This window comes from Coloeus monedula (genome assembly GCF_965178545.1).
Source record: "Coloeus monedula genome assembly, chromosome: Z".
Lineage (NCBI taxonomy): Eukaryota > Metazoa > Chordata > Aves > Passeriformes > Corvidae > Coloeus > Coloeus monedula.
In genome coordinates, this window is record NC_138822.1 from 17,038,454 (window position 1) to 17,108,567 (window position 70,114).

Genomic DNA, 70,114 nt, shown 5'->3' on the forward strand with positions numbered 1-70,114 from the left:
CGTCATTAAACTTGTCAGAAATGCTTCGGCCTGAATTAAGGTGCAAATGAGGCCATATGCCAAAGTCAGTAGTATGGGTTTTATTGAACAGTAAGTGAGAGAGAGAGAGAGAGAAAGAGAGAGAAAGAGAAAGAAATAGAAAAGAGGTGGGGGCAGACAAAGAGAGTGACAGAGACAGATTTAAAAACATCACCACTCTGAGGATGCCAATGGCATTCTGTTGATGCTCTCCATCAGGGCTTCTTGGCGGTAAGGGTTCCCTGGAAACATGGAGTTTGGGGGATTGACGTACATTTGGGCCAGGTGGGAACGCCCAGGTACCTGCCCTGGTGGGGGGCAAGTTTGACACAGTCTCTTGCAACAGACTCTGGATCTGTTGTATCCCTTTGCATGGCGTGTGATGCTCTGCTGCAAGGCCTCAGCAATGAGTCTGGGGAGCGCTTTGGGGGTCTTTGATGGATTATGACACCTGCTCAGCTGCCCGTCATGTGAATTTCTCATGGATGTGGCCTTCCCAGGGTGGGGGGTTTTACAGCTGAGCCAGTTTGTGTGAGGGAGGATGGGTGTTCAGTGCCTCTGACCAGAGGTCACGCCACAGCCCCAAAACTCTCCTCCTCCCTTCTTGGTTGTGGGGGACTGTTGGGGTTTTAGGAGCTCTGCTGGGTTTTTTTCTGTTACAGGAATTTTCCCCATATGTGTTGCTGGGGGGACAAATGGCTGCATATTTCATCAAACAAAAGAGCTGGCGATGGGGGTGGGGTGCATCTGGCTACTCTTTTGTTTTGCCTGGGTGTGTGGGCAGTCGGTGCCCGGCGTTTGGACAGAGAGGGAGGCTGCTTTCTTTGGCTGCTTTTCCTTCTGCCAGAGAAACCCCGGGATCCAAAGCCCGCCTTCCCTGCCCCCACCATTGCTTTGAGCCTTCGCTACCTTGTAGCCCTGCTCATCCTGCCTGCCCAGACCTCCGGGGGGCTCCCACCGCAGCTCCGCGCTTTGGATACATCTCGCCTGCCACCCAGGATTTGTGCTCGTCCCTGCCGCTCCAGCCTGCCGCTCCAGCCTGCTGTTGCCCAGGGTCCGGCCGGACACCGGGATCGGCTGCCCAGGGCTTTGCGAAGCCTTTGTCCCATCCCTTCCCGGCATCCCAGGCCACCAGGGCCGCGTGCTCCCCGAGCTCGCTCCGGAGCGCCCCCTGCAGCCGCGGGGGAACCATCGCACCTGCCCTGCTCACCGGGAGCCGCCAGCGCCCCTGCCGGCTGCGAGCGGAACTGCACCCCAGGGGAAAGGGCCCGACAGCCCAGAGGGCTGGCACTGGGCTTGGGATTGTTTGCTGCTACTGCCAGAATTGTTGCTGTTTGCTTGACTGGTTATACACATAGAGATCTATCATAGTAAAGAACTGTTCTTCCTATTTTCCCACATCTTTGCCTAAAAGCCCCTTGATTTCAAAATTATAATAACTCGGAGGGAAGGGGGGGTTGCATCTGCCATTCCAAGGGAGGCTCCTGCCTTCCTTAGCAGACACCTGTCTTTCAAACCAAGACAGGGAGTGTGTGCAAACCTGGCCTCAGCAGATGAGCCTGTGGCCTATGGCCTCCCCAGGCTGAATCCAGCCCAAGCTGATTTTCAGGACAGCTTCTGCGTTTGGCTTTCTTGTGGCTACCTTCTCCTCCCTTAGTCTTGTTTCCTTGTTCCTAGACCAGAGGTAACTGAGCACTAATGTCGCCGTCATGCTATCTCAAGTTCTGTTAGGCAGCTTAAGTCCCAGCCCAAAGCTGCAGTCAGGTGAAGGAGAGGTGGGCTTGGGGAGTCTCAGCCTCTTTATACAGTTTTGCCATAATGGGCAAAACTCCTTTGTAACAATGTTTAAGTCCTTACCCATAACATTTCAGTCTCTGACAATCCTGATGTGCCCAGAGCCCCTGTGAGGCTTTGGACACAGTGCCACACGACACCTCAAGCCCCACACTGCACAGCCCTGCCTTTGGAGGGTGGGCTATGCAGGGCATGAAGAATTGGCCAGATGGAGGCAGCTGGGGAGCTGTGGTCAGTGGCTCCATGCCCAGGTGGAGGCTGGGGACGAGGAGCGTCCATCAGGGCTTTGGCCTTGGCCCTGGGGCTCTTGAATGGCTTCGCCAGTGACACAGAGAGTGCATGGAGCTCCCTCTCAGCACAGGGTTTGCAGGGCACAGGAAGCTGAGTGGGGCAGGGGCTGAGGAGAAGGACTTGGGGGTGCTGATGGAGGAGAAGCTCAGCGTGAGCCAACAATCTGTGCTGCCAGCCCAAAAAGCCACCCGTGGGCTGAGCTGCATGGAAAGGAGCAAAGAGCTGCAGGTCAAGGGAGGTAATTGTGGCCCTCTAGTCCATTGTTTGAAATCTCACCCGCACCACTACCTCTGTGTCTGGGGGCCCCAGGATAAGGGATGCGGGCCTGTTAGAATGAGTTCAGAGGAGAGCGACTGAGGGTTCCTAAGAGCGTTGGAGAACCTCTGCTTGGAAGACAGGTTGGGAGTGTTAGCGTTGTTCAGCCTAGGGAAGAGAAGACCCCAGGGAAACCTTAGAACCCTTGCCAGTACCTAAGAGGGCCCCCTACAAGAATGATGGAGAGAGACTTTTCACAGGCATATGTAGTGATGATAGAAGAAAGGGCAGTGGCCTTTAACTGAAACAGATATGGATTAAATAGCAGGAAGACATTCTCTTCTGTGAGGCTGGTGAGGCATTGGCATAGGTCTCCCAGAGGCTTTGTGGATGCCCCCTCCCTGGAAGAGATACATTTGTCAGGTTTGCCTGAAGTGAAACAATGAGATGAAGCCGAGTGATACTCATTTAATAACTGTTAGGATTGGATTAGGGAGAGATGCCTCTGCCCAAATTAAGGTTCAAATGAGACCATATGATGACAACATACAGATTTTATTGAACGTGGATTTTATTTAACAAGAATTGTGAAGGAGAGAGATAGAAAGGTTTGAGGTCCTTCCCAAATTAAACCTTTCTGTGATGCTAGAGGATGTGTGGATGTGTATTTTAACTTGATATAACTGTTCTAATAATAATAATAATTTGTTACTCCTACTATTTAATCTTCTTCTTTAGCCTCTTCTTCTTCTTCTTCTGATCCCCATGCTTCTTCTCCTTCTTCTTAGTATTTACTTTTACTCCTCTTTCTTCTTCTACATCAACTTAGTCTTAGATTTATTCTTTTTACTTTGTCTTGTTTCTATTCTTATTCTTATTCTTATTCTTATTCTTATTCTTATTCTTATTCTCATTCTCATTCTCATTCTCATTCTCATTCTTATTTATTTAATTCTTATTTTTATTCTTATTCTTATGCTTTTTCCTATTCTTTTTCTTATTATTTTTTCTTTTCCTTTTTCCTATTCTTATTCTTATTCTTAATCCTATTCTTATTCTTGCTCTTATTCTCACTCTTATTCTCATTCTTACTATTATTCTTTTTTTTCTTGCTCTTATTCTTAAGTTTACTTCTTTTTCTTATTTACTACCACTATTTCTTCATTTTCTTCATCTTCTTTGTATTATTATTAGTCCTATTCCTATTATTTTTCTTTTTGTGGATTTTTTTGTGTTTTGTGTTGTTTTTAGGGGGTTTTGTTTGTTTTGTTTTTTTTGTTTGTTTGTTTGGTTTTGTTTTGTTTTGCTTTTCACTACTGCCACTATTTCTTAAAGCCAACTTCCCTCTGTTTTGGAAGAATTGTTTGGTGAAGCCATGCAGTGGAGTCCTGGGAGCAATACCTCCTGTCTGCGCCCATTCCTCATGGATAAAATCCCAAAGGATCAGCACGTAGTCCTTTCAGGATGAGAGGAAATGGCCTTGGATTCCACCAGGGGAGGTACAGATTAAATATTCCAAACAACTTTTCCCTGACAGAGTGGTCAGGAATCGATTGCAAGAAGTTGCTCAGGGAGGTGGTAGAGTCACTGTCTCTGGAAGTGTTCAAGTCTTGTCTGGATGTGGCACTTGGGGACATGGTTTCAGGGTGATGATGGTGATGCCAGGGTGACGGTGGGACTGGATGACTTTCAAGGTCTCTTCCCACCCTGATGAGTCTCTGGCCTTCACCGCTGAGCCACCTGGCACCAAGTGTCCCATGTGGATACTGGTCTGAGGCTGGCCACATGGGTAATATTTGCTCTTGGGGAGAGTGGCTTGGGATGCTCCAAAGCAGCCAGGGATTGCTGAGGCTGCAGGGACATGTCCAGGCAAAGGCAGCCCGTGTGGCTCCCCCAGGATGTGGGGCAGGCTGCCAGCCAGCTGCCGTCCAGGGGGCCCGGGCTGGCGCCGGCCGCAGCCCTAATCCTCGGGCCGTGGCGCCAGGCAGGAGCAGCGGAATAGGCTGCGCAGCATCCGCAGCGCCCGCCCGAGGCGGGAGGGACGTTTCTTGCGGGGACTCAGCTGCTGCCTGAGGGCCTGGGCTCCCAGCTGGGGAGGCGAGGCACAGAGCGGCGCCTGGGGGCACGGCTCAGATGGCCCATGCTCAACCCAGGCCTCGCGAGGGGCAGGCACTGGGAGCCTGCCTCCTGCCAAACCTCCCAGCTCTCTGTCTTCTTCACGGAGCTCGAGGAGGCTCACTCCATCCCACTCGTCCTCCTCCTGCAGCAAGGGCTTGTCCCCAGTGGTCTGTTCCCAGCTGTCCTGCATCGGGTCTTGGTCACTGTCATTTTCCCAGCTGGACTGAACTGAAGGTCTCTTGCCATTCCCTTTGGAAACCTCCTGACCAATGGAGTCTTCCTCTTCAGAAACCTCCTGGCCAATGGACTCTTCCCAGTCAGACACTTCTTGGTAGCTACCGACATCTCCATGGGACAGCTCCTGCTCAATGCAGGCTTCCCCTTGCAATACATCCTGGTCGATCCTGGCTTCTTCCAGGGGCAGCTCCTGCTCAATGCAGGCTTCCCCTTGGGACCCTTCCTGGTCATCCCTGGCTTCTTCCAGGGGCAGCTCCTGCTCAATGCAGGCTTCGCCTTGGAATGCATCCTGGTCGATCCTGGCTGCTTCTAGGGACGGCTCCTGCTCAATGCAGGCTTCCCCTTGGAACACATGCTGGTCGATGCTGTCTTTTTCTAGGGACAGCTCCTGCTCAATGCAGGCTTCCCCTTGGGACCCTTCCTGGTCGTCCCTGGCTTCTTCCAGGGGCAGCTCCTGCTCAATGCAGGCTTCCCCTTGGAATACATCCTGGTCATTGCTGTCTTTTTCTAGGGATAGCTCCTGCTCAATGCAGGCTTCCCCTTGGGACCCTTCCTGGTGTTTGTTGGTTTCTCCTTGGGACAGCTCTGTGTTTTCCTCATCTTTGCACTGAGAAAGCTCGAGCTCCCCAGCTGAGTCCCTCTCCTCAGTCTCTTTCTCTGCCAGGACTGAGCCCCTGTCTGCCTCCTCCTGCTGCTCACTGAGGGCTTGGGCTCCCAGTGGGCTGGGCGAGGTGCTGGGGGTGCAGCAGGGGCTGTGCAGGCCAGAGATGGGGCTCTCTTGCTTTTCTTCTGGAGCTGCTGCTTCTAGTTCTGCAGCTGTGCTTTGCTCCAGGTCCCTCTGTTCCTCTGGCTGCTGGCCAGATGCCTGGGCCTCAAGCACAGCCTCTCGCACCACCTCATGGCTGATGTGCCACGCCAAGTCCAGCAGAGCCTGGCTGTAGCCTGGGGGGCTGCGTGGAGCAGGGACTGGGCTCTCTGGTGCTGCCGATGGCACCTCCTCCGTGAGGCCAGGAGAAGCTGGTGCCTTTTCCACCTCGGCAGGCAGAGGCTCGGGAGGCTCCTCCTCCTCCTCAGCAGCTCCAGCTGGAGCAGCAGCGGCTGCCAGCTCGTCCTCTGTGGGACTCCCTGGGGCAGGAGAGGCGCTGGGCAGCTCATGGGCTGCCTCTCCTGCCACCTGGGTGCCCACGCTGCTGGGAGAGGCGGGCCCCTCCTGGGCATCCTCATCCTTCTCTGGGTACAAGGGTTTGTCCCACATCTTGTCACTGACACCTTCTGCCCATTGGGGCAGCCCCTGGCTGCTGACACTTCCTTCCCATTGGGGCAGCTTTTGGTCACTCCTGTCTTTTTCCCGCCAGGCTAGCTCCTGGACATTGTAGTCTTTTCCTTGTGATAGCTCCTTGTCCCTGTTGTCTCCCACCTGGGGCAACTCTGGCTGTCTCTTGTCTCCTTCCCATTGGGACATGTGCAGGTGGCCTTGCACATCTTCTTCCAAAGGAGACAGCTCCTGCTCTCCCTCCCCTTCCCACTGGGACAGCTCTTGGCACGTCAGGTCTTCTTCCCACTGGGACCATTCTTGGCATATCTCATCCTCTTCCTCCCATGGGTACAGCTCCTGGCCTGTCACGCTTTCTTTCCCGTAGTACAGCTCTTGCTGTGTGCCATCCCCCCACTGGACTTTCATACCTACCTCCCTCTGATGCAACTCTTGGTGTGTCACAACTCCCCATGGGGAAACTTCCTGGATCGTCACTTCTTGCCCTTGGTAAAACTCTTGGATTGTCACTTCTTCCCAGAGGCAAAGTTCTTGGCCACTAAGGCCTCCCCACTGGGAAAGCTCTTGATCCGAGTCGTATTCCCACTCTTCGTCCATGTTGACAAAGGCCCCCTCCTCCTCAGTGTCCGACAGGGGCAGGCCTGAGCTGCTGCCTGCCCCCAGCCACTGCCCACTGAGGGCCTGGTCTGGCAGCCAGCCGGGCAAGGGGCTGGGGGGCTGTGAGTTGGGGTTCACGTGGTCCTCCTTCACGTCTGACGTTGTCTGACGCACAGGAATCCCGGGAGCTGCTTCCTCCTGCGAGAGCGGCTCTGGCGGGACTGGGCTCCCCAGGGCTCTGCGCCCCTTGGATACCCCCTGGCAGGGCAGGGCGGGGCTCTACCGTGTCACAAGGGCCTCTGGGCACCACAATGTCCCACATCATCCAGGGCCCTGACACAAGGCGCCTGTGTCACAAAGGGCCACACCTGGCACCCCTTTGACAGCTGAAGCCACTGGAAGTGGCATGGAGCAGCCCCCAGGCTTGCGGGCTTCTAGACCCTTGTTATGATCCCGTCATTAAACTTGTCAGAAATGCTTCGGCCTGAATTAAGGTGCAAATGAGGCCATATGCCAAAGTCAGTAGTATGGGTTTTATTGAACAGTAAGTGAGAGAGAGAGAGAGAGAAAGAGAGAGAAAGAGAAAGAAATAGAAAAGAGGTGGGGGCAGACAAAGAGAGTGACAGAGACAGATTTAAAAACATCACCACTCTGAGGATGCCAATGGCATTCTGTTGATGCTCTCCATCAGGGCTTCTTGGCGGTAAGGGTTCCCTGGAAACATGGAGTTTGGGGGATTGACGTACATTTGGGCCAGGTGGGAACGCCCAGGTACCTGCCCTGGTGGGGGGCAAGTTTGACACAGTCTCTTGCAACAGACTCTGGATCTGTTGTATCCCTTTGCATGGCGTGTGATGCTCTGCTGCAAGGCCTCAGCAATGAGTCTGGGGAGCGCTTTGGGGGTCTTTGATGGATTATGACACCTGCTCAGCTGCCCGTCATGTGAATTTCTCATGGATGTGGCCTTCCCAGGGTGGGGGGTTTTACAGCTGAGCCAGTTTGTGTGAGGGAGGATGGGTGTTCAGTGCCTCTGACCAGAGGTCACGCCACAGCCCCAAAACTCTCCTCCTCCCTTCTTGGTTGTGGGGGACTGTTGGGGTTTTAGGAGCTCTGCTGGGTTTTTTTCTGTTACAGGAATTTTCCCCATATGTGTTGCTGGGGGGACAAATGGCTGCATATTTCATCAAACAAAAGAGCTGGCGATGGGGGTGGGGTGCATCTGGCTACTCTTTTGTTTTGCCTGGGTGTGTGGGCAGTCGGTGCCCGGCGTTTGGACAGAGAGGGAGGCTGCTTTCTTCGGCTGCTTTTCCTTCTGCCAGAGAAACCCCGGGATCCAAAGCCCGCCTTCCCTGCCCCCACCATTGCTTTGAGCCTTCGCTACCTTGTAGCCCTGCTCATCCTGCCTGCCCAGACCTCCGGGGGGCTCCCACCGCAGCTCCGCGCTTTGGATACATCTCGCCTGCCACCCAGGATTTGTGCTCGTCCCTGCCGCTCCAGCCTGCTGTTGCCCAGGGTCCGGCCGGACACCGGGATCGGCTGCCCAGGGCTTTGCGAAGCCTTTGTCCCATCCCTTCCCGGCATCCCAGGCCACCAGGGCCGCGTGCTCCCCGAGCTCGCTCCGGAGCGCCCCCTGCAGCCGCGGGGGAACCATCGCACCTGCCCTGCTCACCGGGAGCCGCCAGCGCCCCTGCCGGCTGCGAGCGGAACTGCACCCCAGGGGAAAGGGCCCGACAGCCCAGAGGGCTGGCACTGGGCTTGGGATTGTTTGCTGCTACTGCCAGAATTGTTGCTGTTTGCTTGACTGGTTATACACATAGAGATCTATCATAGTAAAGAACTGTTCTTCCTATTTTCCCACATCTTTGCCTAAAAGCCCCTTGATTTCAAAATTATAATAACTCGGAGGGAAGGGGGGGTTGCATCTGCCATTCCAAGGGAGGCTCCTGCCTTCCTTAGCAGACACCTGTCTTTCAAACCAAGACAGGGAGTGTGTGCAAACCTGGCCTCAGCAGATGAGCCTGTGGCCTATGGCCTCCCCAGGCTGAATCCAGCCCAAGCTGATTTTCAGGACAGCTTCTGCGTTTGGCTTTCTTGTGGCTACCTTCTCCTCCCTTAGTCTTGTTTCCTTGTTCCTAGACCAGAGGTAACTGAGCACTAATGTCGCCGTCATGCTATCTCAAGTTCTGTTAGGCAGCTTAAGTCCCAGCCCAAAGCTGCAGTCAGGTGAAGGAGAGGTGGGCTTGGGGAGTCTCAGCCTCTTTATACAGTTTTGCCATAATGGGCAAAACTCCTTTGTAACAATGTTTAAGTCCTTACCCATAACATTTCAGTCTCTGACAATCCTGATGTGCCCAGAGCCCCTGTGAGGCTTTGGACACAGTGCCACACGACACCTCAAGCCCCACACTGCACAGCCCTGCCTTTGGAGGGTGGGCTATGCAGGGCATGAAGAATTGGCCAGATGGAGGCAGCTGGGGAGCTGTGGTCAGTGGCTCCATGCCCAGGTGGAGGCTGGGGACGAGGAGCGTCCATCAGGGCTCTGGCCTTGGCCCTGGGGCTCTTGAATGGCTTCGCCAGTGACACAGAGAGTGCATGGAGCTCCCTCTCAGCACAGGGTTTGCAGGGCACAGGAAGCTGAGTGGGGCAGGGGCTGAGGAGAAGGACTTGGGGGTGCTGATGGAGGAGAAGCTCAGCGTGAGCCAACAATCTGTGCTGCCAGCCCAAAAAGCCACCCGTGGGCTGAGCTGCATGGAAAGGAGCAAAGAGCTGCAGGTCAAGGGAGGTAATTGTGGCCCTCTAGTCCATTGTTTGAAATCTCACCCGCACCACTACCTCTGTGTCTGGGGGCCCCAGGATAAGGGATGCGGGCCTGTTAGAATGAGTTCAGAGGAGAGCCACTGAGGGTTCCTAAGAGCGTTGGAGAACCTCTGCTTTGAAGACAGGTTGGGAGTGTTAGCGTTGTTCAGCCTAGGGAAGAGAAGACCCCAGGGAAACCTTAGAACCCTTGCCAGTACCTAAGAGGGCCCCCTACAAGAATGATGGAGAGAGACTTTTCACAGGCATATGTAGTGATGATAGAAGAAAGGGCAGTGGCCTTTAACTGAAACAGATATGGATTAAATAGCAGGAAGACATTCTCTTCTGTGAGGCTGGTGAGGCATTGGCATAGGTCTCCCAGAGGCTTTGTGGATGCCCCCTCCCTGGAAGAGATACATTTGTCAGGTTTGCCTGAAGTGAAACAATGAGATGAAGCCGAGTGATACTCATTTAATAACTGTTAGGATTGGATTAGGGAGAGATGCCTCTGCCCAAATTAAGGTTCAAATGAGACCATATGATGACAACATACAGATTTTATTGAACGTGGATTTTATTTAACAAGAATTGTGAAGGAGAGAGATAGAAAGGTTTGAGGTCCTTCCCAAATTAAACCTTTCTGTGATGCTAGAGGATGTGTGGATGTGTATTTTAACTTGATATAACTGTTCTAATAATAATAATAATTTGTTACTCCTACTATTTAATCTTCTTCTTTAGCCTCTTCTTCTTCTTCTTCTGATCCCCATGCTTCTTCTCCTTCTTCTTAGTATTTACTTTTACTCCTCTTTCTTCTTCTACATCAACTTAGTCTTAGATTTATTCTTTTTACTTTGTCTTGTTTCTATTCTTATTCTTATTCTTATTCTTATTCTTATTCTTATTCTTATTCTTATTCTCATTCTCATTCTCATTCTCATTCTCATTCTTATTTATTTAATTCTTATTTTTATTCTTATTCTTATGCTTTTTCCTATTCTTTTTCTTATTATTTTTTCTTTTCCTTTTTCCTATTCTTATTCTTATTCTTAATCCTATTCTTATTCTTGCTCTTATTCTCACTCTTATTCTCATTCTTACTATTATTCTTTTTTTTCTTGCTCTTATTCTTAAGTTTACTTCTTTTTCTTATTTACTACCACTATTTCTTCATTTTCTTCATCTTCTTTGTATTATTATTAGTCCTATTCCTATTATTTTTCTTTTTGTGGATTTTTTTGTGTTTTGTGTTGTTTTTAGGGGGTTTTGTTTGTTTTGTTTTTTTTGTTTGTTTGTTTGGTTTGGTTTTGTTTTGCTTTTCACTACTGCCACTATTTCTTAAAGCCAACTTCCCTCTGTTTTGGAAGAATTGTTTGGTGAAGCCATGCAGTGGAGTCCTGGGAGCAATACCTCCTGTCTGCGCCCATTCCTCATGGATAAAATCCCAAAGGATCAGCACGTAGTCCTTTCAGGATGAGAGGAAATGGCCTTGGATTCCACCAGGGGAGGTACAGATTAAATATTCCAAACAACTTTTCCCTGACAGAGTGGTCAGGAATCGATTGCAAGAAGTTGCTCAGGGAGGTGGTAGAGTCACTGTCTCTGGAAGTGTTCAAGTCTTGTCTGGATGTGGCACTTGGGGACATGGTTTCAGGGTGATGATGGTGATGCCAGGGTGACGGTGGGACTGGATGACTTTCAAGGTCTCTTCCCACCCTGATGAGTCTCTGGCCTTCACCGCTGAGCCACCTGGCACCAAGTGTCCCATGTGGATACTGGTCTGAGGCTGGCCACATGGGTAATATTTGCTCTTGGGGAGAGTGGCTTGGGATGCTCCAAAGCAGCCAGGGATTGCTGAGGCTGCAGGGACATGTCCAGGCAAAGGCAGCCCGTGTGGCTCCCCCAGGATGTGGGGCAGGCTGCCAGCCAGCTGCCGTCCAGGGGGCCCGGGCTGGCGCCGGCCGCAGCCCTAATCCTCGGGCCGTGGCGCCAGGCAGGAGCAGCGGAATAGGCTGCGCAGCATCCGCAGCGCCCGCCCGAGGCGGGAGGGACGTTTCTTGCGGGGACTCAGCTGCTGCCTGAGGGCCTGGGCTCCCAGCTGGGGAGGCGAGGCACAGAGCGGCGCTTGGGGGCACGGCTCAGATGGCCCATGCTCAACCCAGGCCTCGCGAGGGGCAGGCACTGGGAGCCTGCCTCCTGCCAAACCTCCCAGCTCTCTGTCTTCTTCACGGAGCTCGAGGAGGCTCACTCCATCCCACTCGTCCTCCTCCTGCAGCAAGGGCTTGTCCCCAGTGGTCTGTTCCCAGCTGTCCTGCATCGGGTCTTGGTCACTGTCATTTTCCCAGCTGGACTGAACTGAAGGTCTCTTGCCATTCCCTTTGGAAACCTGCTGACCAATGGAGTCTTCCTCTTCAGAAACCTCCTGGCCAATGGACTCTTCCCAGTCAGACACTTCTTGGTAGCTACCGACATCTCCATGGGACAGCTCCTGCTCAATGCAGGCTTCCCCTTGCAATACATCCTGGTCGATCCTGGCTTCTTCCAGGGGCAGCTCCTGCTCAATGCAGGCTTCCCCTTGGGACCCTTCCTGGTCATCCCTGGCTTCTTCCAGGGGCAGCTCCTGCTCAATGCAGGCTTCGCCTTGGAATGCATCCTGGTCGATCCTGGCTGCTTCTAGGGACGGCTCCTGCTCAATGCAGGCTTCCCCTTGGAACACATGCTGGTCGATGCTGTCTTTTTCTAGGGACAGCTCCTGCTCAATGCAGGCTTCCCCTTGGGACCCTTCCTGGTCGTCCCTGGCTTCTTCCAGGGGCAGCTCCTGCTCAATGCAGGCTTCCCCTTGGAATACATCCTGGTCATTGCTGTCTTTTTCTAGGGATAGCTCCTGCTCAATGCAGGCTTCCCCTTGGGACCCTTCCTGGTGTTTGTTGGTTTCTCCTTGGGACAGCTCTGTGTTTTCCTCATCTTTGCACTGAGAAAGCTCGAGCTCCCCAGCTGAGTCCCTCTCCTCAGTCTCTTTCTCTGCCAGGACTGAGCCCCTGTCTGCCTCCTCCTGCTGCTCACTGAGGGCTTGGGCTCCCAGTGGGCTGGGCGAGGCGCTGGGGGTGCAGCAGGGGCTGTGCAGGCCAGAGATCGGGCTCTCTTGCTTTTCTTCTGCAGCTGCTGCTTCTAGTTCTGCAGCTGTGCTTTGCTCCAGGTCCCTCTGTTCCTCTGGCTGCTGGCCAGATGCCTGGGCCTCAAGCACAGCCTCTCGCACCACCTCATGGCTGATGTGCCACGCCAAGTCCAGCAGAGCCTGGCTGTAGCCTGGGGGGCTGCGTGGAGCAGGGACTGGGCTCTCTGGTGCTGCCGATGGCACCTCCTCCGTGAGGCCAGGAGAAGCTGGTGCCTTTTCCACCTCGGCAGGCAGAGGCTCGGGAGGCTCCTCCTCCTCCTCAGCAGCTCCAGCTGGAGCAGCAGCGGCTGCCAGCTCGTCCTCTGTGGGACTCCCTGGGGCAGGAGAGGCGCTGGGCAGCTCATGGGCTGCCTCTCCTGCCACCTGGGTGCCCACGCTGCTGGGAGAGGCGGGCCCCTCCTGGGCATCCTCATCCTTCTCTGGGTACAAGGGTTTGTCCCACATCTTGTCACTGACACCTTCTGCCCATTGGGGCAGCCCCTGGCTGCTGACACTTCCTTCCCATTGGGGCAGCTTTTGGTCACTCCTGTCTTTTTCCCGCCAGGCTAGCTCCTGGACATTGTAGTCTTTTCCTTGTGATAGCTCCTTGTCCCTGTTGTCTCCCACCTGGGGCAACTCTGGCTGTCTCTTGTCTCCTTCCCATTGGGACATGTGCAGGTGGCCTTGCACATCTTCTTCCAAAGGAGACAGCTCCTGCTCTCCCTCCCCTTCCCACTGGGACAGCTCTTGGCACGTCAGGTCTTCTTCCCACTGGGACCATTCTTGGCATATCTCATCCTCTTCCTCCCATGGGTACAGCTCCTGGCCTGTCACGCTTTCTTTCCCGTAGTACAGCTCTTGCTGTGTGCCATCCCCCCACTGGACTTTCATACCTACCTCCCTCTGATGCAACTCTTGGTGTGTCACAACTCCCCATGGGGAAACTTCCTGGATCGTCACTTCTTGCCCTTGGTAAAACTCTTGGATTGTCACTTCTTCCCAGAGGCAAAGTTCTTGGCCACTAAGGCCTCCCCACTGGGAAAGCTCTTGATCCGAGTCGTATTCCCACTCTTCGTCCATGTTGACAAAGGCCCCCTCCTCCTCAGTGTCCGACAGGGGCAGGCCTGAGCTGCTGCCTGCCCCCAGCCACTGCCCACTGAGGGCCTGGTCTGGCAGCCAGCCGGGCAAGGGGCTGGGGGGCTGTGAGTTGGGGTTCACGTGGTCCTCCTTCACGTCTGACGTTGTCTGACGCACAGGAATCCCGGGAGCTGCTTCCTCCTGCGAGAGCGGCTCTGGCGGGACTGGGCTCCCCAGGGCTCTGCGCCCCTTGGATACCCCCTGGCAGGGCAGGGCGGGGCTCTACCGTGTCACAAGGGCCTCTGGGCACCACAATGTCCCACATCATCCAGGGCCCTGACACAAGGCGCCTGTGTCACAAAGGGCCACACCTGGCACCCCTTTGACAGCTGAAGCCACTGGAAGTGGCATGGAGCAGCCCCCAGGCTTGCGGGCTTCTAGACCCTTGTTATGATCCCGTCATTAAACTTGTCAGAAATGCTTCGGCCTGAATTAAGGTGCAAATGAGGCCATATGCCAAAGTCAGTAGTATGGGTTTTATTGAACAGTAAGTGAGAGAGAGAGAGAGAGAAAGAGAGAGAAAGAGAAAGAAATAGAAAAGAGGTGGGGGCAGACAAAGAGAGTGACAGAGACAGATTTAAAAACATCACCACTCTGAGGATGCCAATGGCATTCTGTTGATGCTCTCCATCAGGGCTTCTTGGCGGTAAGGGTTCCCTGGAAACATGGAGTTTGGGGGATTGACGTACATTTGGGCCAGGTGGGAACGCCCAGGTACCTGCCCTGGTGGGGGGCAAGTTTGACACAGTCTCTTGCAACAGACTCTGGATCTGTTGTATCCCTTTGCATGGCGTGTGATGCTCTGCTGCAAGGCCTCAGCAATGAGTCTGGGGAGCGCTTTGGGGGTCTTTGATGGATTATGACACCTGCTCAGCTGCCCGTCATGTGAATTTCTCATGGATGTGGCCTTCCCAGGGTGGGGGGTTTTACAGCTGAGCCAGTTTGTGTGAGGGAGGATGGGTGTTCAGTGCCTCTGACCAGAGGTCACGCCACAGCCCCAAAACTCTCCTCCTCCCTTCTTGGTTGTGGGGGACTGTTGGGGTTTTAGGAGCTCTGCTGGTTTTTTTTCTGTTACAGGAATTTTCCCCATATGTGTTGCTGGGGGGACAAATGGCTGCATATTTCATCAAACAAAAGAGCTGGCGATGGGGGTGGGGTGCATCTGGCTACTCTTTTGTTTTGCCTGGGTGTGTGGGCAGTCGGTGCCCGGCGTTTGGACAGAGAGGGAGGCTGCTTTCTTTGGCTGCTTTTCCTTCTGCCAGAGAAACCCCGGGATCCAAAGCCCGCCTTCCCTGCCCCCACCATTGCTTTGAGCCTTCGCTACCTTGTAGCCCTGCTCATCCTGCCTGCCCAGACCTCCGGGGGGCTCCCACCGCAGCTCCGCGCTTTGGATACATCTCGCCTGCCACCCAGGATTTGTGCTCGTCCCTGCCGCTCCAGCCTGCTGTTGCCCAGGGTCCGGCCGGACACCGGGATCGGCTGCCCAGGGCTTTGCGAAGCCTTTGTCCCATCCCTTCCCGGCATCCCAGGCCACCAGGGCCGCGTGCTCCCCGAGCTCGCTCCGGAGCGCCCCCTGCAGCCGCGGGGGAACCATCGCACCTGCCCTGCTCACCGGGAGCCGCCAGCGCCCCTGCCGGCTGCGAGCGGAACTGCACCCCAGGGGAAAGGGCCCGACAGCCCAGAGGGCTGGCACTGGGCTGGGATTGTTTGCTGCTACTGCCAGAATTGTTGCTGTTTGCTTGACTGGTTATACACATAGAGATCTATCATAGTAAAGAACTGTTCTTCCTATTTTCCCACATCTTTGCCTAAAAGCCCCTTGATTTCAAAATTATAATAACTCGGAGGGAAGGGGGGGTTGCATCTGCCATTCCAAGGGAGGCTCCTGCCTTCCTTAGCAGACACCTGTCTTTCAAACCAAGACAGGGAGTGTGTGCAAACCTGGCCTCAGCAGATGAGCCTGTGGGCTATGGCCTCCCCAGGCTGAATCCAGCCCAAGCTGATTTTCAGGACAGCTTCTGCGTTTGGCTTTCTTGTGGCTACCTTCTCCTCCCTTAGTCTTGTTTCCTTGTTCCTAGACCAGAGGTAACTGAGCACTAATGTCGCCGTCATGCTATCTCAAGTTCTGTTAGGCAGCTTAAGTCCCAGCCCAAAGCTGCAGTCAGGTGAAGGAGAGGTGGGCTTGGGGAGTCTCAGCCTCTTTATACAGTTTTGCCATAATGGGCAAAACTCCTTTGTAACAATGTTTAAGTCCTTACCCATAACATTTCAGTCTCTGACAATCCTGATGTGCCCAGAGCCCCTGTGAGGCTTTGGACACAGTGCCACACGACACCTCAAGCCCCACACTGCACAGCCCTGCCTTTGGAGGGTGGGCTATGCAGGGCATGAAGAATTGGCCAGATGGAGGCAGCTGGGGAGCTGTGGTCAGTGGCTCCATGCCCAGGTGGAGGCTGGGGACGAGGAGCGTCCATCAGGGCTCTGGCCTTGGCCCTGGGGCTCTTGAATGGCTTCGCCAGTGACACAGAGAGTGCATGGAGCTCCCTCTCAGCACAGGGTTTGCAGGGCACAGGAAGCTGAGTGGGGCAGGGGCTGAGGAGAAGGACTTGGGGGTGCTGATGGAGGAGAAGCTCAGCGTGAGCCAACAATCTGTGCTGCCAGCCCAAAAAGCCACCCGTGGGCTGAGCTGCATGGAAAGGAGCAAAGAGCTGCAGGTCAAGGGAGGTAATTGTGGCCCTCTAGTCCATTGTTTGAAATCTCACCCGCACCACTACCTCTGTGTCTGGGGGCCCCAGGATAAGGGATGCGGGCCTGTTAGAATGAGTTCAGAGGAGAGCGACTGAGGGTTCCTAAGAGCGTTGGAGAACCTCTGCTTTGAAGACAGGTTGGGAGTGTTAGCGTTGTTCAGCCTAGGGAAGAGAAGACCCCAGGGAAACCTTAGAACCCTTGCCAGTACCTAAGAGGGCCCCCTACAAGAATGATGGAGAGAGACTTTTCACAGGCATATGTAGTGATGATAGAAGAAAGGGCAGTGGCCTTTAACTGAAACAGATATGGATTAAATAGCAGGAAGACATTCTCTTCTGTGAGGCTGGTGAGGCATTGGCATAGGTCTCCCAGAGGCTTTGTGGATGCCCCCTCCCTGGAAGAGATACATTTGTGAAACTGAAGTGAATTGTGATACTGAAGTGAAACAATGAGATGAAGCCGAGTGATACTCATTTAATAACTGTTAGGATTGGATTAGGGAGAGATGCCTCTGCCCAAATTAAGGTTCAAATGAGACCATATGATGACAACATACAGATTTTATTGAACGTGGATTTTATTTAACAAGAATTGTGAAGGAGAGAGATAGAAAGGTTTGAGGTCCTTCCCAAATTAAACCTTTCTGTGATGCTAGAGGATGTGTGGATGTGTATTTTAACTTGATATAACTGTTCTAATAATAATAATAATTTGTTACTCCTACTATTTAATCTTCTTCTTTAGCCTCTTCTTCTTCTTCTTCTGATCCCCATGCTTCTTCTCCTTCTTCTTAGTATTTACTTTTACTCCTCTTTCTTCTTCTACATCAACTTAGTCTTAGATTTATTCTTTTTACTTTGTCTTGTTTCTATTCTTATTCTTATTCTTATTCTTATTCTTATTCTTATTCTTATTCTCATTCTCATTCTCATTCTCATTCTCATTCTTATTTATTTAATTCTTATTTTTATTCTTATTCTTATGCTTTTTCCTATTCTTTTTCTTATTATTTTTTCTTTTCCTTTTTCCTATTCTTATTCTTATTCTTAATCCTATTCTTATTCTTGCTCTTATTCTCACTCTTATTCTCATTCTTACTATTATTCTTTTTTTTCTTGCTCTTATTCTTAAGTTTACTTCTTTTTCTTATTTACTACCACTATTTCTTCATTTTCTTCATCTTCTTTGTATTATTATTAGTCCTATTCCTATTATTTTTCTTTTTGTGGATTTTTTTTGTGTTTTGTGTTGTTTTTAGGGGGTTTTGTTTGTTTTGTTTTTTTTGTTTGTTTGTTTGGTTTTGTTTTGTTTTGCTTTTCACTACTGCCACTATTTCTTAAAGCCAACTTCCCTCTGTTTTGGAAGAATTGTTTGGTGAAGCCATGCAGTGGAGTCCTGGGAGCAATACCTCCTGTCTGCGCCCATTCCTCATGGATAAAATCCCAAAGGATCAGCACGTAGTCCTTTCAGGATGAGAGGAAATGGCCTTGGATTCCACCAGGGGAGGTACAGATTAAATATTCCAAACAACTTTTCCCTGACAGAGTGGTCAGGAATCGATTGCAAGAAGTTGCTCAGGGAGGTGGTAGAGTCACTGTCTCTGGAAGTGTTCAAGTCTTGTCTGGATGTGGCACTTGGGGACATGGTTTCAGGGTGATGATGGTGATGCCAGGGTGACGGTGGGACTGGATGACTTTCAAGGTCTCTTCCCACCCTGATGAGTCTCTGGCCTTCACCGCTGAGCCACCTGGCACCAAGTGTCCCGTGTGGATACTGGTCTGAGGCTGGCCACATGGGTAATATTTGCTCTTGGGGAGAGTGGCTTGGCATGCTCCAAAGCAGCCAGGGATTGCTGAGGCTGCAGGGACATGTCCAGGCAAAGGCAGCCCGTGTGGCTCCCCCAGGATGTGGGGCAGGCTGCCAGCCAGCTGCCGTCCAGGGGGCCCGGGCTGGCGCCGGCCGCAGCCCTAATCCTCGGGCCGTGGCGCCAGGCAGGAGCAGCGGAATAGGCTGCGCAGCATCCGCAGCGCCCGCCCGAGGCGGGAGGGACGTTTCTTGCGGGGACTCAGCTGCTGCCTGAGGGCCTGGGCTCCCAGCTGGGGAGGCGAGGCACAGAGCGGCGCTTGGGGGCACGGCTCAGATGGCCCATGCTCAACCCAGGCCTCGCGAGGGGCAGGCACTGGGAGCCTGCCTCCTGCCAAACCTCCCAGCTCTCTGTCTTCTTCACGGAGCTCGAGGAGGCTCACTCCATCCCACTCGTCCTCCTCCTGCAGCAAGGGCTTGTCCCCAGTGGTCTGTTCCCAGCTGTCCTGCATCGGGTCTTGGTCACTGTCATTTTCCCAGCTGGACTGAACTGAAGGTCTCTTGCCATTCCCTTTGGAAACCTGCTGACCAATGGAGTCTTCCTCTTCAGAAACCTCCTGGCCAATGGACTCTTCCCAGTCAGACACTTCTTGGTAGCTACCGACATCTCCATGGGACAGCTCCTGCTCAATGCAGGCTTCCCCTTGCAATACATCCTGGTCGATCCTGGCTTCTTCCAGGGGCAGCTCCTGCTCAATGCAGGCTTCCCCTTGGGACCCTTCCTGGTCATCCCTGGCTTCTTCCAGGGGCAGCTCCTGCTCAATGCAGGCTTCGCCTTGGAATGCATCCTGGTCGATCCTGGCTGCTTCTAGGGACGGCTCCTGCTCAATGCAGGCTTCCCCTTGGAACACATGCTGGTCGATGCTGTCTTTTTCTAGGGACAGCTCCTGCTCAATGCAGGCTTCCCCTTGGGACCCTTCCTGGTCGTCCCTGGCTTCTTCCAGGGGCAGCTCCTGCTCAATGCAGGCTTCCCCTTGGAATACATCCTGGTCATTGCTGTCTTTTTCTAGGGATAGCTCCTGCTCAATGCAGGCTTCCCCTTGGGACCCTTCCTGGTGTTTGTTGGTTTCTCCTTGGGACAGCTCTGTGTTTTCCTCATCTTTGCACTGAGAAAGCTCGAGCTCCCCAGCTGAGTCCCTCTCCTCAGTCTCTTTCTCTGCCAGGACTGAGCCCCTGTCTGCCTCCTCCTGCTGCTCACTGAGGGCTTGGGCTCCCAGTGGGCTGGGCGAGGCGCTGGGGGTGCAGCAGGGGCTGTGCAGGCCAGAGATGGGGCTCTCTTGCTTTTCTTCTGCAGCTGCTGCTTCTAGTTCTGCAGCTGTGCTTTGCTCCAGGTCCCTCTGTTCCTCTGGCTGCTGGCCAGATGCCTGGGCCTCAAGCACAGCCTCTCGCACCACCTCATGGCTGATGTGCCACGCCAAGTCCAGCAGAGCCTGGCTGTAGCCTGGGGGGCTGCGTGGAGCAGGGACTGGGCTCTCTGGTGCTGCCGATGGCACCTCCTCCGTGAGGCCAGGAGAAGCTGGTGCCTTTTCCACCTCGGCAGGCAGAGGCTCGGGAGGCTCCTCCTCCTCCTCAGCAGCTCCAGCTGGAGCAGCAGCGGCTGCCAGCTCGTCCTCTGTGGGACTCCCTGGGGCAGGAGAGGCGCTGGGCAGCTCATGGGCTGCCTCTCCTGCCACCTGGGTGCCCACGCTGCTGGGAGAGGCGGGCCCCTCCTGGGCATCCTCATCCTTCTCTGGGTACAAGGGTTTGTCCCACATCTTGTCACTGACACCTTCTGCCCATTGGGGCAGCCCCTGGCTGCTGACACTTCCTTCCCATTGGGGCAGCTTTTGGTCACTCCTGTCTTTTTCCCGCCAGGCTAGCTCCTGGACATTGTAGTCTTTTCCTTGTGATAGCTCCTTGTCCCTGTTGTCTCCCACCTGGGGCAACTCTGGCTGTCTCTTGTCTCCTTCCCATTGGGACATGTGCAGGTGGCCTTGCACATCTTCTTCCAAAGGAGACAGCTCCTGCTCTCCCTCCCCTTCCCACTGGGACAGCTCTTGGCACGTCAGGTCTTCTTCCCACTGGGACCATTCTTGGCATATCTCATCCTCTTCCTCCCATGGGTACAGCTCCTGGCCTGTCACGCTTTCTTTCCCGTAGTACAGCTCTTGCTGTGTGCCATCCCCCCACTGGACTTTCATACCTACCTCCCTCTGATGCAACTCTTGGTGTGTCACAACTCCCCATGGGGAAACTTCCTGGATCGTCACTTCTTGCCCTTGGTAAAACTCTTGGATTGTCACTTCTTCCCAGAGGCAAAGTTCTTGGCCACTAAGGCCTCCCCACTGGGAAAGCTCTTGATCCGAGTCGTATTCCCACTCTTCGTCCATGTTGACAAAGGCCCCCTCCTCCTCAGTGTCCGACAGGGGCAGGCCTGAGCTGCTGCCTGCCCCCAGCCACTGCCCACTGAGGGCCTGGTCTGGCAGCCAGCCGGGCAAGGGGCTGGGGGGCTGTGAGTTGGGGTTCACGTGGTCCTCCTTCACGTCTGACGTTGTCTGACGCACAGGAATCCCGGGAGCTGCTTCCTCCTGCGAGAGCGGCTCTGGCGGGACTGGGCTCCCCAGGGCTCTGCGCCCCTTGGATACCCCCTGGCAGGGCAGGGCGGGGCTCTACCGTGTCACAAGGGCCTCTGGGCACCACAATGTCCCACATCATCCAGGGCCCTGACACAAGGCGCCTGTGTCACAAAGGGCCACACCTGGCACCCCTTTGACAGCTGAAGCCACTGGAAGTGGCATGGAGCAGCCCCCAGGCTTGCGGGCTTCTAGACCCTTGTTATGATCCCGTCATTAAACTTGTCAGAAATGCTTCGGCCTGAATTAAGGTGCAAATGAGGCCATATGCCAAAGTCAGTAGTATGGGTTTTATTGAACAGTAAGTGAGAGAGAGAGAGAGAGAAAGAGAGAGAAAGAGAAAGAAATAGAAAAGAGGTGGGGGCAGACAAAGAGAGTGACAGAGACAGATTTAAAAACATCACCACTCTGAGGATGCCAATGGCATTCTGTTGATGCTCTCCATCAGGGCTTCTTGGCGGTAAGGGTTCCCTGGAAACATGGAGTTTGGGGGATTGACGTACATTTGGGCCAGGTGGGAACGCCCAGGTACCTGCCCTGGTGGGGGGCAAGTTTGACACAGTCTCTTGCAACAGACTCTGGATCTGTTGTATCCCTTTGCATGGCGTGTGATGCTCTGCTGCAAGGCCTCAGCAATGAGTCTGGGGAGCGCTTTGGGGGTCTTTGATGGATTATGACACCTGCTCAGCTGCCCGTCATGTGAATTTCTCATGGATGTGGCCTTCCCAGGGTGGGGGGTTTTACAGCTGAGCCAGTTTGTGTGAGGGAGGATGGGTGTTCAGTGCCTCTGACCAGAGGTCACGCCACAGCCCCAAAACTCTCCTCCTCCCTTCTTGGTTGTGGGGGACTGTTGGGGTTTTAGGAGCTCTGCTGGTTTTTTTTCTGTTACAGGAATTTTCCCCATATGTGTTGCTGGGGGGACAAATGGCTGCATATTTCATCAAACAAAAGAGCTGGCGATGGGGGTGGGGTGCATCTGGCTACTCTTTTGTTTTGCCTGGGTGTGTGGGCAGTCGGTGCCCGGCGTTTGGACAGAGAGGGAGGCTGCTTTCTTCGGCTGCTTTTCCTTCTGCCAGAGAAACCCCGGGATCCAAAGCCCGCCTTCCCTGCCCCCACCATTGCTTTGAGCCTTCGCTACCTTGTAGCCCTGCTCATCCTGCCTGCCCAGACCTCCGGGGGGCTCCCACCGCAGCTCCGCGCTTTGGATACATCTCGCCTGCCACCCAGGATTTGTGCTCGTCCCTGCCGCTCCAGCCTGCTGTTGCCCAGGGTCCGGCCGGACACCGGGATCGGCTGCCCAGGGCTTTGCGAAGCCTTTGTCCCATCCCTTCCCGGCATCCCAGGCCACCAGGGCCGCGTGCTCCCCGAGCTCGCTCCGGAGCGCCCCCTGCAGCCGCGGGGGAACCATCGCACCTGCCCTGCTCACCGGGAGCCGCCAGCGCCCCTGCCGGCTGCGAGCGGAACTGCACCCCAGGGGAAAGGGCCCGACAGCCCAGAGGGCTGGCACTGGGCTGGGATTGTTTGCTGCTACTGCCAGAATTGTTGCTGTTTGCTTGACTGGTTATACACATAGAGATCTATCATAGTAAAGAACTGTTCTTCCTATTTTCCCACATCTTTGCCTAAAAGCCCCTTGATTTCAAAATTATAATAACTCGGAGGGAAGGGGGGGTTGCATCTGCCATTCCAAGGGAGGCTCCTGCCTTCCTTAGCAGACACCTGTCTTTCAAACCAAGACAGGGAGTGTGTGCAAACCTGGCCTCAGCAGATGAGCCTGTGGGCTATGGCCTCCCCAGGCTGAATCCAGCCCAAGCTGATTTTCAGGACAGCTTCTGCGTTTGGCTTTCTTGTGGCTACCTTCTCCTCCCTTAGTCTTGTTTCCTTGTTCCTAGACCAGAGGTAACTGAGCACTAATGTCGCCGTCATGCTATCTCAAGTTCTGTTAGGCAGCTTAAGTCCCAGCCCAAAGCTGCAGTCAGGTGAAGGAGAGGTGGGCTTGGGGAGTCTCAGCCTCTTTATACAGTTTTGCCATAATGGGCAAAACTCCTTTGTAACAATGTTTAAGTCCTTACCCATAACATTTCAGTCTCTGACAATCCTGATGTGCCCAGAGCCCCTGTGAGGCTTTGGACACAGTGCCACACGACACCTCAAGCCCCACACTGCACAGCCCTGCCTTTGGAGGGTGGGCTATGCAGGGCATGAAGAATTGGCCAGATGGAGGCAGCTGGGGAGCTGTGGTCAGTGGCTCCATGCCCAGGTGGAGGCTGGGGACGAGGAGCGTCCATCAGGGCTCTGGCCTTGGCCCTGGGGCTCTTGAATGGCTTCGCCAGTGACACAGAGAGTGCATGGAGCTCCCTCTCAGCACAGGGTTTGCAGGGCACAGGAAGCTGAGTGGGGCAGGGGCTGAGGAGAAGGACTTGGGGGTGCTGATGGAGGAGAAGCTCAGCGTGAGCCAACAATCTGTGCTGCCAGCCCAAAAAGCCACCCGTGGGCTGAGCTGCATGGAAAGGAGCAAAGAGCTGCAGGTCAAGGGAGGTAATTGTGGCCCTCTAGTCCATTGTTTGAAATCTCACCCGCACCACTACCTCTGTGTCTGGGGGCCCCAGGATAAGGGATGCGGGCCTGTTAGAATGAGTTCAGAGGAGAGCGACTGAGGGTTCCTAAGAGCGTTGGAGAACCTCTGCTTTGAAGACAGGTTGGGAGTGTTAGCGTTGTTCAGCCTAGGGAAGAGAAGACCCCAGGGAAACCTTAGAACCCTTGCCAGTACCTAAGAGGGCCCCCTACAAGAATGATGGAGAGAGACTTTTCACAGGCATATGTAGTGATGATAGAAGAAAGGGCAGTGGCCTTTAACTGAAACAGATATGGATTAAATAGCAGGAAGACATTCTCTTCTGTGAGGCTGGTGAGGCATTGGCATAGGTCTCCCAGAGGCTTTGTGGATGCCCCCTCCCTGGAAGAGATACATTTGTGAAACTGAAGTGAATTGTGATACTGAAGTGAAACAATGAGATGAAGCCGAGTGATACTCATTTAATAACTGTTAGGATTGGATTAGGGAGAGATGCCTCTGCCCAAATTAAGGTTCAAATGAGACCATATGATGACAACATACAGATTTTATTGAACGTGGATTTTATTTAACAAGAATTGTGAAGGAGAGAGATAGAAAGGTTTGAGGTCCTTCCCAAATTAAACCTTTCTGTGATGCTAGAGGATGTGTGGATGTGTATTTTAACTTGATATAACTGTTCTAATAATAATAATAATTTGTTACTCCTACTATTTAATCTTCTTCTTTAGCCTCTTCTTCTTCTTCTTCTGATCCCCATGCTTCTTCTCCTTCTTCTTAGTATTTACTTTTACTCCTCTTTCTTCTTCTACATCAACTTAGTCTTAGATTTATTCTTTTTACTTTGTCTTGTTTCTATTCTTATTCTTATTCTTATTCTTATTCTTATTCTTATTCTCATTCTCATTCTCATTCTCATTCTCATTCTTATTTATTTAATTCTTATTTTTATTCTTATTCTTATGCTTTTTCCTATTCTTTTTCTTATTATTTTTTCTTTTCCTTTTTCCTATTCTTATTCTTATTCTTAATCCTATTCTTATTCTTGCTCTTATTCTCACTCTTATTCTCATTCTTACTATTATTCTTTTTTTTCTTGCTCTTATTCTTAAGTTTACTTCTTTTTCTTATTTACTACCACTATTTCTTCATTTTCTTCATCTTCTTTGTATTATTATTAGTCCTATTCCTATTATTTTTCTTTTTGTGGATTTTTTTTGTGTTTTGTGTTGTTTTTAGGGGGTTTTGTTTGTTTTGTTTTTTTTGTTTGTTTGTTTGGTTTGGTTTTGTTTTGCTTTTCACTACTGCCACTATTTCTTAAAGCCAACTTCCCTCTGTTTTGGAAGAATTGTTTGGTGAAGCCATGCAGTGGAGTCCTGGGAGCAATACCTCCTGTCTGCGCCCATTCCTCATGGATAAAATCCCAAAGGATCAGCACGTAGTCCTTTCAGGATGAGAGGAAATGGCCTTGGATTCCACCAGGGGAGGTACAGATTAAATATTCCAAACAACTTTTCCCTGACAGAGTGGTCAGGAATCGATTGCAAGAAGTTGCTCAGGGAGGTGGTAGAGTCACTGTCTCTGGAAGTGTTCAAGTCTTGTCTGGATGTGGCACTTGGGGACATGGTTTCAGGGTGATGATGGTGATGCCAGGGTGACGGTGGGACTGGATGACTTTCAAGGTCTCTTCCCACCCTGATGAGTCTCTGGCCTTCACCGCTGAGCCACCTGGCACCAAGTGTCCCGTGTGGATACTGGTCTGAGGCTGGCCACATGGGTAATATTTGCTCTTGGGGAGAGTGGCTTGGCATGCTCCAAAGCAGCCAGGGATTGCTGAGGCTGCAGGGACATGTCCAGGCAAAGGCAGCCCGTGTGGCTCCCCCAGGATGTGGGGCAGGCTGCCAGCCAGCTGCCGTCCAGGGGGCCCGGGCTGGCGCCGGCCGCAGCCCTAATCCTCGGGCCGTGGCGCCAGGCAGGAGCAGCGGAATAGGCTGCGCAGCATCCGCAGCGCCCGCCCGAGGCGGGAGGGACGTTTCTTGCGGGGACTCAGCTGCTGCCTGAGGGCCTGGGCTCCCAGCTGGGGAGGCGAGGCACAGAGCGGCGCTTGGGGGCACGGCTCAGATGGCCCATGCTCAACCCAGGCCTCGCGAGGGGCAGGCACTGGGAGCCTGCCTCCTGCCAAACCTCCCAGCTCTCTGTCTTCTTCACGGAGCTCGAGGAGGCTCACTCCATCCCACTCGTCCTCCTCCTGCAGCAAGGGCTTGTCCCCAGTGGTCTGTTCCCAGCTGTCCTGCATCGGGTCTTGGTCACTGTCATTTTCCCAGCTGGACTGAACTGAAGGTCTCTTGCCATTCCCTTTGGAAACCTCCTGACCAATGGAGTCTTCCTCTTCAGAAACCTCCTGGCCAATGGACTCTTCCCAGTCAGACACTTCTTGGTAGCTACCGACATCTCCATGGGACAGCTCCTGCTCAATGCAGGCTTCCCCTTGCAATACATCCTGGTCGATCCTGGCTTCTTCCAGGGGCAGCTCCTGCTCAATGCAGGCTTCCCCTTGGGACCCTTCCTGGTCATCCCTGGCTTCTTCCAGGGGCAGCTCCTGCTCAATGCAGGCTTCGCCTTGGAATGCATCCTGGTCGATCCTGGCTGCTTCTAGGGACGGCTCCTGCTCAATGCAGGCTTCCCCTTGGAACACATGCTGGTCGATGCTGTCTTTTTCTAGGGACAGCTCCTGCTCAATGCAGGCTTCCCCTTGGGACCCTTCCTGGTCGTCCCTGGCTTCTTCCAGGGGCAGCTCCTGCTCAATGCAGGCTTCCCCTTGGAATACATCCTGGTCATTGCTGTCTTTTTCTAGGGATAGCTCCTGCTCAATGCAGGCTTCCCCTTGGGACCCTTCCTGGTGTTTGTTGGTTTCTCCTTGGGACAGCTCTGTGTTTTCCTCATCTTTGCACTGAGAAAGCTCGAGCTCCCCAGCCGAGTCCCTCTCCTCAGTCTCTTTCTCTGCCAGGACTGAGCCCCTGTCTGCCTCCTCCTGCTGCTCACTGAGGGCTTGGGCTCCCAGTGGGCTGGGCGAGGCGCTGGGGGTGCAGCAGGGGCTGTGCAGGCCAGAGATGGGGCTCTCTTGCTTTTCTTCTGCAGCTGCTGCTTCTAGTTCTGCAGCTGTGCTTTGCTCCAGGTCCCTCTGTTCCTCTGGCTGCTGGCCAGATGCCTGGGCCTCAAGCACAGCCTCTCGCACCACCTCATGGCTGATGTGCCACGCCAAGTCCAGCAGAGCCTGGCTGTAGCCTGGGGGGCTGCGTGGAGCAGGGACTGGGCTCTCTGGCGCTGCCGATGGCACCTCCTCCGTGAGGCCAGGAGAAGCTGGTGCCTTTTCCACCTCGGCAGGCAGAGGCTCGGGAGGCTCCTCCTCCTCCTCAGCAGCTCCAGCTGGAGCAGCAGCGGCTGCCAGCTCGTCCTCTGTGGGACTCCCTGGGGCAGGAGAGGCGCTGGGCAGCTCATGGGCTGCCTCTCCTGCCACCTGGGTGCCCACGCTGCTGGGAGAGGCGGGCCCCTCCTGGGCATCCTCATCCTTCTCTGGGTACAAGGGTTTGTCCCACATCTTGTCACTGACACCTTCTGCCCATTGGGGCAGCCCCTGGCTGCTGACACTTCCTTCCCATTGGGGCAGCTTTTGGTCACTCCTGTCTTTTTCCCGCCAGGCTAGCTCCTGGACATTGTAGTCTTTTCCTTGTGATAGCTCCTTGTCCCTGTTGTCTCCCACCTGGGGCAACTCTGGCTGTCTCTTGTCTCCTTCCCATTGGGACATGTGCAGGTGGCCTTGCACATCTTCTTCCAAAGGAGACAGCTCCTGCTCTCCCTCCCCTTCCCACTGGGACAGCTCTTGGCACGTCAGGTCTTCTTCCCACTGGGACCATTCTTGGCATATCTCATCCTCTTCCTCCCATGGGTACAGCTCCTGGCCTGTCACGCTTTCTTTCCCGTAGTACAGCTCTTGCTGTGTGCCATCCCCCCACTGGACTTTCATACCTACCTCCCTCTGATGCAACTCTTGGTGTGTCACAACTCCCCATGGGGAAACTTCCTGGATCGTCACTTCTTGCCCTTGGTAAAACTCTTGGATTGTCACTTCTTCCCAGAGGCAAAGTTCTTGGCCACTAAGGCCTCCCCACTGGGAAAGCTCTTGATCCGAATCGTATTCCCACTCTTCGTCCATGTTGACAAAGGCCCCCTCCTCCTCAGTGTCCGACAGGGGCAGGCCTGAGCTGCTGCCTGCCCCCAGCCACTGCCCACTGAGGGCCTGGTCTGGCAGCCAGCCGGGCAAGGGGCTGGGGGGCTGTGAGTTGGGGTTCACGTGGTCCTCCTTCACGTCTGACGCTGTCTGACGCACAGGAATCCCGGGAGCTGCTTCCTCCTGCGAGAGCGGCTCTGGCGGGACTGGGCTCCCCAGGGCTCTGCGCCCCTTGGATACCCCCTGGCAGGGCAGGGCGGGGCTCTACCGTGTCACAAGGGCCTCTGGGCACCACAATGTCCCACATCATCCAGGGCCCTGACACAAGGCGCCTGTGTCACAAAGGGCCACACCTGGCACCCCTTTGACAGCTGAAGCCACTGGAAGTGGCATGGAGCAGCCCCCAGGCTTGCGGGCTTCTAGACCCTTGTTATGATCCCGTCATTAAACTTGTCAGAAATGCTTCGGCCTGAATTAAGGTGCAAATGAGGCCATATGCCAAAGTCAGTAGTATGGGTTTTATTGAACAGTAAGTGAGAGAGAGAGAGAGAGAAAGAGAGAGAAAGAGAAAGAAATAGAAAAGAGGTGGGGGCAGACAAAGAGAGTGACAGAGACAGATTTAAAAACATCACCACTCTGAGGATGCCAATGGCATTCTGCTGATGCTCTCCATCAGGGCTTCTTGGCAGTAAGGGTTCCCTGGAAACATGGAGTTTGGGGGATTGACGTACGTTTGGGCCAGGTGGGAACGCCCAGGTACCTGCCCTGGTGGGGGGCAAGTTTGACACAGTCTCTTGCAACAGACTCTGGATCTGTTGTATCCCTTTGCATGGCGTGTGATGCTCTGCTGCAAGGCCTCAGCAATGAGTCTGGGGAGCGCTTTGGGGGTCTTTGATGGATTATGACACCTGCTCAGCTGCCCGTCATGTGAATTTCTCATGGATGTGGCCTTCCCAGGGTGGGGGGTTTTACAGCTGAGCCAGTTTGTGTGAGGGAGGATGGGTGTTCAGTGCCTCTGACCAGAGGTCACGCCACAGCCCCAAAACTCTCCTCCTCCCTTCTTGGTTGTGGGGGAGTGTTGGGGTTTTAGGAGCTCTGCTGGGTTTTTTTCTGTTACAGGAATTTTCCCCATATGTGTTGCTGGGGGGACAAATGGCTGCATATTTCATCAAACAAAAGAGCTGGCGATGGGGGTGGGGTGCATCTGGCTACTCTTTTGTTTTGCCTGGGTGTGTGGGCAGTCGGTGCCCGGCGTTTGGACAGAGAGGGAGGCTGCTTTCTTTGGCTGCTTTTCCTTCTGCCAGAGAAACCCCGGGATCCAAAGCCCGCCTTCCCTGCCCCCACCATTGCTTTGAGCCTTCGCTACCTTGTAGCCCTGCTCATCCTGCCTGCCCAGACCTCCGGGGGGCTCCCACCGCAGCTCCGCGCTTTGGATACATCTCGCCTGCCACCCAGGATTTGTGCTCGTCCCTGCCGCTCCAGCCTGCCGCTCCAGCCTGCTGTTGCCCAGGGTCCGGCCGGACACCGGGATCGGCTGCCCAGGGCTTTGCGAAGCCTTTGTCCCATCCCTTCCCGGCATCCCAGGCCACCAGGGCCGCGTGCTCCCCGAGCTCGCTCCGGAGCGCCCCCTGCAGCCGCGGGGGAACCATCGCACCTGCCCTGCTCACCGGGAGCCGCCAGCGCCCCTGCCGGCTGCGAGCGGAACTGCACCCCAGGGGAAAGGGCCCGACAGCCCAGAGGGCTGGCACTGGGCTTGGGATTGTTTGCTGCTACTGCCAGAATTGTTGCTGTTTGCTTGACTGGTTATACACATAGAGATCTATCATAGTAAAGAACTGTTCTTCCTATTTTCCCACATCTTTGCCTAAAAGCCCCTTGATTTCAAAATTATAATAACTCGGAGGGAAGGGGGGGTTGCATCTGCCATTCCAAGGGAGGCTCCTGCCTTCCTTAGCAGACACCTGTCTTTCAAACCAAGACAGGGAGTGTGTGCAAACCTGGCCTCAGCAGATGAGCCTGTGGCCTATGGCCTCCCCAGGCTGAATCCAGCCCAAGCTGATTTTCAGGACAGCTTCTGCGTTTGGCTTTCTTGTGGGTACCTTCTCCTCCCTTAGTCTTGTTTCCTTGTTCCTAGACCAGAGGTAACTGAGCACTAATGTCGCCGTCATGCTATCTCAAGTTCTGTCAGGCAGCTTAAGTCCCAGCCCAAAGCTGCAGTCAGGTGAAGGAGAGGTGGGCTTGGGGAGTCTCAGCCTCTTTATACAGTTTTGCCATAATGGGCAAAACTCCTTTGTAACAATGTTTAAGTCCTTACCCATAACATTTCAGTCTCTGACAATCCTGATGTGCCCAGAGCCCCTGTGAGGCTTTGGACACAGTGCCACACGACACCTCAAGCCCCACACTGCACAGCCCTGCCTTTGGAGGGTGGGCTATGCAGGGCATGAAGAATTGGCCAGATGGAGGCAGCTGGGGAGCTGTGGTCAGTGGCTCCATGCCCAGGTGGAGGCTGGGGACGAGGAGCGTCCATCAGGGCTCTGGCCTTGGCCCTGGGGCTCTTGAATGGCTTCGCCAGTGACACAGAGAGTGCATGGAGCTCCCTCTCAGCACAGGGTTTGCAGGGCACAGGAAGCTGAGTGGGGCAGGGGCTGAGGAGAAGGACTTGGGGGTGCTGATGGAGGAGAAGCTCAGCGTGAGCCAACAATCTGTGCTGCCAGCCCAAAAAGCCACCCGTGGGCTGAGCTGCATGGAAAGGAGCAAAGAGCTGCAGGTCAAGGGAGGTAATTGTGGCCCTCTAGTCCATTGTTTGAAATCTCACCCGCACCACTACCTCTGTGTCTGGGGGCCCCAGGATAAGGGATGCGGGCCTGTTAGAATGAGTTCAGAGGAGAGCGACTGAGGGTTCCTAAGAGCGTTGGAGAACCTCTGCTTTGAAGACAGGTTGGGAGTGTTAGCGTTGTTCAGCCTAGGGAAGAGAAGACCCCAGGGAAACCTTAGAACCCTTGCCAGTACCTAAGAGGGCCCCCTACAAGAATGATGGAGAGAGACTTTTCACAGGCATATGTAGTGATGATAGAAGAAAGGGCAGTGGCCTTTAACTGAAACAGATATGGATTAAATAGCAGGAAGACATTCTCTTCTGTGAGGCTGGTGAGGCATTGGCATAGGTCTCCCAGAGGCTTTGTGGATGCCCCCTCCCTGGAAGAGATACATTTGTCAGGTTTGCCTGAAGTGAAACAATGAGATGAAGCCGAGTGATACTCATTTAATAACTGTTAGGATTGGATTAGGGAGAGATGCCTCTGCCCAAATTAAGGTTCAAATGAGACCATATGATGACAACATACAGATTTTATTGAACGTGGATTTTATTTAACAAGAATTGTGAAGGAGAGAGATAGAAAGGTTTGAGGTCCTTCCCAAATTAAACCTTTCTGTGATGCTAGAGGATGTGTGGATGTGTATTTTAACTTGATATAACTGTTCTAATAATAATAATAATTTGTTACTCCTACTATTTAATCTTCTTCTTTAGCCTCTTCTTCTTCTTCTTCTGATCCCCATGCTTCTTCTCCTTCTTCTTAGTATTTACTTTTACTCCTCTTTCTTCTTCTACATCAACTTAGTCTTAGATTTATTCTTTTTACTTTGTCTTGTTTCTATTCTTATTCTTATTCTTATTCTTATTCTTATTCTTATTCTTATTCTCATTCTCATTCTCATTCTCATTCTCATTCTTATTTATTTAATTCTTATTTTTATTCTTATTCTTATGCTTTTTCCTATTCTTTTTCTTATTATTTTTTCTTTTCCTTTTTCCTATTCTTATTCTTATTCTTAATCCTATTCTTATTCTTGCTCTTATTCTCACTCTTATTCTCATTCTTACTATTATTCTTTTTTTTCTTGCTCTTATTCTTAAGTTTACTTCTTTTTCTTATTTACTACCACTATTTCTTCATTTTCTTCATCTTCTTTGTATTATTATTAGTCCTATTCCTATTATTTTTCTTTTTGTGGATTTTTTTGTGTTTTGTGTTGTTTTTAGGGGGTTTTGTTTGTTTTGGTTTTTTTGTTTGTTTGTTTGGTTTTGTTTTGTTTTGCTTTTCACTACTGCCACTATTTCTTAAAGCCAACTTCCCTCTGTTTTGGAAGAATTGTTTGGTGAAGCCATGCAGTGGAGTCCTGGGAGCAATACCTCCTGTCTGCGCCCATTCCTCATGGATAAAATCCCAAAGGATCAGCACGTAGTCCTTTCAGGATGAGAGGAAATGGCCTTGGATTCCACCAGGGGAGGTACAGATTAAATATTCCAAACAACTTTTCCCTGACAGAGTGGTCAGGAATCGATTGCAAGAAGTTGCTCAGGGAGGTGGTAGAGTCACTGTCTCTGGAAGTGTTCAAGTCTTGTCTGGATGTGGCACTTGGGGACATGGTTTCAGGGTGATGATGGTGATGCCAGGGTGACGGTGGGACTGGATGACTTTCAAGGTCTCTTCCCACCCTGATGAGTCTCTGGCCTTCACCGCTGAGCCACCTGGCACCAAGTGTCCCGTGTGGATACTGGTCTGAGGCTGGCCACATGGGTAATATTTGCTCTTGGGGAGAGTGGCTTGGCATGCTCCAAAGCAGCCAGGGATTGCTGAGGCTGCAGGGACATGTCCAGGCAAAGGCAGCCCGTGTGGCTCCCCCAGGATGTGGGGCAGGCTGCCAGCCAGCTGCCGTCCAGGGGGCCCGGGCTGGCGCCGGCCGCAGCCCTAATCCTCGGGCCGTGGCGCCAGGCAGGAGCAGCGGAATAGGCCGCGCAGCATCCGCAGCGCCCGCCCGAGGCGGGAGGGACGTTTCTTGCGGGGACTCAGCTGCTGCCTGAGGGCCTGGGCTCCCAGCTGGGGAGGCGAGGCACAGAGCGGCGCTTGGGGGCACGGCTCAGATGGCCCATGCTCAACCCAGGCCTCGCGAGGGGCAGGCACTGGGAGCCTGCCTCCTGCCAAACCTCCCAGCTCTCTGTCTTCTTCACGGAGCTCGAGGAGGCTCACTCCATCCCACTCGTCCTCCTCCTGCAGCAAGGGCTTGTCCCCAGTGGTCTGTTCCCAGCTGTCCTGCATCGGGTCTTGGTCACTGTCATTTTCCCAGCTGGACTGAACTGAAGGTCTCTTGCCATTCCCTTTGGAAACCTGCTGACCAATGGAGTCTTCCTCTTCAGAAACCTCCTGGCCAATGGACTCTTCCCAGTCAGACACTTCTTGGTAGCTACCGACATCTCCATGGGACAGCTCCTGCTCAATGCAGGCTTCCCCTTGCAATACATCCTGGTCGATCCTGGCTTCTTCCAGGGGCAGCTCCTGCTCAATGCAGGCTTCCCCTTGGGACCCTTCCTGGTCATCCCTGGCTTCTTCCAGGGGCAGCTCCTGCTCAATGCAGGCTTCGCCTTGGAATGCATCCTGGTCGATCCTGGCTGCTTCTAGGGACGGCTCCTGCTCAATGCAGGCTTCCCCTTGGAACACATGCTGGTCGATGCTGTCTTTTTCTAGGGACAGCTCCTGCTCAATGCAGGCTTCCCCTTGGGACCCTTCCTGGTCGTCCCTGGCTTCTTCCAGGGGCAGCTCCTGCTCAATGCAGGCTTCCCCTTGGAATACATCCTGGTCATTGCTGTCTTTTTCTAGGGATAGCTCCTGCTCAATGCAGGCTTCCCCTTGGGACCCTTCCTGGTGTTTGTTGGTTTCTCCTTGGGACAGCTCTGTGTTTTCCTCATCTTTGCACTGAGAAAGCTCGAGCTCCCCAGCTGAGTCCCTCTCCTCAGTCTCTTTCTCTGCCAGGACTGAGCCCCTGTCTGCCTCCTCCTGCTGCTCACTGAGGGCTTGGGCTCCCAGTGGGCTGGGCGAGGCGCTGGGGGTGCAGCAGGGGCTGTGCAGGCCAGAGATCGGGCTCTCTTGCTTTTCTTCTGCAGCTGCTGCTTCTAGTTCTGCAGCTGTGCTTTGCTCCAGGTCCCTCTGTTCCTCTGGCTGCTGGCCAGATGCCTGGGCCTCAAGCACAGCCTCTCGCACCACCTCATGGCTGATGTGCCACGCCAAGTCCAGCAGAGCCTGGCTGTAGCCTGGGGGGCTGCGTGGAGCAGGGACTGGGCTCTCTGGCGCTGCCGATGGCACCTCCTCCGTGAGGCCAGGAGAAGCTGGTGCCTTTTCCACCTCGGCAGGCAGAGGCTCGGGAGGCTCCTCCTCCTCCTCAGCAGCTCCAGCTGGAGCAGCAGCGGCTGCCAGCTCGTCCTCTGTGGGACTCCCTGGGGCAGGAGAGGCGCTGGGCAGCTCATGGGCTGCCTCTCCTGCCACCTGGGTGCCCACGCTGCTGGGAGAGGCGGGCCCCTCCTGGGCATCCTCATCCTTCTCTGGGTACAAGGGTTTGTCCCACATCTTGTCACTGACACCTTCTGCCCATTGGGGCAGCCCCTGGCTGCTGACACTTCCTTCCCATTGGGGCAGCTTTTGGTCACTCCTGTCTTTTTCCCGCCAGGCTAGCTCCTGGACATTGTAGTCTTTTCCTTGTGATAGCTCCTTGTCCCTGTTGTCTCCCACCTGGGGCAACTCTGGCTGTCTCTTGTCTCCTTCCCATTGGGACATGTGCAGGTGGCCTTGCACATCTTCTTCCAAAGGAGACAGCTCCTGCTCTCCCTCCCCTTCCCACTGGGACAGCTCTTGGCACGTCAGGTCTTCTTCCCACTGGGACCATTCTTGGCATAGCTCATCCTCTTCCTCCCATGGGTACAGCTCCTGGCCTGTCACGCTTTCTTTCCCGTAGTACAGCTCTTGCTGTGTGCCATCCCCCCACTGGACTTTCATACCTACCTCCCTCTGATGCAACTCTTGGTGTGTCACAACTCCCCATGGGGAAACTTCCTGGATCGTCACTTCTTGCCCTTGGTAAAACTCTTGGATTGTCACTTCTTCCCAGAGGCAAAGTTCTTGGCCACTAAGGCCTCCCCACTGGGAAAGCTCTTGATCCGAGTCGTATTCCCACTCTTCGTCCATGTTGACAAAGGCCCCCTCCTCCTCAGTGTCCGACAGGGGCAGGCCTGAGCTGCTGCCTGCCCCCAGCCACTGCCCACTGAGGGCCTGGTCTGGCAGCCAGCCGGGCAAGGGGCTGGGGGGCTGTGAGTTGGGGTTCACGTGGTCCTCCTTCACGTCTGACGTTGTCTGACGCACAGGAATCCCGGGAGCTGCTTCCTCCTGCGAGAGCGGCTCTGGCGGGACTGGGCTCCCCAGGGCTCTGCGCCCCTTGGATACCCCCTGGCAGGGCAGGGCGGGGCTCTACCGTGTCACAAGGGCCTCTGGGCACCACAATGTCCCACATCATCCAGGGCCCTGACACAAGGCGCCTGTGTCACAAAGGGCCACACCTGGCACCCCTTTGACAGCTGAAGCCACTGGAAGTGGCATGGAGCAGCCCCCAGGCTTGCGGGCTTCTAGACCCTTGTTATGATCCCGTCATTAAACTTGTCAGAAATGCTTCGGCCTGAATTAAGGTGCAAATGAGGCCATATGCCAAAGTCAGTAGTATGGGTTTTATTGAACAGTAAGTGAGAGAGAGAGAGAGAGAAAGAGAGAGAAAGAGAAAGAAATAGAAAAGAGGTGGGGGCAGACAAAGAGAGTGACAGAGACAGATTTAAAAACATCACCACTCTGAGGATGCCAATGGCATTCTGTTGATGCTCTCCATCAGGGCTTCTTGGCGGTAAGGGTTCCCTGGAAACATGGAGTTTGGGGGATTGACGTACATTTGGGCCAGGTGGGAACGCCCAGGTACCTGCCCTGGTGGGGGGCAAGTTTGACACAGTCTCTTGCAACAGACTCTGGATCTGTTGTATCCCTTTGCATGGCGTGTGATGCTCTGCTGCAAGGCCTCAGCAATGAGTCTGGGGAGCGCTTTGGGGGTCTTTGATGGATTATGACACCTGCTCAGCTGCCCGTCATGTGAATTTCTCATGGATGTGGCCTTCCCAGGGTGGGGGGTTTTACAGCTGAGCCAGTTTGTGTGAGGGAGGATGGGTGTTCAGTGCCTCTGACCAGAGGTCACGCCACAGCCCCAAAACTCTCCTCCTCCCTTCTTGGTTGTGGGGGACTGTTGGGGTTTTAGGAGCTCTGCTGGTTTTTTTTCTGTTACAGGAATTTTCCCCATATGTGTTGCTGGGGGGACAAATGGCTGCATATTTCATCAAACAAAAGAGCTGGCGATGGGGGTGGGGTGCATCTGGCTACTCTTTTGTTTTGCCTGGGTGTGTGGGCAGTCGGTGCCCGGCGTTTGGACAGAGAGGGAGGCTGCTTTCTTCGGCTGCTTTTCCTTCTGCCAGAGAAACCCCGGGATCCAAAGCCCGCCTTCCCTGCCCCCACCATTGCTTTGAGCCTGCGCTACCTTGTAGCCCTGCTCATCCTGCCTGCCCAGACCTCCGGGGGGCTCCCACCGCAGCTCCGCGCTTTGGATACATCTCGCCTGCCACCCAGGATTTGTGCTCGTCCCTGCCGCTCCAGCCTGCCGCTCCAGCCTGCTGTTGCCCAGGGTCCGGCCGGACACCGGGATCGGCTGCCCAGGGCTTTGCGAAGCCTTTGTCCCATCCCTTCCCGGCATCCCAGGCCACCAGGGCCGCGTGCTCCCCGAGCTCGCTCCGGAGCGCCCCCTGCAGCCGCGGGGGAACCATCGCACCTGCCCTGCTCACCGGGAGCCGCCAGCGCCCCTGCCGGCTGCGAGCGGAACTGCACCCCAGGGGAAAGGGCCCGACAGCCCAGAGGGCTGGCACTGGGCTTGGGATTGTTTGCTGCTACTGCCAGAATTGTTGCTGTTTGCTTGACTGGTTATACACATAGAGATCTATCATAGTAAAGAACTGTTCTTCCTATTTTCCCACATCTTTGCCTAAAAGCCCCTTGATTTCAAAATTATAATAACTCGGAGGGAAGGGGGGGTTGCATCTGCCATTCCAAGGGAGGCTCCTGCCTTCCTTAGCAGACACCTGTCTTTCAAACAAAGACAGGGAGTGTGTGCAAACCTGGCCTCAGCAGATGAGCCTGTGGCCTATGGCCTCCCCAGGCTGAATCCAGCCCAAGCTGATTTTCAGGACAGCTTCTGCGTTTGGCTTTCTTGTGGCTACCTTCTCCTCCCTTAGTCTTGTTTCCTTGTTCCTAGACCAGAGGTAACTGAGCACTAATGTCGCCGTCATGCTATCTCAAGTTCTGTCAGGCAGCTTAAGTCCCAGCCCAAAGCTGCAGTCAGGTGAAGGAGAGGTGGGCTTGGGGAGTCTCAGCCTCTTTATACAGTTTTGCCATAATGGGCAAAACTCCTTTGTAACAATGTTTAAGTCCTTACCCATAACATTTCAGTCTCTGACAATCCTGATGTGCCCAGAGCCCCTGTGAGGCTTTGGACACAGTGCCACACGACACCTCAAGCCCCACACTGCACAGCCCTGCCTTTGGAGGGTGGGCTATGCAGGGCATGAAGAATTGGCCAGATGGAGGCAGCTGGGGAGCTGTGGTCAGTGGCTCCATGCCCAGGTGGAGGCTGGGGACGAGGAGCGTCCATCAGGGCTCTGGCCTTGGCCCTGGGGCTCTTGAATGGCTTCGCCAGTGACACAGAGAGTGCATGGAGCTCCCTCTCAGCACAGGGTTTGCAGGGCACAGGAAGCTGAGTGGGGCAGGGGCTGAGGAGAAGGACTTGGGGGTGCTGATGGAGGAGAAGCTCAGCGTGAGCCAACAATCTGTGCTGCCAGCCCAAAAAGCCACCCGTGGGCTGAGCTGCATGGAAAGGAGCAAAGAGCTGCAGGTCAAGGGAGGTAATTGTGGCCCTCTAGTCCATTGTTTGAAATCTCACCCGCACCACTACCTCTGTGTCTGGGGGCCCCAGGATAAGGGATGCGGGCCTGTTAGAATGAGTTCAGAGGAGAGCGACTGAGGGTTCCTAAGAGCGTTGGAGAACCTCTGCTTTGAAGACAGGTTGGGAGTGTTAGCGTTGTTCAGCCTAGGGAAGAGAAGACCCCAGGGAAACCTTAGAACCCTTGCCAGTACCTAAGAGGGCCCCCTACAAGAATGATGGAGAGAGACTTTTCACAGGCATATGTAGTGATGATAGAAGAAAGGGCAGTGGCCTTTAACTGAAACAGATATGGATTAAATAGCAGGAAGACATTCTCTTCTGTGAGGCTGGTGAGGCATTGGCATAGGTCTCCCAGAGGCTTTGTGGATGCCCCCTCCCTGGAAGAGATACATTTGTGAAACTGAAGTGAATTGTGATACTGAAGTGAAACAATGAGATGAAGCCGAGTGATACTCATTTAATAACTGTTAGGATTGGATTAGGGAGAGATGCCTCTGCCCAAATTAAGGTTCAAATGAGACCATATGATGACAACATACAGATTTTATTGAACGTGGATTTTATTTAACAAGAATTGTGAAGGAGAGAGATAGAAAGGTTTGAGGTCCTTCCCAAATTAAACCTTTCTGTGATGCTAGAGGATGTGTGGATGTGTATTTTAACTTGATATAACTGTTCTAATAATAATAATAATTTGTTACTCCTACTATTTAATCTTCTTCTTTAGCCTCTTCTTCTTCTTCTTCTGATCCCCATGCTTCTTCTCCTTCTTCTTAGTATTTACTTTTACTCCTCTTTCTTCTTCTACATCAACTTAGTCTTAGATTTATTCTTTTTACTTTGTCTTGTTTCTATTCTTATTCTTATTCTTATTCTTATTCTTATTCTTATTCTTATTCTTATTCTTATTCTTATTCTCATTCTCATTCTCATTCTCATTCTCATTCTTATTTATTTAATTCTTATTTTTATTCTTATTCTTATGCTTTTTCCTATTCTTTTTCTTATTATTTTTTCTTTTCCTTTTTCCTATTCTTATTCTTATTCTTAATCCTATTCTTATTCTTGCTCTTATTCTCACTCTTATTCTCATTCTTACTATTATTCTTTTTTTTCTTGCTCTTATTCTTAAGTTTACTTCTTTTTCTTATTTACTACCACTATTTCTTCATTTTCTTCATCTTCTTTGTATTATTATTAGTCCTATTCCTATTATTTTTCTTTTTGTGGATTTTTTTGTGTTTTGTGTTGTTTTTAGGGGGTTTTGTTTGTTTTGTTTTTTTTGTTTGTTTGTTTGGTTTTGTTTTGTTTTGCTTTTCACTACTGCCACTATTTCTTAAAGCCAACTTCCCTCTGTTTTGGAAGAATTGTTTGGTGAAGCCATGCAGTGGAGTCCTGGGAGCAATACCTCCTGTCTGCGCCCATTCCTCATGGATAAAATCCCAAAGGATCAGCACGTAGTCCTTTCAGGATGAGAGGAAATGGCCTTGGATTCCACCAGGGGAGGTACAGATTAAATATTCCAAACAACTTTTCCCTGACAGAGTGGTCAGGAATCGATTGCAAGAAGTTGCTCAGGGAGGTGGTAGAGTCACTGTCTCTGGAAGTGTTCAAGTCTTGTCTGGATGTGGCACTTGGGGACATGGTTTCAGGGTGATGATGGTGATGCCAGGGTGACGGTGGGACTGGATGACTTTCAAGGTCTCTTCCCACCCTGATGAGTCTCTGGCCTTCACCGCTGAGCCACCTGGCACCAAGTGTCCCGTGTGGATACTGGTCTGAGGCTGGCCACATGGGTAATATTTGCTCTTGGGGAGAGTGGCTTGGGATGCTCCAAAGCAGCCAGGGATTGCTGAGGCTGCAGGGACATGTCCAGGCAAAGGCAGCCCGTGTGGCTCCCCCAGGATGTGGGGCAGGCTGCCAGCCAGCTGCCGTCCAGGGGGCCCGGGCTGGCGCCGGCCGCAGCCCTAATCCTCGGGCCGTGGCGCCAGGCAGGAGCAGCGGAATAGGCTGCGCAGCATCCGCAGCGCCCGCCCGAGGCGGGAGGGACGTTTCTTGCGGGGACTCAGCTGCTGCCTGAGGGCCTGGGCTCCCAGCTGGGGAGGCGAGGCACAGAGCGGCGCTTGGGGGCACGGCTCAGATGGCCCATGCTCAACCCAGGCCTCGCGAGGGGCAGGCACTGGGAGCCTGCCTCCTGCCAAACCTCCCAGCTCTCTGTCTTCTTCACGGAGCTCGAGGAGGCTCACTCCATCCCACTCGTCCTCCTCCTGCAGCAAGGGCTTGTCCCCAGTGGTCTGTTCCCAGCTGTCCTGCATCGGGTCTTGGTCACTGTCATTTTCCCAGCTGGACTGAACTGAAGGTCTCTTGCCATTCCCTTTGGAAACCTGCTGACCAATGGAGTCTTCCTCTTCAGAAACCTCCTGGCCAATGGACTCTTCCCAGTCAGACACTTCTTGGTAGCTACCGACATCTCCATGGGACAGCTCCTGCTCAATGCAGGCTTCCCCTTGCAATACATCCTGGTCGATCCTGGCTTCTTCCAGGGGCAGCTCCTGCTCAATGCAGGCTTCCCCTTGGGACCCTTCCTGGTCATCCCTGGCTTCTTCCAGGGGCAGCTCCTGCTCAATGCAGGCTTCGCCTTGGAATGCATCCTGGTCGATCCTGGCTGCTTCTAGGGACGGCTCCTGCTCAATGCAGGCTTCCCCTTGGAACACATGCTGGTCGATGCTGTCTTTTTCTAGGGACAGCTCCTGCTCAATGCAGGCTTCCCCTTGGGACCCTTCCTGGTCGTCCCTGGCTTCTTCCAGGGGCAGCTCCTGCTCAATGCAGGCTTCCCCTTGGAATACATCCTGGTCATTGCTGTCTTTTTCTAGGGATAGCTCCTGCTCAATGCAGGCTTCCCCTTGGGACCCTTCCTGGTGTTTGTTGGTTTCTCCTTGGGACAGCTCTGTGTTTTCCTCATCTTTGCACTGAGAAAGCTCGAGCTCCCCAGCTGAGTCCCTCTCCTCAGTCTCTTTCTCTGCCAGGACTGAGCCCCTGTCTGCCTCCTCCTGCTGCTCACTGAGGGCTTGGGCTCCCAGTGGGCTGGGCGAGGCGCTGGGGGTGCAGCAGGGGCTGTGCAGGCCAGAGATGGGGCTCTCTTGCTTTTCTTCTGCAGCTGCTGCTTCTAGTTCTGCAGCTGTGCTTTGCTCCAGGTCCCTCTGTTCCTCTGGCTGCTGGCCAGATGCCTGGGCCTCAAGCACAGCCTCTCGCACCACCTCATGGCTGATGTGCCACGCCAAGTCCAGCAGAGCCTGGCTGTAGCCTGGGGGGCTGCGTGGAGCAGGGACTGGGCTCTCTGGCGCTGCCGATGGCACCTCCTCCGTGAGGCCAGGAGAAGCTGGTGCCTTTTCCACCTCGGCAGGCAGAGGCTCGGGAGGCTCCTCCTCCTCCTCAGCAGCTCCAGCTGGAGCAGCAGCGGCTGCCAGCTCGTCCTCTGTGGGACTCCCTGGGGCAGGAGAGGCGCTGGGCAGCTCATGGGCTGCCTCTCCTGCCACCTGGGTGCCCACGCTGCTGGGAGAGGCGGGCCCCTCCTGGGCATCCTCATCCTTCTCTGGGTACAAGGGTTTGTCCCACATCTTGTCACTGACACCTTCTGCCCATTGGGGCAGCCCCTGGCTGCTGACACTTCCTTCCCATTGGGGCAGCTTTTGGTCACTCCTGTCTTTTTCCCGCCAGGCTAGCTCCTGGACATTGTAGTCTTTTCCTTGTGATAGCTCCTTGTCCCTGTTGTCTCCCACCTGGGGCAACTCTGGCTGTCTCTTGTCTCCTTCCCATTGGGACATGTGCAGGTGGCCTTGCACATCTTCTTCCAAAGGAGACAGCTCCTGCTCTCCCTCCCCTTCCCACTGGGACAGCTCTTGGCACGTCAGGTCTTCTTCCCACTGGGACCATTCTTGGCATATCTCATCCTCTTCCTCCCATGGGTACAGCTCCTGGCCTGTCACGCTTTCTTTCCCGTAGTACAGCTCTTGCTGTGTGCCATCCCCCCACTGGACTTTCATACCTACCTCCCTCTGATGCAACTCTTGGTGTGTCACAACTCCCCATGGGGAAACTTCCTGGATCGTCACTTCTTGCCCTTGGTAAAACTCTTGGATTGTCACTTCTTCCCAGAGGCAAAGTTCTTGGCCACTAAGGCCTCCCCACTGGGAAAGCTCTTGATCCGAATCGTATTCCCACTCTTCGTCCATGTTGACAAAGGCCCCCTCCTCCTCAGTGTCCGACAGGGGCAGGCCTGAGCTGCTGCCTGCCCCCAGCCACTGCCCACTGAGGGCCTGGTCTGGCAGCCAGCCGGGCAAGGGGCTGGGGGGCTGTGAGTTGGGGTTCACGTGGTCCTCCTTCACGTCTGACGTTGTCTGACGCACAGGAATCCCGGGAGCTGCTTCCTCCTGCGAGAGCGGCTCTGGCGGGACTGGGCTCCCCAGGGCTCTGCGCCCCTTGGATACCCCCTGGCAGGGCAGGGCGGGGCTCTACCGTGTCACAAGGGCCTCTGGGCACCACAATGTCCCACATCATCCAGGGCCCTGACACAAGGCGCCTGTGTCACAAAGGGCCACACCTGGCACCCCTTTGACAGCTGAAGCCACTGGAAGTGGCATGGAGCAGCCCCCAGGCTTGCGGGCTTCTAGACCCTTGTTATGATCCCGTCATTAAACTTGTCAGAAATGCTTCGGCCTGAATTAAGGTGCAAATGAGGCCATATGCCAAAGTCAGTAGTATGGGTTTTATTGAACAGTAAGTGAGAGAGAGAGAGAGAGAAAGAGAGAGAAAGAGAAAGAAATAGAAAAGAGGTGGGGGCAGACAAAGAGAGTGACAGAGACAGATTTAAAAACATCACCACTCTGAGGATGCCAATGGCATTCTGCTGATGCTCTCCATCAGGGCTTCTTGGCAGTAAGGGTTCCCTGGAAACATGGAGTTTGGGGGATTGACGTACGTTTGGGCCAGGTGGGAACGCCCAGGTACCTGCCCTGGTGGGGGGCAAGTTTGACACAGTCTCTTGCAACAGACTCTGGATCTGTTGTATCCCTTTGCATGGCGTGTGATGCTCTGCTGCAAGGCCTCAGCAATGAGTCTGGGGAGCGCTTTGGGGGTCTTTGATGGATTATGACACCTGCTCAGCTGCCCGTCATGTGAATTTCTCATGGATGTGGCCTTCCCAGGGTGGGGGGTTTTACAGCTGAGCCAGTTTGTGTGAGGGAGGATGGGTGTTCAGTGCCTCTGACCAGAGGTCACGCCACAGCCCCAAAACTCTCCTCCTCCCTTCTTGGTTGTGGGGGAGTGTTGGGGTTTTAGGAGCTCTGCTGGGTTTTTTTCTGTTACAGGAATTTTCCCCATATGTGTTGCTGGGGGGACAAATGGCTGCATATTTCATCAAACAAAAGAGCTGGCGATGGGGGTGGGGTGCATCTGGCTACTCTTTTGTTTTGCCTGGGTGTGTGGGCAGTCGGTGCCCGGCGTTTGGACAGAGAGGGAGGCTGCTTTCTTTGGCTGCTTTTCCTTCTGCCAGAGAAACCCCGGGATCCAAAGCCCGCCTTCCCTGCCCCCACCATTGCTTTGAGCCTTCGCTACCTTGTAGCCCTGCTCATCCTGCCTGCCCAGACCTCCGGGGGGCTCCCACCGCAGCTCCGCGCTTTGGATACATCTCGCCTGCCACCCAGGATTTGTGCTCGTCCCTGCCGCTCCAGCCTGCCGCTCCAGCCTGCTGTTGCCCAGGGTCCGGCCGGACACCGGGATCGGCTGCCCAGGGCTTTGCGAAGCCTTTGTCCCATCCCTTCCCGGCATCCCAGGCCACCAGGGCCGCGTGCTCCCCGAGCTCGCTCCGGAGCGCCCCCTGCAGCCGCGGGGGAACCATCGCACCTGCCCTGCTCACCGGGAGCCGCCAGCGCCCCTGCCGGCTGCGAGCGGAACTGCACCCCAGGGGAAAGGGCCCGACAGCCCAGAGGGCTGGCACTGGGCTTGGGATTGTTTGCTGCTACTGCCAGAATTGTTGCTGTTTGCTTGACTGGTTATACACATAGAGATCTATCATAGTAAAGAACTGTTCTTCCTATTTTCCCACATCTTTGCCTAAAAGCCCCTTGGTTTCAAAATTATAATAACTCGGAGGGAAGGGGGGGTTGCATCTGCCATTCCAAGGGAGGCTCCTGCCTTCCTTAGCAGACACCTGTCTTTCAAACCAAGACAGGGAGTGTGTGCAAACCTGGCCTCAGCAGATGAGCCTGTGGCCTATGGCCTCCCCAGGCTGAATCCAGCCCAAGCTGATTTTCAGGACAGCTTCTGCGTTTGGCTTTCTTGTGGCTACCTTCTCCTCCCTTACTCTTGTTTCCTTGTTCCTAGACCAGAGGTAACTGAGCACTAATGTCGCCGTCATGCTATCTCAAGTTCTGTTAGGCAGCTTAAGTCCCAGCCCAAAGCTGCAGTCAGGTGAAGGAGAGGTGGGCTTGGGGAGTCTCAGCCTCTTTATACAGTTTTGCCATAATGGGCAAAACTCCTTTGTAACAATGTTTAAGTCCTTACCCATAACATTTCAGTCTCTGACAATCCTGATGTGCCCAGAGCCCCTGTGAGGCTTTGGACACAGTGCCACACGACACCTCAAGCCCCACACTGCACAGCCCTGCCTTTGGAGGGTGGGCTATGCAGGGCATGAAGAATTGGCCAGATGGAGGCAGCTGGGGAGCTGTGGTCAGTGGCTCCATGCCCAGGTGGAGGCTGGGGACGAGGAGCGTCCATCAGGGCTCTGGCCTTGGCCCTGGGGCTCTTGAATGGCTTCGCCAGTGACACAGAGAGTGCATGGAGCTCCCTCTCAGCACAGGGTTTGCAGGGCACAGGAAGCTGAGTGGGGCAGGGGCTGAGGAGAAGGACTTGGGGGTGCTGATGGAGGAGAAGCTCAGCGTGAGCCAACAATCTGTGCTGCCAGCCCAAAAAGCCACCCGTGGGCTGAGCTGCATGGAAAGGAGCAAAGAGCTGCAGGTCAAGGGAGGTAATTGTGGCCCTCTAGTCCATTGTTTGAAATCTCACCCGCACCACTACCTCTGTGTCTGGGGGCCCCAGGATAAGGGATGCGGGCCTGTTAGAATGAGTTCAGAGGAGAGCGACTGAGGGTTCCTAAGAGCGTTGGAGAACCTCTGCTTTGAAGACAGGTTGGGAGTGTTAGCGTTGTTCAGCCTAGGGAAGAGAAGACCCCAGGGAAACCTTAGAACCCTTGCCAGTACCTAAGAGGGCCCCCTACAAGAATGATGGAGAGAGACTTTTCACAGGCATATGTAGTGATGATAGAAGAAAGGGCAGTGGCCTTTAACTGAAACAGATATGGATTAAATAGCAGGAAGACATTCTCTTCTGTGAGGCTGGTGAGGCATTGGCATAGGTCTCCCAGAGGCTTTGTGGATGCCCCCTCCCTGGAAGAGATACATTTGTCAGGTTTGCCTGAAGTGAAACAATGAGATGAAGCCGAGTGATACTCATTTAATAACTGTTAGGATTGGATTAGGGAGAGATGCCTCTGCCCAAATTAAGGTTCAAATGAGACCATATGATGACAACATACAGATTTTATTGAACGTGGATTTTATTTAACAAGAATTGTGAAGGAGAGAGATAGAAAGGTTTGAGGTCCTTCCCAAATTAAACCTTTCTGTGATGCTAGAGGATGTGTGGATGTGTATTTTAACTTGATATAACTGTTCTAATAATAATAATAATTTGTTACTCCTACTATTTAATCTTCTTCTTTAGCCTCTTCTTCTTCTTCTTCTGATCCCCATGCTTCTTCTCCTTCTTCTTAGTATTTACTTTTACTCCTCTTTCTTCTTCTACATCAACTTAGTCTTAGATTTATTCTTTTTACTTTGTCTTGTTTCTATTCTTATTCTTATTCTTATTCTTATTCTTATTCTTATTCTTATTCTCATTCTCATTCTCATTCTCATTCTCATTCTTATTTATTTAATTCTTATTTTTATTCTTATTCTTATGCTTTTTCCTATTCTTTTTCTTATTATTTTTTCTTTTCCTTTTTCCTATTCTTATTCTTATTCTTAATCCTATTCTTATTCTTGCTCTTATTCTCACTCTTATTCTCATTCTTACTATTATTCTTTTTTTTCTTGCTCTTATTCTTAAGTTTACTTCTTTTTCTTATTTACTACCACTATTTCTTCATTTTCTTCATCTTCTTTGTATTATTATTAGTCCTATTCCTATTATTTTTCTTTTTGTGGATTTTTTTGTGTTTTGTGTTGTTTTTAGGGGGTTTTGTTTGTTTTGTTTTTTTTGTTTGTTTGTTTGGTTTTGTTTTGTTTTGCTTTTCACTACTGCCACTATTTCTTAAAGCCAACTTCCCTCTGTTTTGGAAGAATTGTTTGGTGAAGCCATGCAGTGGAGTCCTGGGAGCAATACCTCCTGTCTGCGCCCATTCCTCATGGATAAAATCCCAAAGGATCAGCACGTAGTCCTTTCAGGATGAGAGGAAATGGCCTTGGATTCCACCAGGGGAGGTACAGATTAAATATTCCAAACAACTTTTCCCTGACAGAGTGGTCAGGAATCGATTGCAAGAAGTTGCTCAGGGAGGTGGTAGAGTCACTGTCTCTGGAAGTGTTCAAGTCTTGTCTGGATGTGGCACTTGGGGACATGGTTTCAGGGTGATGATGGTGATGCCAGGGTGACGGTGGGACTGGATGACTTTCAAGGTCTCTTCCCACCCTGATGAGTCTCTGGCCTTCACCGCTGAGCCACCTGGCACCAAGTGTCCCGTGTGGATACTGGTCTGAGGCTGGCCACATGGGTAATATTTGCTCTTGGGGAGAGTGGCTTGGGATGCTCCAAAGCAGCCAGGGATTGCTGAGGCTGCAGGGACATGTCCAGGCAAAGGCAGCCCGTGTGGCTCCCCCAGGATGTGGGGCAGGCTGCCAGCCAGCTGCCGTCCAGGGGGCCCGGGCTGGCGCCGGCCGCAGCCCTAATCCTCGGGCCGTGGCGCCAGGCAGGAGCAGCGGAATAGGCTGCGCAGCATCCGCAGCGCCCGCCCGAGGCGGGAGGGACGTTTCTTGCGGGGACTCAGCTGCTGCCTGAGGGCCTGGGCTCCCAGCTGGGGAGGCGAGGCACAGAGCGGCGCTTGGGGGCACGGCTCAGATGGCCCATGCTCAACCCAGGCCTCGCGAGGGGCAGGCACTGGGAGCCTGCCTCCTGCCAAACCTCCCAGCTCTCTGTCTTCTTCACGGAGCTCGAGGAGGCTCACTCCATCCCACTCGTCCTCCTCCTGCAGCAAGGGCTTGTCCCCAGTGGTCTGTTCCCAGCTGTCCTGCATCGGGTCTTGGTCACTGTCATTTTCCCAGCTGGACTGAACTGAAGGTCTCTTGCCATTCCCTTTGGAAACCTGCTGACCAATGGAGTCTTCCTCTTCAGAAACCTCCTGGCCAATGGACTCTTCCCAGTCAGACACTTCTTGGTAGCTACCGACATCTCCATGGGACAGCTCCTGCTCAATGCAGGCTTCCCCTTGCAATACATCCTGGTCGATCCTGGCTTCTTCCAGGGGCAGCTCCTGCTCAATGCAGGCTTCCCCTTGGGACCCTTCCTGGTCATCCCTGGCTTCTTCCAGGGGCAGCTCCTGCTCAATGCAGGCTTCGCCTTGGAATGCATCCTGGTCGATCCTGGCTGCTTCTAGGGACGGCTCCTGCTCAATGCAGGCTTCCCCTTGGAACACATGCTGGTCGATGCTGTCTTTTTCTAGGGACAGCTCCTGCTCAATGCAGGCTTCCCCTTGGGACCCTTCCTGGTCGTCCCTGGCTTCTTCCAGGGGCAGCTCCTGCTCAATGCAGGCTTCCCCTTGGAATACATCCTGGTCATTGCTGTCTTTTTCTAGGGATAGCTCCTGCTCAATGCAGGCTTCCCCTTGGGACCCTTCCTGGTGTTTGTTGGTTTCTCCTTGGGACAGCTCTGTGTTTTCCTCATCTTTGCACTGAGAAAGCTCGAGCTCCCCAGCTGAGTCCCTCTCCTCAGTCTCTTTCTCTGCCAGGACTGAGCCCCTGTCTGCCTCCTCCTGCTGCTCACTGAGGGCTTGGGCTCCCAGTGGGCTGGGCGAGGCGCTGGGGGTGCAGCAGGGGCTGTGCAGGCCAGAGATGGGGCTCTCTTGCTTTTCTTCTGGAGCTGCTGCTTCTAGTTCTGCAGCTGTGCTTTGCTCCAGGTCCCTCTGTTCCTCTGGCTGCTGGCCAGATGCCTGGGCCTCAAGCACAGCCTCTCGCACCACCTCATGGCTGATGTGCCACGCCAAGTCCAGCAGAGCCTGGCTGTAGCCTGGGGGGCTGCGTGGAGCAGGGACTGGGCTCTCTGGCGCTGCCGATGGCACCTCCTCCGTGAGGCCAGGAGAAGCTGGTGCCTTTTCCACCTCGGCAGGCAGAGGCTCGGGAGGCTCCTCCTCCTCCTCAGCAGCTCCAGCTGGAGCAGCAGCGGCTGCCAGCTCGTCCTCTGTGGGACTCCCTGGGGCAGGAGAGGCGCTGGGCAGCTCATGGGCTGCCTCTCCTGCCACCTGGGTGCCCACGCTGCTGGGAGAGGCGGGCCCCTCCTGGGCATCCTCATCCTTCTCTGGGTACAAGGGTTTGTCCCACATCTTGTCACTGACACCTTCTGCCCATTGGGGCAGCCCCTGGCTGCTGACACTTCCTTCCCATTGGGGCAGCTTTTGGTCACTCCTGTCTTTTTCCCGCCAGGCTAGCTCCTGGACATTGTAGTCTTTTCCTTGTGATAGCTCCTTGTCCCTGTTGTCTCCCACCTGGGGCAACTCTGGCTGTCTCTTGTCTCCTTCCCATTGGGACATGTGCAGGTGGCCTTGCACATCTTCTTCCAAAGGAGACAGCTCCTGCTCTCCCTCCCCTTCCCACTGGGACAGCTCTTGGCACGTCAGGTCTTCTTCCCACTGGGACCATTCTTGGCATATCTCATCCTCTTCCTCCCATGGGTACAGCTCCTGGCCTGTCACGCTTTCTTTCCCGTAGTACAGCTCTTGCTGTGTGCCATCCCCCCACTGGACTTTCATACCTACCTCCCTCTGATGCAACTCTTGGTGTGTCACAACTCCCCATGGGGAAACTTCCTGGATCGTCACTTCTTGCCCTTGGTAAAACTCTTGGATTGTCACTTCTTCCCAGAGGCAAAGTTCTTGGCCACTAAGGCCTCCCCACTGGGAAAGCTCTTGATCCGAATCGTATTCCCACTCTTCGTCCATGTTGACAAAGGCCCCCTCCTCCTCAGTGTCCGACAGGGGCAGGCCTGAGCTGCTGCCTGCCCCCAGCCACTGCCCACTGAGGGCCTGGTCTGGCAGCCAGCCGGGCAAGGGGCTGGGGGGCTGTGAGTTGGGGTTCACGTGGTCCTCCTTCACGTCTGACGTTGTCTGACGCACAGGAATCCCGGGAGCTGCTTCCTCCTGCGAGAGCGGCTCTGGCGGGACTGGGCTCCCCAGGGCTCTGCGCCCCTTGGATACCCCCTGGCAGGGCAGGGCGGGGCTCTACCGTGTCACAAGGGCCTCTGGGCACCACAATGTCCCACATCATCCAGGGCCCTGACACAAGGCGCCTGTGTCACAAAGGGCCACACCTGGCACCCCTTTGACAGCTGAAGCCACTGGAAGTGGCATGGAGCAGCCCCCAGGCTTGCGGGCTTCTAGACCCTTGTTATGATCCCGTCATTAAACTTGTCAGAAATGCTTCGGCCTGAATTAAGGTGCAAATGAGGCCATATGCCAAAGTCAGTAGTATGGGTTTTATTGAACAGTAAGTGAGAGAGAGAGAGAGAGAAAGAGAGAGAAAGAGAAAGAAATAGAAAAGAGGTGGGGGCAGACAAAGAGAGTGACAGAGACAGATTTAAAAACATCACCACTCTGAGGATGCCAATGGCATTCTGCTGATGCTCTCCATCAGGGCTTCTTGGCAGTAAGGGTTCCCTGGAAACATGGAGTTTGGGGGATTGACGTACGTTTGGGCCAGGTGGGAACGCCCAGGTACCTGCCCTGGTGGGGGGCAAGTTTGACACAGTCTCTTGCAACAGACTCTGGATCTGTTGTATCCCTTTGCATGGCGTGTGATGCTCTGCTGCAAGGCCTCAGCAATGAGTCTGGGGAGCGCTTTGGGGGTCTTTGATGGATTATGACACCTGCTCAGCTGCCCGTCATGTGAATTTCTCATGGATGTGGCCTTCCCAGGGTGGGGGGTTTTACAGCTGAGCCAGTTTGTGTGAGGGAGGATGGGTGTTCAGTGCCTCTGACCAGAGGTCACGCCACAGCCCCAAAACTCTCCTCCTCCCTTCTTGGTTGTGGGGGAGTGTTGGGGTTTTAGGAGCTCTGCTGGGTTTTTTTCTGTTACAGGAATTTTCCCCATATGTGTTGCTGGGGGGACAAATGGCTGCATATTTCATCAAACAAAAGAGCTGGCGATGGGGGTGGGGTGCATCTGGCTACTCTTTTGTTTTGCCTGGGTGTGTGGGCAGTCGGTGCCCGGCGTTTGGACAGAGAGGGAGGCTGCTTTCTTTGGCTGCTTTTCCTTCTGCCAGAGAAACCCCGGGATCCAAAGCCCGCCTTCCCTGCCCCCACCATTGCTTTGAGCCTTCGCTACCTTGTAGCCCTGCTCATCCTGCCTGCCCAGACCTCCGGGGGGCTCCCACCGCAGCTCCGCGCTTTGGATACATCTCGCCTGCCACCCAGGATTTGTGCTCGTCCCTGCCGCTCCAGCCTGCCGCTCCAGCCTGCTGTTGCCCAGGGTCCGGCCGGACACCGGGATCGGCTGCCCAGGGCTTTGCGAAGCCTTTGTCCCATCCCTTCCCGGCATCCCAGGCCACCAGGGCCGCGTGCTCCCCGAGCTCGCTCCGGAGCGCCCCCTGCAGCCGCGGGGGAACCATCGCACCTGCCCTGCTCACCGGGAGCCGCCAGCGCCCCTGCCGGCTGCGAGCGGAACTGCACCCCAGGGGAAAGGGCCCGACAGCCCAGAGGGCTGGCACTGGGCTTGGGATTGTTTGCTGCTACTGCCAGAATTGTTGCTGTTTGCTTGACTGGTTATACACATAGAGATCTATCATAGTAAAGAACTGTTCTTCCTATTTTCCCACATCTTTGCCTAAAAGCCCCTTGGTTTCAAAATTATAATAACTCGGAGGGAAGGGGGGGTTGCATCTGCCATTCCAAGGGAGGCTCCTGCCTTCCTTAGCAGACACCTGTCTTTCAAACCAAGACAGGGAGTGTGTGCAAACCTGGCCTCAGCAGATGAGCCTGTGGCCTATGGCCTCCCCAGGCTGAATCCAGCCCAAGCTGATTTTCAGGACAGCTTCTGCGTTTGGCTTTCTTGTGGCTACCTTCTCCTCCCTTACTCTTGTTTCCTTGTTCCTAGACCAGAGGTAACTGAGCACTAATGTCGCCGTCATGCTATCTCAAGTTCTGTTAGGCAGCTTAAGTCCCAGCCCAAAGCTGCAGTCAGGTGAAGGAGAGGTGGGCTTGGGGAGTCTCAGCCTCTTTATACAGTTTTGCCATAATGGGCAAAACTCCTTTGTAACAATGTTTAAGTCCTTACCCATAACATTTCAGTCTCTGACAATCCTGATGTGCCCAGAGCCCCTGTGAGGCTTTGGACACAGTGCCACACGACACCTCAAGCCCCACACTGCACAGCCCTGCCTTTGGAGGGTGGGCTATGCAGGGCATGAAGAATTGGCCAGATGGAGGCAGCTGGGGAGCTGTGGTCAGTGGCTCCATGCCCAGGTGGAGGCTGGGGACGAGGAGCGTCCATCAGGGCTCTGGCCTTGGCCCTGGGGCTCTTGAATGGCTTCGCCAGTGACACAGAGAGTGCATGGAGCTCCCTCTCAGCACAGGGTTTGCAGGGCACAGGAAGCTGAGTGGGGCAGGGGCTGAGGAGAAGGACTTGGGGGTGCTGATGGAGGAGAAGCTCAGCGTGAGCCAACAATCTGTGCTGCCAGCCCAAAAAGCCACCCGTGGGCTGAGCTGCATGGAAAGGAGCAAAGAGCTGCAGGTCAAGGGAGGTAATTGTGGCCCTCTAGTCCATTGTTTGAAATCTCACCCGCACCACTACCTCTGTGTCTGGGGGCCCCAGGATAAGGGATGCGGGCCTGTTAGAATGAGTTCAGAGGAGAGCGACTGAGGGTTCCTAAGAGCGTTGGAGAACCTCTGCTTTGAAGACAGGTTGGGAGTGTTAGCGTTGTTCAGCCTAGGGAAGAGAAGACCCCAGGGAAACCTTAGAACCCTTGCCAGTACCTAAGAGGGCCCCCTACAAGAATGATGGAGAGAGACTTTTCACAGGCATATGTAGTGATGATAGAAGAAAGGGCAGTGGCCTTTAACTGAAACAGATATGGATTAAATAGCAGGAAGACATTCTCTTCTGTGAGGCTGGTGAGGCATTGGCATAGGTCTCCCAGAGGCTTTGTGGATGCCCCCTCCCTGGAAGAGATACATTTGTCAGGTTTGCCTGAAGTGAAACAATGAGATGAAGCCGAGTGATACTCATTTAATAACTGTTAGGATTGGATTAGGGAGAGATGCCTCTGCCCAAATTAAGGTTCAAATGAGACCATATGATGACAACATACAGATTTTATTGAACGTGGATTTTATTTAACAAGAATTGTGAAGGAGAGAGATAGAAAGGTTTGAGGTCCTTCCCAAATTAAACCTTTCTGTGATGCTAGAGGATGTGTGGATGTGTATTTTAACTTGATATAACTGTTCTAATAATAATAATAATTTGTTACTCCTACTATTTAATCTTCTTCTTTAGCCTCTTCTTCTTCTTCTTCTGATCCCCATGCTTCTTCTCCTTCTTCTTAGTATTTACTTTTACTCCTCTTTCTTCTTCTACATCAACTTAGTCTTAGATTTATTCTTTTTACTTTGTCTTGTTTCTATTCTTATTCTTATTCTTATTCTTATTCTTATTCTTATTCTTATTCTCATTCTCATTCTCATTCTCATTCTCATTCTTATTTATTTAATTCTTATTTTTATTCTTATTCTTATGCTTTTTCCTATTCTTTTTCTTATTATTTTTTCTTTTCCTTTTTCCTATTCTTATTCTTATTCTTAATCCTATTCTTATTCTTGCTCTTATTCTCACTCTTATTCTCATTCTTACTATTATTCTTTTTTTTCTTGCTCTTATTCTTAAGTTTACTTCTTTTTCTTATTTACTACCACTATTTCTTCATTTTCTTCATCTTCTTTGTATTATTATTAGTCCTATTCCTATTATTTTTCTTTTTGTGGATTTTTTTGTGTTTTGTGTTGTTTTTAGGGGGTTTTGTTTGTTTTGTTTTTTTTGTTTGTTTGTTTGGTTTTGTTTTGTTTTGCTTTTCACTACTGCCACTATTTCTTAAAGCCAACTTCCCTCTGTTTTGGAAGAATTGTTTGGTGAAGCCATGCAGTGGAGTCCTGGGAGCAATACCTCCTGTCTGCGCCCATTCCTCATGGATAAAATCCCAAAGGATCAGCACGTAGTCCTTTCAGGATGAGAGGAAATGGCCTTGGATTCCACCAGGGGAGGTACAGATTAAATATTCCAAACAACTTTTCCCTGACAGAGTGGTCAGGAATCGATTGCAAGAAGTTGCTCAGGGAGGTGGTAGAGTCACTGTCTCTGGAAGTGTTCAAGTCTTGTCTGGATGTGGCACTTGGGGACATGGTTTCAGGGTGATGATGGTGATGCCAGGGTGACGGTGGGACTGGATGACTTTCAAGGTCTCTTCCCACCCTGATGAGTCTCTGGCCTTCACCGCTGAGCCACCTGGCACCAAGTGTCCCGTGTGGATACTGGTCTGAGGCTGGCCACATGGGTAATATTTGCTCTTGGGGAGAGTGGCTTGGGATGCTCCAAAGCAGCCAGGGATTGCTGAGGCTGCAGGGACATGTCCAGGCAAAGGCAGCCCGTGTGGCTCCCCCAGGATGTGGGGCAGGCTGCCAGCCAGCTGCCGTCCAGGGGGCCCGGGCTGGCGCCGGCCGCAGCCCTAATCCTCGGGCCGTGGCGCCAGGCAGGAGCAGCGGAATAGGCTGCGCAGCATCCGCAGCGCCCGCCCGAGGCGGGAGGGACGTTTCTTGCGGGGACTCAGCTGCTGCCTGAGGGCCTGGGCTCCCAGCTGGGGAGGCGAGGCACAGAGCGGCGCTTGGGGGCACGGCTCAGATGGCCCATGCTCAACCCAGGCCTCGCGAGGGGCAGGCACTGGGAGCCTGCCTCCTGCCAAACCTCCCAGCTCTCTGTCTTCTTCACGGAGCTCGAGGAGGCTCACTCCATCCCACTCGTCCTCCTCCTGCAGCAAGGGCTTGTCCCCAGTGGTCTGTTCCCAGCTGTCCTGCATCGGGTCTTGGTCACTGTCATTTTCCCAGCTGGACTGAACTGAAGGTCTCTTGCCATTCCCTTTGGAAACCTCCTGACCAATGGAGTCTTCCTCTTCAGAAACCTCCTGGCCAATGGACTCTTCCCAGTCAGACACTTCTTGGTAGCTACCGACATCTCCATGGGACAGCTCCTGCTCAATGCAGGCTTCCCCTTGCAATACATCCTGGTCGATCCTGGCTTCTTCCAGGGGCAGCTCCTGCTCAATGCAGGCTTCCCCTTGGGACCCTTCCTGGTCATCCCTGGCTTCTTCCAGGGGCAGCTCCTGCTCAATGCAGGCTTCGCCTTGGAATGCATCCTGGTCGATCCTGGCTGCTTCTAGGGACGGCTCCTGCTCAATGCAGGCTTCCCCTTGGAACACATGCTGGTCGATGCTGTCTTTTTCTAGGGACAGCTCCTGCTCAATGCAGGCTTCCCCTTGGGACCCTTCCTGGTCGTCCCTGGCTTCTTCCAGGGGCAGCTCCTGCTCAATGCAGGCTTCCCCTTGGAATACATCCTGGTCATTGCTGTCTTTTTCTAGGGATAGCTCCTGCTCAATGCAGGCTTCCCCTTGGGACCCTTCCTGGTGTTTGTTGGTTTCTCCTTGGGACAGCTCTGTGTTTTCCTCATCTTTGCACTGAGAAAGCTCGAGCTCCCCAGCCGAGTCCCTCTCCTCAGTCTCTTTCTCTGCCAGGACTGAGCCCCTGTCTGCCTCCTCCTGCTGCTCACTGAGGGCTTGGGCTCCCAGTGGGCTGGGCGAGGCGCTGGGGGTGCAGCAGGGGCTGTGCAGGCCAGAGATGGGGCTCTCTTGCTTTTCTTCTGGAGCTGCTGCTTCTAGTTCTGCAGCTGTGCTTTGCTCCAGGTCCCTCTGTTCCTCTGGCTGCTGGCCAGATGCCTGGGCCTCAAGCACAGCCTCTCGCACCACCTCATGGCTGATGTGCCACGCCAAGTCCAGCAGAGCCTGGCTGTAGCCTGGGGGGCTGCGTGGAGCAGGGACTGGGCTCTCTGGCGCTGCCGATGGCACCTCCTCCGTGAGGCCAGGAGAAGCTGGTGCCTTTTCCACCTCGGCAGGCAGAGGCTCGGGAGGCTCCTCCTCCTCCTCAGCAGCTCCAGCTGGAGCAGCAGCGGCTGCCAGCTCGTCCTCTGTGGGACTCCCTGGGGCAGGAGAGGCGCTGGGCAGCTCATGGGCTGCCTCTCCTGCCACCTGGGTGCCCACGCTGCTGGGAGAGGCGGGCCCCTCCTGGGCATCCTCATCCTTCTCTGGGTACAAGGGTTTGTCCCACATCTTGTCACTGACACCTTCTGCCCATTGGGGCAGCCCCTGGCTGCTGACACTTCCTTCCCATTGGGGCAGCTTTTGGTCACTCCTGTCTTTTTCCCGCCAGGCTAGCTCCTGGACATTGTAGTCTTTTCCTTGTGATAGCTCCTTGTCCCTGTTGTCTCCCACCTGGGGCAACTCTGGCTGTCTCTTGTCTCCTTCCCATTGGGACATGTGCAGGTGGCCTTGCACATCTTCTTCCAAAGGAGACAGCTCCTGCTCTCCCTCCCCTTCCCACTGGGACAGCTCTTGGCACGTCAGGTCTTCTTCCCACTGGGACCATTCTTGGCATATCTCATCCTCTTCCTCCCATGGGTACAGCTCCTGGCCTGTCACGCTTTCTTTCCCGTAGTACAGCTCTTGCTGTGTGCCATCCCCCCACTGGACTTTCATACCTACCTCCCTCTGATGCAACTCTTGGTGTGTCACAACTCCCCATGGGGAAACTTCCTGGATCGTCACTTCTTGCCCTTGGTAAAACTCTTGGATTGTCACTTCTTCCCAGAGGCAAAGTTCTTGGCCACTAAGGCCTCCCCACTGGGAAAGCTCTTGATCCGAGTCGTATTCCCACTCTTCGTCCATGTTGACAAAGGCCCCCTCCTCCTCAGTGTCCGACAGGGGCAGGCCTGAGCTGCTGCCTGCCCCCAGCCACTGCCCACTGAGGGCCTGGTCTGGCAGCCAGCCGGGCAAGGGGCTGGGGGGCTGTGAGTTGGGGTTCACGTGGTCCTCCTTCACGTCTGACGTTGTCTGACGCGCAGGAATCCCGGGAGCTGCTTCCTCCTGCGAGAGCGGCTCTGGCGGGACTGGGCTCCCCAGGGCTCTGCGCCCCTTGGATACCCCCTGGCAGGGCAGGGCGGGGCTCTACCGTGTCACAAGGGCCTCTGGGCACCACAATGTCCCACATCATCCAGGGCCCTGACACAAGGCGCCTGTGTCACAAAGGGCCACACCTGGCACCCCTTTGACAGCTGAAGCCACTGGAAGTGGCATGGAGCAGCCCCCAGGCTTGCGGGCTTCTAGACCCTTGTTATGATCCCGTCATTAAACTTGTCAGAAATGCTTCGGCCTGAATTAAGGTGCAAATGAGGCCATATGCCAAAGTCAGTAGTATGGGTTTTATTGAACAGTAAGTGAGAGAGAGAGAGAGAGAAAGAGAGAGAAAGAGAAAGAAATAGAAAAGAGGTGGGGGCAGACAAAGAGAGTGACAGAGACAGATTTAAAAACATCACCACTCTGAGGATGCCAATGGCATTCTGCTGATGCTCTCCATCAGGGCTTCTTGGCAGTAAGGGTTCCCTGGAAACATGGAGTTTGGGGGATTGACGTACGTTTGGGCCAGGTGGGAACGCCCAGGTACCTGCCCTGGTGGGGGGCAAGTTTGACACAGTCTCTTGCAACAGACTCTGGATCTGTTGTATCCCTTTGCATGGCGTGTGATGCTCTGCTGCAAGGCCTCAGCAATGAGTCTGGGGAGCGCTTTGGGGGTCTTTGATGGATTATGACACCTGCTCAGCTGCCCGTCATGTGAATTTCTCATGGATGTGGCCTTCCCAGGGTGGGGGGTTTTACAGCTGAGCCAGTTTGTGTGAGGGAGGATGGGTGTTCAGTGCCTCTGACCAGAGGTCACGCCACAGCCCCAAAACTCTCCTCCTCCCTTCTTGGTTGTGGGGGACTGTTGGGGTTTTAGGAGCTCTGCTGGGTTTTTTTCTGTTACAGGAATTTTCCCCATATGTGTTGCTGGGGGGACAAATGGCTGCATATTTCATCAAACAAAAGAGCTGGCGATGGGGGTGGGGTGCATCTGGCTACTCTTTTGTTTTGCCTGGGTGTGTGGGCAGTCGGTGCCCGGCGTTTGGACAGAGAGGGAGGCTGCTTTCTTTGGCTGCTTTTCCTTCTGCCAGAGAAACCCCGGGATCCAAAGCCCGCCTTCCCTGCCCCCACCATTGCTTTGAGCCTTCGCTACCTTGTAGCCCTGCTCATCCTGCCTGCCCAGACCTCCGGGGGGCTCCCACCGCAGCTCCGCGCTTTGGATACATCTCGCCTGCCACCCAGGATTTGTGCTCGTCCCTGCCGCTCCAGCCTGCCGCTCCAGCCTGCTGTTGCCCAGGGTCCGGCCGGACACCGGGATCGGCTGCCCAGGGCTTTGCGAAGCCTTTGTCCCATCCCTTCCCGGCATCCCAGGCCACCAGGGCCGCGTGCTCCCCGAGCTCGCTCCGGAGCGCCCCCTGCAGCCGCGGGGGAACCATCGCACCTGCCCTGCTCACCGGGAGCCGCCAGCGCCCCTGCCGGCTGCGAGCGGAACTGCACCCCAGGGGAAAGGGCCCGACAGCCCAGAGGGCTGGCACTGGGCTGGGATTGTTTGCTGCTACTGCCAGAATTGTTGCTGTTTGCTTGACTGGTTATACACATAGAGATCTATCATAGTAAAGAACTGTTCTTCCTATTTTCCCACATCTTTGCCTAAAAGCCCCTTGATTTCAAAATTATAATAACTCGGAGGGAAGGGGGGGTTGCATCTGCCGTTCCAAGGGAGGCTCCTGCCTTCCTTAGCAGACACCTGTCTTTCAAACCAAGACAGGGAGTGTGTGCAAACCTGGCCTCAGCAGATGAGCCTGTGGGCTATGGCCTCCCCAGGCTGAATCCAGCCCAAGCTGATTTTCAGGACAGCTTCTGCGTTTGGCTTTCTTGTGGGTACCTTCTCCTCCCTTAGTCTTGTTTCCTTGTTCCTAGACCAGAGGTAACTGAGCACTAATGTCGCCGTCATGCTATCTCAAGTTCTGTTAGGCAGCTTAAGTCCCAGCCCAAAGCTGCAGTCAGGTGAAGGAGAGGTGGGCTTGGGGAGTCTCAGCCTCTTTATACAGTTTTGCCATAATGGGCAAAACTCCTTTGTAACAATGTTTAAGTCCTTACCCATAACATTTCAGTCTCTGACAATCCTGATGTGCCCAGAGCCCCTGTGAGGCTTTGGACACAGTGCCACACGACACCTCAAGCCCCACACTGCACAGCCCTGCCTTTGGAGGGTGGGCTATGCAGGGCATGAAGAATTGGCCAGATGGAGGCAGCTGGGGAGCTGTGGTCAGTGGCTCCATGCCCAGGTGGAGGCTGGGGACGAGGAGCGTCCATCAGGGCTCTGGCCTTGGCCCTGGGGCTCTTGAATGGCTTCGCCAGTGACACAGAGAGTGCATGGAGCTCCCTCTCAGCACAGGGTTTGCAGGGCACAGGAAGCTGAGTGGGGCAGGGGCTGAGGAGAAGGACTTGGGGGTGCTGATGGAGGAGAAGCTCAGCGTGAGCCAACAATCTGTGCTGCCAGCCCAAAAAGCCACCCGTGGGCTGAGCTGCATGGAAAGGAGCAAAGAGCTGCAGGTCAAGGGAGGTAATTGTGGCCCTCTAGTCCATTGTTTGAAATCTCACCCGCACCACTACCTCTGTGTCTGGGGGCCCCAGGATAAGGGATGCGGGCCTGTTAGAATGAGTTCAGAGGAGAGCCACTGAGGGTTCCTAAGAGCGTTGGAGAACCTCTGCTTTGAAGACAGGTTGGGAGTGTTAGCGTTGTTCAGCCTAGGGAAGAGAAGACCCCAGGGAAACCTTAGAACCCTTGCCAGTACCTAAGAGGGCCCCCTACAAGAATGATGGAGAGAGACTTTTCACAGGCATATGTAGTGATGATAGAAGAAAGGGCAGTGGCCTTTAACTGAAACAGATATGGATTAAATAGCAGGAAGACATTCTCTTCTGTGAGGCTGGTGAGGCATTGGCATAGGTCTCCCAGAGGCTTTGTGGATGCCCCCTCCCTGGAAGAGATACATTTGTGAAACTGAAGTGAATTGTGATACTGAAGTGAAACAATGAGATGAAGCCGAGTGATACTCATTTAATAACTGTTAGGATTGGATTAGGGAGAGATGCCTCTGCCCAAATTAAGGTTCAAATGAGACCATATGATGACAACATACAGATTTTATTGAACGTGGATTTTATTTAACAAGAATTGTGAAGGAGAGAGATAGAAAGGTTTGAGGTCCTTCCCAAATTAAACCTTTCTGTGATGCTAGAGGATGTGTGGATGTGTATTTTAACTTGATATAACTGTTCTAATAATAATAATAATTTGTTACTCCTACTATTTAATCTTCTTCTTTAGCCTCTTCTTCTTCTTCTTCTGATCCCCATGCTTCTTCTCCTTCTTCTTAGTATTTACTTTTACTCCTCTTTCTTCTTCTACATCAACTTAGTCTTAGATTTATTCTTTTTACTTTGTCTTGTTTCTATTCTTATTCTTATTCTTATTCTTATTCTTATTCTTATTCTTATTCTTATTCTTATTCTTTTTCTTCCTCTTCTTCTTCTTCTCATTCTCATTCTCATTCTCATTCTTATTTTTTTAATTCTTATTTTTATTCTTATTCTTATGCTTTTTCCTATTCTTTTTCTTATTATTTTTTCTTTTCCTTTTTCCTATTCTTATTCTTATTCTTAATCCTATTCTTATTCTTGCTCTTATTCTCACTCTTATTCTCATTCTTCTTATTATTCTTTTTTTTCTTGTTCTTATTCTTAAGTTTACTTCTTTTTCTTATTTACTACCACTATTTCTTCATTTTCTTCATCTTCTTTGTATTATTATTAGTCCTATTCCTATTATTTTTCTTTTTGTGGATTTTTTTTGTGTTTTGTGTTGGTTTTAGGGTTTTTTTGGTTGGTTTGGTTTGGTTTGTTTTGTTTTGGTTTGGTTTGGTTTGGTTTTGCTTTTCACTACTGCCACTATTTCTTAAAGCCAACTTCCCTCTGTTTTGGAAGAATTGTTTGGTGAAGCCATGCAGTGGAGTCCTGGGAGCAATACCTCCTGTCTGCGCCCATTCCTCATGGATAAAATCCCAAAGGATCAGCACGTAGTCCTTTCAGGATGAGAGGAAATGGCCTTGGATTCCACCAGGGGAGGTACAGATTAAATATTCCAAACAACTTTTCCCTGACAGAGTGGTCAGGAATCGATTGCAAGAAGTTGCTCAGGGAGGTGGTAGAGTCACTGTCTCTGGAAGTGTTCAAGTCTTGTCTGGATGTGGCACTTGGGGACATGGTTTCAGGGTGATGATGGTGATGCCAGGGTGACGGTGGGACTGGATGACTTTCAAGGTCTCTTCCCACCCTGATGAGTGTCTGGCCTTCACCGCTGAGCCACCTGGCACCAAGTGTCCCGTGTGGATACTGGTCTGAGGCTGGCCACATGGGTAATATTTGCTCTTGGGGAGAGTGGTTTGGGATGCTCCAAAGCAGCCAGGGATTGCTGAGGCTGCAGGGACATGTCCAGGCAAAGGCAGCCCGTGTGGCTCCCCCAGGATGTGGGGCAGGCTGCCAGCCAGCTGCCGTCCAGGGGGCCCGGGCTGGCGCCGGCCGCAGCCCTAATCCTCGGGCCGTGGCGCCAGGCAGGAGCAGCGGAATAGGCTGCGCAGCATCCGCAGCACCCGCCCGAGGCGGGAGGGACGTTTCTTGCGGGGACTCAGCTGCTGCCTGAGGGCCTGGGCTCCCAGCTGGGGAGGCGAGGCACAGAGCGGCGCTTGGGGGCACGGCTCAGATGGCCCATGCTCAACCCAGGCCTCGCGAGGGGCAGGCACTGGCAGCCTGCCTCCTGCCAAACCTCCCAGCTCTCTGTCTTCTTCACGGAGCTCGAGGAGGCTCACTCCATCCCACTCGTCCTCCTCCTGCAGCAAGGGCTTGTCCCCAGTGTTCTGTTCCCAGCTGTCCTGCATCGGGTCTTGGTCACTGTCATTTTACCAGCTGGACTGAACTGAAGGTCTCTTGCCATTCCCTTTGGAAACCTCCTGACCAATGGAGTCTTCCTCTTCAGAAACCTCCTGGCCAATGGACTCTTCCCAGTCAGACACTTCTTGGTAGCTACCGACATCTCCATGGGACAGCTCCTGCTCAATGCAGGCTTCCCCTTGCAATACATCCTGGTCGATCCTGGCTTCTTCCAGGGGCAGCTCCTGCTCAATGCAGGCTTCCCCTTGGGACCCTTCCTGGTCATCCCTGGCTTCTTCCAGGGGCAGCTCCTGCTCAATGCAGGCTTCGCCTTGGAATGCATCCTGGTCGATCCTGGCTGCTTCTAGGGACGGCTCCTGCTCAATGCAGGCTTCCCCTTGGGACCCTTCCTGGTCGTCCCTGGCTTCTTCCAGGGGCAGCTCCTGCTCAATGCAGGCTTCCCCTTGGAATACATCCTGGTCATTGCTGTCTTTTTCTAGGGATAGCTCCTGCTCAATGCAGGCTTCCCCTTGGGACCCTTCCTGGTGTTTGTTGGTTTCTCCTTGGGACAGCTCTGTGTTTTCCTCATCTTTGCACTGAGAAAGCTCGAGCTCCCCAGCCGAGTCCCTCTCCTCAGTCTCTTTCTCTGCCAGGACTGAGCCCCTGTCTGCCTCCTCCTGCTGCTCACTGAGGGCTTGGGCTCCCAGTGGGCTGGGCGAGGTGCTGGGGGTGCAGCAGGGGCTGTGCAGGCCAGAGATGGGGCTCTCTTGCTTTTCTTCTGGAGCTGCTGCTTCTAGTTCTGCAGCTGTGCTTTGCTCCAGGTCCCTCTGTTCCTCTGGCTGCTGGCCAGATGCCTGGGCCTCAAGCACAGCCTCTCGCACCACCTCATGGCTGATGTGCCACGCCAAGTCCAGCAGAGCCTGGCTGTAGCCTGGGGGGCTGCGTGGAGCAGGGACTGGGCTCTCTGGCGCTGCCGATGGCACCTCCTCCGTGAGGCCAGGAGAAGCTGGTGCCTTTTCCACCTCGGCAGGCAGAGGCTCGGGAGGCTCCTCCTCCTCCTCAGCAGCTCCAGCTGGAGCAGCAGCGGCTGCCAGCTCGTCCTCTGTGGGACTCCCTGGGGCAGGAGAGGCGCTGGGCAGCTCATGGGCTGCCTCTCCTGCCACCTGGGTGCCCACGCTGCTGGGAGAGGCGGGCCCCTCCTGGGCATCCTCATCCTTCTCTGGGTACAAGGGTTTGTCCCACATCTTGTCACTGACACCTTCTGCCCATTGGGGCAGCCCCTGGCTGCTGACACTTCCTTCCCATTGGGGCAGCTTTTGGTCACTCCTGTCTTTTTCCCGCCAGGCTAGCTCCTGGACATTGTAGTCTTTTCCTTGTGATAGCTCCTTGTCCCTGTTGTCTCCCACCTGGGGCAACTCTGGCTGTCTCTTGTCTCCTTCCCATTGGGACATGTGCAGGTGGCCTTGCACATCTTCTTCCAAAGGAGACAGCTCCTGCTCTCCCTCCCCTTCCCACTGGGACAGCTCTTGGCACGTCAGGTCTTCTTCCCACTGGGACCATTCTTGGCATATCTCATCCTCTTCCTCCCATGGGTACAGCTCCTGGCCTGTCACGCTTTCTTTCCCGTAGTACAGCTCTTGCTGTGTGCCATCCCCCCACTGGACTTTCATACCTACCTCCCTCTGATGCAACTCTTGGTGTGTCACAACTCCCCATGGGGAAACTTCCTGGATCGTCACTTCTTGCCCTTGGTAAAACTCTTGGATTGTCACTTCTTCCCAGAGGCAAAGTTCTTGGCCACTAAGGCCTCCCCACTGGGAAAGCTCTTGATCCGAGTCGTATTCCCACTCTTCGTCCATGTTGACAAAGGCCCCCTCCTCCTCAGTGTCCGACAGGGGCAGGCCTGAGCTGCTGCCTGCCCCCAGCCACTGCCCACTGAGGGCCTGGTCTGGCAGCCAGCCGGGCAAGGGGCTGGGGGGCTGTGAGTTGGGGTTCACGTGGTCCTCCTTCACGTCTGACGTTGTCTGACGCGCAGGAATGCCGGGAGCTGCTTCCTCCTGCGAGAGCGGCTCTGGCGGGACTGGGCTCCCCAGGGCTCTGCGCCCCTTGGATACCCCCTGGCAGGGCAGGGCGGGGCTCTACCGTGTCACAAGGGCCTCTGGGCACCACAATGTCCCACATCATCCAGGGCCCTGACACAAGGCGCCTGTGTCACAAAAGGCCACACCTGGCACCCCTTTGACAGCTGAAGCCACTGGAAGTGGCATGGAGCAGCCCCCAGGCTTGCGGGCTTCTAGACCCTTGTTATGATCCCGTCATTAAACTTGTCAGAAATGCTTCGGCCTGAATTAAGGTGCAAATGAGGCCATATGCCAAAGTCAGTAGTATGGGTTTTATTGAACAGTAAGTGAGAGAGAGAGAGAGAGAAAGAGAGAGAAAGAGAAAGAAATAGAAAAGAGGTGGGGGCAGACAAAGAGAGTGACAGAGACAGATTTAAAAACATCACCACTCTGAGGATGCCAATGGCATTCTGCTGATGCTCTCCATCAGGGCTTCTTGGCAGTAAGGGTTCCCTGGAAACATGGAGTTTGGGGGATTGACGTACGTTTGGGCCAGGTGGGAACGCCCAGGTACCTGCCCTGGTGGGGGGCAAGTTTGACACAGTCTCTTGCAACAGACTCTGGATCTGTTGTATCCCTTTGCATGGCGTGTGATGCTCTGCTGCAAGGCCTCAGCAATGAGTCTGGGGAGCGCTTTGGGGGTCTTTGATGGATTATGACACCTGCTCAGCTGCCCGTCATGTGAATTTCTCATGGATGTGGCCTTCCCAGGGTGGGGGGTTTTACAGCTGAGCCAGTTTGTGTGAGGGAGGATGGGTGTTCAGTGCCTCTGACCAGAGGTCACGCCACAGCCCCAAAACTCTCCTCCTCCCTTCTTGGTTGTGGGGGACTGTTGGGGTTTTAGGAGCTCTGCTGGTTTTTTTTCTGTTACAGGAATTTTCCCCATATGTGTTGCTGGGGGGACAAATGGCTGCATATTTCATCAAACAAAAAAGCTGGCGATGGGGGTGGGGTGCATCTGGCTACTCTTTTGTTTTGCCTGGGTGTGTGGGCAGTCGGTGCCCGGCGTTTGGACAGAGAGGGAGGCTGCTTTCTTTGGCTGCTTTTCCTTCTGCCAGAGAAACCCCGGGATCCAAAGCCCGCCTTCCCTGCCCCCACCATTGCTTTGAGCCTTCGCTACCTTGTAGCCCTGCTCATCCTGCCTGCCCAGACCTCCGGGGGGCTCCCACCGCAGCTCCGCGCTTTGGATACATCTCGCCTGCCACCCAGGATTTGTGCTCGTCCCTGCCGCTCCAGCCTGCCGCTCCAGCCTGCTGTTGCCCAGGGTCCGGCCGGACACCGGGATCGGCTGCCCAGGGCTTTGCGAAGCCTTTGTCCCATCCCTTCCCGGCATCCCAGGCCACCAGGGCCGCGTGCTCCCCGAGCTCGCTCCGGAGCGCCCCCTGCAGCCGCGGGGGAACCATCGCACCTGCCCTGCTCACCGGGAGCCGCCAGCGCCCCTGCCGGCTGCGAGCGGAACTGCACCCCAGGGGAAAGGGCCCGACAGCCCAGAGGGCTGGCACTGGGCTTGGGATTGTTTGCTGCTACTGCCAGAATTGTTGCTGTTTGCTTGACTGGTTATACACATAGAGATCTATCATAGTAAAGAACTGTTCTTCCTATTTTCCCACATCTTTGCCTAAAAGCCCCTTGATTTCAAAATTATAATAACTCGGAGGGAAGGGGGGGTTGCATCTGCCATTCCAAGGGAGGCTCCTGCCTTCCTTAGCAGACACCTGTCTTTCAAACCAAGACAGGGAGTGTGTGCAAACCTGGCCTCAGCAGATGAGCCTGTGGCCTATGGCCTCCCCAGGCTGAATCCAGCCCAAGCTGATTTTCAGGACAGCTTCTGCGTTTGGCTTTCTTGTGGCTACCTTCTCCTCCCTTAGTCTTGTTTCCTTGTTCCTAGACCAGAGGTAACTGAGCACTAATGTCGCCGTCATGCTATCTCAAGTTCTGTCAGGCAGCTTAAGTCCCAGCCCAAAGCTGCAGTCAGGTGAAGGAGAGGTGGGCTTGGGGAGTCTCAGCCTCTTTATACAGTTTTGCCATAATGGGCAAAACTCCTTTGTAACAATGTTTAAGTCCTTACCCATAACATTTCAGTCTCTGACAATCCTGATGTGCCCAGAGCCCCTGTGAGGCTTTGGACACAGTGCCACACGACACCTCAAGCCCCACACTGCACAGCCCTGGCTTTGGAGGGTGGGCTATGCAGGGCATGAAGAATTGGCCAGATGGAGGCAGCTGGGGAGCTGTGGTCAGTGGCTCCATGCCCAGGTGGAGGCTGGGGACGAGGAGCGTCCATCAGGGCTCTGGCCTTGGCCCTGGGGCTCTTGAATGGCTTCGCCAGTGACACAGAGAGTGCATGGAGCTCCCTCTCAGCACAGGGTTTGCAGGGCACAGGAAGCTGAGTGGGGCAGGGGCTGAGGAGAAGGACTTGGGGGTGCTGATGGAGGAGAAGCTCAGCGTGAGCCAACAATCTGTGCTGCCAGCCCAAAAAGCCACCCGTGGGCTGAGCTGCATGGAAAGGAGCAAAGAGCTGCAGGTCAAGGGAGGTAATTGTGGCCCTCTAGTCCATTGTTTGAAATCTCACCCGCACCACTACCTCTGTGTCTGGGGGCCCCAGGATAAGGGATGCGGGCCTGTTAGAATGAGTTCAGAGGAGAGCCACTGAGGGTTCCTAAGAGCGTTGGAGAACCTCTGCTTTGAAGACAGGTTGGGAGTGTTAGCGTTGTTCAGCCTAGGGAAGAGAAGACCCCAGGGAAACCTTAGAACCCTTGCCAGTACCTAAGAGGGCCCCCTACAAGAATGATGGAGAGAGACTTTTCACAGGCATATGTAGTGATGATAGAAGAAAGGGCAGTGGCCTTTAACTGAAACAGATATGGATTAAATAGCAGGAAGACATTCTCTTCTGTGAGGCTGGTGAGGCATTGGCATAGGTCTCCCAGAGGCTTTGTGGATGCCCCCTCCCTGGAAGAGATACATTTGTGAAACTGAAGTGAAACAATGAGATGAAGCCGAGTGATACTCATTTAATAACTGTTAGGATTGGATTAGGGAGAGATGCCTCTGCCCAAATTAAGGTTCAAATGAGACCATATGATGACAACATACAGATTTTATTGAACGTGGATTTTATTTAACAAGAATTGTGAAGGAGAGAGATAGAAAGGTTTGAGGTCCTTCCCAAATTAAACCTTTCTGTGATGCTAGAGGATGTGTGGATGTGTATTTTAACTTGATATAACTGTTCTAATAATAATAATAATTTGTTACTCCTACTATTTAATCTTCTTCTTTAGCCTCTTCTTCTTCTTCTTCTGATCCCCATGCTTCTTCTCCTTCTTCTTAGTATTTACTTTTACTCCTCTTTCTTCTTCTACATCAACTTAGTCTTAGATTTATTCTTTTTACTTTGTCTTGTTTCTATTCTTATTCTTATTCTTATTCTTATTCTTATTCTTCTTATTCTCATTCTCATTCTCATTCTCATTCTTATTTATTTAATTCTTATTTTTATTCTTATTCTTATGCTTTTTCCTATTCTTTTTCTTATTATTTTTTCTTTTCCTTTTTCCTATTCTTATTCTTATTCTTAATCCTATTCTTATGCTTGCTCTTATTCTCACTCTTATTCTCATTCTTCTTATTATTCTTTTTTTTCTTGTTCTTATTCTTAAGTTTACTTCTTTTTCTTATTTACTACCACTATTTCTTCATTTTCTTCATCTTCTTTGTATTATTATTAGTCCTATTCCTATTATTTTTCTTTTTGTGGATTTTTTTTGTGTTTTGTGTTGGTTTTAGGGTTTTTTTGGTTGGTTTGGTTTGGTTTGTTTTGTTTTGGTTTGGTTTGGTTTGGTTTTGCTTTTCACTACTGCCACTATTTCTTAAAGCCAACTTCCCTCTGTTTTGGAAGAATTGTTTGGTGAAGCCATGCAGTGGAGTCCTGGGAGCAATACCTCCTGTCTGCGCCCATTCCTCATGGATAAAATCCCAAAGGATCAGCACGTAGTCCTTTCAGGATGAGAGGAAATGGCCTTGGATTCCACCAGGGGAGGTACAGATTAAATATTCCAAACAACTTTTCCCTGACAGAGTGGTCAGGAATCGATTGCAAGAAGTTGCTCAGGGAGGTGGTAGAGTCACTGTCTCTGGAAGTGTTCAAGTCTTGTCTGGATGTGGCACTTGGGGACATGGTTTCAGGGTGATGATGGTGATGCCAGGGTGACGGTGGGACTGGATGACTTTCAAGGTCTCTTCCCACCCTGATGAGTGTCTGGCCTTCACCGCTGAGCCACCTGGCACCAAGTGTCCCGTGTGGATACTGGTCTGAGGCTGGCCACATGGGTAATATTTGCTCTTGGGGAGAGTGGCTTGGGATGCTCCAAAGCAGCCAGGGATTGCTGAGGCTGCAGGGACATGTCCAGGCAAAGGCAGCCCGTGTGGCTCCCCCAGGATGTGGGGCAGGCTGCCAGCCAGCTGCCGTCCAGGGGGCCCGGGCTGGCGCCGGCCGCAGCCCTAATCCTCGGGCCGTGGCGCCAGGCAGGAGCAGCGGAATAGGCTGCGCAGCATCCGCAGCGCCCGCCCGAGGCGGGAGGGACGTTTCTTGCGGGGACTCAGCTGCTGCCTGAGGGCCTGGGCTCCCAGCTGGGGAGGCGAGGCACAGAGCGGCGCTTGGGGGCACGGCTCAGATGGCCCATGCTCAACCCAGGCCTCGCGAGGGGCAGGCACTGGGAGCCTGCCTCCTGCCAAACCTCCCAGCTCTCTGTCTTCTTCACGGAGCTCGAGGAGGCTCACTCCATCCCACTCGTCCTCCTCCTGCAGCAAGGGCTTGTCCCCAGTGGTCTGTTCCCAGCTGTCCTGCATCGGGTCTTGGTCACTGTCATTTTCCCAGCTGGACTGAACTGAAGGTCTCTTGCCATTCCCTTTGGAAACCTCCTGACCAATGGAGTCTTCCTCTTCAGAAACCTCCTGGCCAATGGACTCTTCCCAGTCAGACACTTCTTGGTAGCTACCGACATCTCCATGGGACAGCTCCTGCTCAATGCAGGCTTCCCCTTGCAATACATCCTGGTCGATCCTGGCTTCTTCCAGGGGCAGCTCCTGCTCAATGCAGGCTTCCCCTTGGGACCCTTCCTGGTCATCCCTGGCTTCTTCCAGGGGCAGCTCCTGCTCAATGCAGGCTTCGCCTTGGAATGCATCCTGGTCGATCCTGGCTGCTTCTAGGGACGGCTCCTGCTCAATGCAGGCTTCCCCTTGGAACACATGCTGGTCGATGCTGTCTTTTTCTAGGGACAGCTCCTGCTCAATGCAGGCTTCCCCTTGGGACCCTTCCTGGTCGTCCCTGGCTTCTTCCAGGGGCAGCTCCTGCTCAATGCAGGCTTCCCCTTGGAATACATCCTGGTCATTGCTGTCTTTTTCTAGGGATAGCTCCTGCTCAATGCAGGCTTCCCCTTGGGACCCTTCCTGGTGTTTGTTGGTTTCTCCTTGGGACAGCTCTGTGTTTTCCTCATCTTTGCACTGAGAAAGCTCGAGCTCCCCAGCCGAGTCCCTCTCCTCAGTCTCTTTCTCTGCCAGGACTGAGCCCCTGTCTGCCTCCTCCTGCTGCTCACTGAGGGCTTGGGCTCCCAGTGGGCTGGGCGAGGCGCTGGGGGTGCAGCAGGGGCTGTGCAGGCCAGAGATGGGGCTCTCTTGCTTTTCTTCTGGAGCTGCTGCTTCTAGTTCTGCAGCTGTGCTTTGCTCCAGGTCCCTCTGTTCCTCTGGCTGCTGGCCAGATGCCTGGGCCTCAAGCACAGCCTCTCGCACCACCTCATGGCTGATGTGCCACGCCAAGTCCAGCAGAGCCTGGCTGTAGCCTGGGGGGCTGCGTGGAGCAGGGACTGGGCTCTCTGGCGCTGCCGATGGCACCTCCTCCGTGAGGCCAGGAGAAGCTGGTGCCTTTTCCACCTCGGCAGGCAGAGGCTCGGGAGGCTCCTCCTCCTCCTCAGCAGCTCCAGCTGGAGCAGCAGCGGCTGCCAGCTCGTCCTCTGTGGGACTCCCTGGGGCAGGAGAGGCGCTGGGCAGCTCATGGGCTGCCTCTCCTGCCACCTGGGTGCCCACGCTGCTGGGAGAGGCGAGCCCCTCCTGGGCATCCTCATCCTTCTCTGGGTACAAGGGTTTGTCCCACATCTTGTCACTGACACCTTCTGCCCATTGGGGCAGCCCCTGGCTGCTGACACTTCCTTCCCATTGGGGCAGCTTTTGGTCACTCCTGTCTTTTTCCCGCCAGGCTAGCTCCTGGACATTGTAGTCTTTTCCTTGTGATAGCCCCTTGTCCCTGTTGTCTCCCACCTGGGGCAACTCTGGCTGTCTCTTGTCTCCTTCCCATTGGGACATGTGCAGGTGGCCTTGCACATCTTCTTCCAAAGGAGACAGCTCCTGCTCTCCCTCCCCTTCCCACTGGGACAGCTCTTGGCACGTCAGGTCTTCTTCCCACTGGGACCATTCTTGGCATATCTCATCCTCTTCCTCCCATGGGTACAGCTCCTGGCCTGTCACGCTTTCTTTCCCGTAGTACAGCTCTTGCTGTGTGCCATCCCCCCACTGGACTTTCATACCTACCTCCCTCTGATGCAACTCTTGGTGTGTCACAACTCCCCATGGGGAAACTTCCTGGATCGTCACTTCTTGCCCTTGGTAAAACTCTTGGATTGTCACTTCTTCCCAGAGGCAAAGTTCTTGGCCACTAAGGCCTCCCCACTGGGAAAGCTCTTGATCCGAATCGTATTCCCACTCTTCGTCCATGTTGACAAAGGCCCCCTCCTCCTCAGTGTCCGACAGGGGCAGGCCTGAGCTGCTGCCTGCCCCCAGCCACTGCCCACTGAGGGCCTGGTCTGGCAGCCAGCCGGGCAAGGGGCTGGGGGGCTGTGAGTTGGGGTTCACGTGGTCCTCCTTCACGTCTGACGTTGTCTGACGCGCAGGAATGCCGGGAGCTGCTTCCTCCTGCGAGA